At 37.6% G+C, this 72,089-nt stretch overlaps 2 protein-coding genes and 1 long non-coding RNA gene across 7 annotated transcripts; 1 reads left to right on the top strand and 2 right to left on the bottom strand.

Moving 5' to 3' along the window:
• Window positions 1-4,569: 4,569 nt before the first annotated feature.
• FMR1NB (FMR1 neighbor) lies at window positions 4,570-16,624 on the bottom strand. Its single transcript, XM_074882831.1, has 7 exons — window positions 16,617-16,624; window positions 15,490-15,561; window positions 13,335-13,448; window positions 11,627-11,764; window positions 8,784-8,880; window positions 5,413-5,555; window positions 4,570-4,698 (listed from the first exon to the last, which is right to left on the bottom strand). Exons 2-6 carry the CDS (start codon window positions 15,557-15,559, stop codon window positions 5,453-5,455), a joined length of 522 nt encoding a protein of 173 aa, XP_074738932.1. The 5' UTR covers window positions 15,560-15,561; window positions 16,617-16,624; the 3' UTR covers window positions 4,570-4,698; window positions 5,413-5,452.
• A 3,441-nt stretch (window positions 16,625-20,065) lies between these two features.
• On the bottom strand, window positions 20,066-53,666 carry FMR1 (fragile X messenger ribonucleoprotein 1). Of its 5 annotated transcripts, XM_074882263.1 has the most exons (16): window positions 53,381-53,666; window positions 45,002-45,054; window positions 43,882-43,975; window positions 42,787-42,858; window positions 42,363-42,511; window positions 41,199-41,292; window positions 40,992-41,108; window positions 36,155-36,325; window positions 35,976-36,054; window positions 32,786-32,895; window positions 29,317-29,403; window positions 26,179-26,374; window positions 24,695-24,874; window positions 23,801-23,883; window positions 23,316-23,437; window positions 21,888-22,026 (listed from the first exon to the last, which is right to left on the bottom strand). In XM_074882263.1, exons 1-15 carry the CDS (start codon window positions 53,429-53,431, stop codon window positions 23,354-23,356), a joined length of 1,620 nt encoding a protein of 539 aa, XP_074738364.1. In that variant the 5' UTR covers window positions 53,432-53,666; the 3' UTR covers window positions 21,888-22,026; window positions 23,316-23,353. The 5 variants fall into 5 exon arrangements, with proteins under 5 accessions (XP_074738363.1, XP_074738362.1, XP_074738364.1 ...); XM_074882262.1 differs by lacking the exon at window positions 23,316-23,437 and having other exon boundaries at window positions 20,066-21,975; window positions 53,381-53,664; XM_074882261.1 differs by lacking the exon at window positions 23,316-23,437 and having other exon boundaries at window positions 20,066-22,026; window positions 53,381-53,655.
• An 11,597-nt stretch (window positions 53,667-65,263) lies between these two features.
• On the top strand, window positions 65,264-67,427 carry LOC141949285 (uncharacterized). Its single transcript, XR_012630718.1, has 3 exons — window positions 65,264-65,392; window positions 65,832-65,916; window positions 66,674-67,427. It is a non-coding gene; the product is annotated as an uncharacterized LOC141949285 (long non-coding RNA).
• The last annotated feature ends 4,662 nt before the right edge of the window (window positions 67,428-72,089 follow it).

The raw sequence follows: 72,089 nt of genomic DNA on the forward strand, positions 1-72,089 counted from the left end.
GCCGGAGCACCAGACCCAAACTGGCCAATGGAATATTCCATATTATGTAACGTCCTGCTCAGCATTTAGAGAAGCTGGGATGGCAGGGGGGCTCTCACTTCTGGCATTGAGGTTTTGGGATCTGTTCTCTGGGTTTGCTAGCTGGGAACGGATTGGGCAGGTGGTGAGCAATGATATTGTGCATTACCTGTTTGTATATTCTATTGTTGTTATTTTATTTCAATTATTGAACTGGTTTTATCTCAACCTACAAGTCTCCTTATCTTTACCCCCCAGTTCACTCCCCCAGCCCCTGGGCAGGGTAGGGTGGTACTTGGTTGCTGCCAGGTTTAAACCACAACAAGGATGCTGCAGGTCCATCACATCTGTAGCCACACTCTCTTTTAGAGGGCAGCTCTCTGCAGAATTGCCATCATCTTTCCCACATTGCCTCAATGTCAGCTGCCACAACCAAACCCACAAGGCGAGCAGGATAGCGATGGCGGTTGGTGCTACAGAGAAACAGCTCTTGCAGAACGAAGCTCTATTCCACTTACCTGTACACAGAATGGAACACACACACACACACACACAAAGATTTATCCACTTGGATGGGAGATACATGTAGGATAGTGGATTCTGCAAGGAAGCAGAAACAAGAGGTAATGGCCTCAAGTTGCGCCAGGGAAGGTTTAGACTGGATATTAGGAAGTATTTCTTTACAGAACGGGTTGTTGGCCATTGGAATGGGCTGCCCAGGGAGGTGGTGGAGTCCCCATCCCTGGAGGGGTTGAAGAGTAGGGTTGACATAGCGCTGAGGGATCTGGTGTAGTTGGGAACTGTCAGTGCTGGGTTAATGGTTGGACTGGATGATCTTCAAGGTCCTTTCCAATCTAGATGATTCTGTGATTCTGTGAAGCAGTGCAGTAAGAAACATACCTTTTGTGAAGGGACTTGGAAGCAGTACAATGAAACTTAGGTGGCTAGAATAGTACAGCTGTGGACAGGTTTTCACTTTCATCTGGCAGAAACCATGTTTTGTTTTTTTCCAGTGTGTTGCGAGAACAAATACGTTTTGGAGCACAAAGATGAGAAGAAAAACTGAGCCAGACAGAACCAATTGCTCCACTGGGACCTTGCAGGAGAACATGAAACACTTTTTCCAGGGAGACCTTTGCACTTCATTTTAGCTGTGCATCCAAGCCTAGGTCGGCAAAGGATCAGAAGAACCATAACATTTCAAAATTGCATCTCTTACATGGAGACAAGGGAAAACATTTGTTGAGCAATGAAGTACATTCTCCTCCTATATCTGCACTACCTGGCATTGCACAAATCTCAGCTAGGTAAAATAGGCCTCAGAACTGAACCTCAAGCCTTCAAAGATATGAGACGAGTTCCCCAGTCACAGGAATTTTGCTTAAACACAAATTTTTATTTGGCTTCGGATTTTTGAGCTTTGTGGTTCAAATCTGTTCTCTCGCTATAAGTCTGAGAAGCTTGGATTTCATTCCATTCTATTTATTTTTTAAGTTCAATCCTCATGACTTTGAAAGCTTTCTAAAGGTCAGATGGAGAGAAGTACCAGATATTGCCACAATTGTCTGCAGTGTAATGCACCCATTTCTTGTTGTTTTAAACCTTTCCAAAAATCATCTCGACTCTTTCTCTTCATCTTCAGAATGTGGTTAAAGGTGTAGGTTAGGTTTGAGAGGAACCAGAAAGTGAGAGAAACCCTTTGCCATTAGACACGGTGCAGGCTCCGGGTGATGTGATGAAAGAGCTGTACTACTGTTGAAGCCCTGTCATAGCTCCTGTCTCCAGGGTAGCAGCAACCACCCTCGGACACACAGCTATTGTGCGTTGGGGCAGGTTGTTTAGCCTTGTACTTATTTAATCTTTGTGAAGATAAAGAGGGATGTTTCACTGAGAGCTCTTTTGTTTCACTCTGTATCAGTTCAATAGGAGCGAGAGCAGATCTAAAGCCACAAGCAATGGTTTGTATATCTTGTAAGTCTTCTAAAGCCTTGTCATCATATGCTGTATTATGTTGTCTTTTTTACTGAGTGACCATTGCTCTATTGTACACTATCTGCCTTTTTGTGACTTGATGAACCACATTGTAAAAGGTAGAAATCAATAAAGCTCTCCAGAAACCAAAACCACCGAGGGAAAAATGTTTTCCTGCAGCACCATCTTGTGGTCTCTGGTTTTAGTACCGAAGGTGTCTCTCCCTTTCCCTGGGCCTGGAAGGTGGAAGGTCTGCTCTGCAGACTTGGGAACTGCACCCAGCCCTGCGCAGATGCTTTCACTAGCCATAAAGGCACTGTAAAGAGCCCTATAAGAATCCCTGTGCCTTCTTCTAGCTGATCTGGGCCCTAATCGAGATCTTTGAAGGGATAGAAAGAAGAAAGGAAAATTGAGTTTGACTCAGCAACATTCAGCTTGGTATATAAGATACACACCAGCAGTTTAGACTCTGGGGAAAAGACATGTTACAAGCAGGTCTGGGGTAACCCCGTGCTGAAATTGTTCTGTAGTATGCTAAGGTTCAGGAGTACAAAACCAAACAAACAAACAATTATTCTCAAAGGGATCTAAGTATTTACTAGTGGAAATAAGCAGCCAATCAGCTGATCAAAACATCCACATTTATGTGACAAAAATACAGTTAGCATCACACAGAGGCCTGTGAATGAATATCTGTGATTTGACTCTAAGGTGACAATCTTGACCTTCAATAATAATGAAACAGCCATTATGACATTTTAGGCACAGATAGCAGTTATTTGTGCAATATCCATGCTTGACACCTATTGATTCAATGAACTGTCAGGCTACTATAGAAATTAAAATTGAAAACCAGAGCTTCTGTCTTCTCCAACTGAAAAGCAAAACTTCCAGCTTTTTAGAACATCTTTACAACAAAGCTGCTACATGGAAAAGGGGCAGGGCCCAAATCCATGCACTGTGCTCTTGACCACTGTCCCACTCGGGGGAATATAACCCTTGCTGGCTCTTTTTCATCTCAGCTCCTCCTCTTACAGTGCATATATTTTGCTTATGCTCATCTTGTTCTGGGGCTGCCAGGTACGGTTACTGCAGATGCATTGATTGCTTACTGTTAAATACAGTTGTTTTAACAGTATGTATCCCTTTGTTAGAATGTTATGTGACATTCAAAGCAGTTGGGCTGTCAATGACACGGAAACAGAAGGAATTTATTACCCTTCAAATCAAAATCATGAAGCAGCATATGAAAGCCTAACTTTCTCCAGAGCACAGCTCTCTCTCCATAATCACCATCAGCCACGAGGATCTATGTGGTCTGTCACACACACATTTCAGCTGTGACAGTGCCCCTAAATTCATGTAGCAGGAAGCTGTTTTTATCTTTGTCAAAATGTCTACATACATACTTCACTATTCATAAAAATAATATCAAGAAACAGCAAATACACATCAGATTTGGAAGGCAAACAGAGCCCTATTCAGTCTCCATCATTCTGCTGCTCCACATCAAAAATATCATAATACTTTTGCTTACAAAATTATAACCAACTCATCTGTAATACAATGCTACTTGCAATGGTTGCAAAATCAGGCTTTAAAGCTCCTGCACATAGTTATGTCTGACCATCAGTAAGTACTTCGGCAATTTCATGAGATTGCCCGTGTGCATATTCCTATTACACGTGTCCATGCTCCTATTACACTTGGATTTTAAGTGATGCCTTTTTTAGGACTAATGAAATTAAGAAAAATGGGGAATCCTGAAAGTACACAGTTTCTAAGTACCACTCATAATATTTATTCTCCAGTTTAGGAGCAAAGTTCCAGTCCTCCTAGTTGTAGCTCTTGGAAATTCTTCTACATGGACTTCACAGCCCCAAAAGAAAATGACCAGTGATTGCATTATTATGGGTGATACTGATTTCTATTGACATTCTTTTAGCTCCTCACTCTCACTTTGCACTTAGCTGCTGAAAACTGTTAGATGTTTGTTTGTTTTATTTTTGTTACACTACAGGGAAACAGAGTGAAATTGCATTATGAAATCACCTACCTTGGGAGGCAGGTCATCCAAAGATCACAGAAAGTGATTCTGTGGTGCAGTGATATACTGCAGAGAGAAACAACGCCAGAGAAAACACTACCCACAGTTTCCTCAAGTACTTTGTATTTTTGTGAAGCATCTTTAAAGCAACTGCCCAACAACAGATTTCCCCAGTCCTCTGCAGCCTTGTAGGGAGTTCGCCATCCTCCCCAGTAAGAGTAGCACTACTGTGCTATGGCACCATCCAGTACTGAAACAGAGTCAGCTTGCCACTTGCTACCAGTTTAATGCATTACAACACTCTCTTCTTAATCCAGATAATATTCTAAGACTGACCTCTAAAGTGAGATGGGCACGTAACCGGTATCTTTATATCCCTACACAGGGATGCTATATTAATATGAGAAGACTGGAGTTATTATTCAGGAGCTGCCACAAGCAGTTTTGACTTTCAGTGTTCCTAGCTTTTTCATATAGGAGATACAGAATGAGCATAAAGAACTAGAAATGAAGACATTCTATTGCAAAATCAATAGATTTATCAAGGGTTGACAACACTGTATTACTTTGATACTAAAGCAAAACATCTCATTTTCTAGGGCATATTCAAGTAATCCTGGTCTCCTTCTGCTTGAGATCTTCCGGATCAGGTGGATGTTCCTCTACAGCAAAGGGGAAGAAAAAAAAAAAAAAAAAAAACAAACAAGGAAAACTAAACATCAGTATAACTACATTTAGGGACATCTTTACATTTTTGACAAATCAATACTCTCCCTGAAATATTTCCTTTTTGTCTAATGACCTCATTTTTTATTTCATCGTCACCTTTAGTAGGCTATAGTTTGTGGAGTAAATAGCATTTCACTCTCATATTACATTTATTTCAGCAGTTAACTGCTCTTCAGCATTGAGAAAGAATGCCAAGACATGGAGCTACGTGACCACGTCAGCTGTAAAATATCCCTATCTGTACAGAAGGATGGATTTCTCAGTGCCTGGAAATGGATCTGCATCTCCTGAAAGCAGCAAAACCTTACTTTGCTTTTCCACTTTCTCATGCAACACAGTTTGCACATGGGATAAGGAACACTGAAATGGCAGAGGACTTAAACCTGGGACTGTAATATTGTCCACGGCTTGCTCTGCTGTTATTTAGCATCCCAGGACAGCAATCAAGTTCTTGCAGACTCATTACTTCTCCCACAACAGAAACTGAAGGTGATCCATGATCACCTGAAGGTGATCCCTGACAAAGTTTACTGGACTGGGACACAACAGACGTTTAGTACTGCATATGTTTAGTATTCTATACAGAACCAATATAAGATAACGATCCTAAACTGAAAGAACAAAAGAATACTCCAAGGTTAGTTTACCTTTCTTTTTGTTCTTATGGTCCTTAGAGTCTTTCTTAAGTCAATTCAGTAAACGGTCATAAACGTCATCACTATGTTCTCTTTTCTTCCTCACAATTTTCTTTATTTTCTTGTTTGCCCTTCGTAAAGGATTGAAGCATTGACTGCAACATATTAAAATAACAGCTGAAATTGGTTGACTTCCGAAGAAAGGATTTAGAGAAGATCACCTAAGACTTTAGCCATGAAATACTAGTTAAAGTGAAAAAAAAGCTACAAAGCTACAGTTGATTTCAGGGGCCATCACAAGATTTCATCACTAGAACACAGACAGATTAAGGCTAAGAAAAGCATTTCAATAAGTTTTTCCCATCTCTTATATTTTCTTCATAAATTTCAGCTCACCTTCTGATTCATACAATGCAACCATGACCAGAAATTTCCCCAGTAACTAGTCAACCAAATTCTATGGCCTGATTCCCACCACTGTACTAGGAATTCAGCAGAATGAAATTAAGACTTTTCTAATTCTTACTCTATTTATAAAATCTGCACAACATTATTCAAATGTAGCACTAGTTAAGTGCACCTGCAGTTTCTTAACCTTTAGTGTCTTAACCTACCCATCACTGCATGTGGTTGTTAATGAAGACTAACAAAACTGAGAGAAATAAGATAGGATAGCACAGTTATGGACATAGCAAAAGTGTCAGAGAACACAGCTCAAGAAGAGATACACTATGTTGACAGCACACAAGAGAAAGTGACAATTACCAGGGCACTGGCACACATAGATTCTGCTTCCTGCATGAAAAATACCATTGGAAGGAGGCAAATACAGAGTTCATCAGTGGGGATATGGGAGTAACAAAGCCTCACTGACTCGGGAAATTACTAGTGCTGATCAAGTGTGGCAAGGGGAGGAGTACTCAGCTATCAATTTTACAGGAACTCCATGTTCCTACACGTTCATAGTCTGGCCACATTATGGACATCTGCTGTCCTAGTCTTGGGCATCCCTTGACAAACAGCCACCCCTAGCCACATAGCACAAGACCCTGCAAAAGTTTTCCAGGGCCAGTCACCCAGGTTTGGTGTCTGTCTCCCACCTTTTTTTTTTTTTTTTTTTAAAAATATGAATACAGACTCCTATGGGAAACCTTGGATATTGCTTTAAAAGAGGCCAGTGGAAATAATCAATTATCCCAAATTTCTTCAGCACAAGCCCTTTTATTTTTGGATAACTTTAGAGAACAATATCACTTTTGTGCATGTCCACTGCAGTACAGTTTTGGCATTGTACATAGGGCCCTCTCACCAATGACTATACAACGTTGAAAACAAAAGAATTTCCATCCAGAGTGAAGGTTTTAGGCTCACTAAAGGAATGCTTTTCAAAGCCATATCCTCCGTCAACTGTCTCTAAAAGTGGTAAAACTCAAAGTTACTATGTTATAGAATTGCTCCTTTCCAAGAACTCAAATATATGATGTTGGAAATTAAAACCATTTAGCATCTGGTTAATCACTGCATTAAAAAACAAAGCAAAAAACAAGTCATAGCAGAACAGCAATATTCCTAGTTTCACTGGCTATGAAAAAACACAGAAATGATCATTTAAACATTAATGTGAATTCTCTCAAAACGAACACATATTAATTCATTTTCCAGAAAATTTATGATAATTTCATGTTAATTCTTTGCCTTCTGTTTTCAGAGTCACTGATGACTCAGTGCAGCTATCTGTATGCTGAACATCAGCTGTTGAGCACAGTGTAAGATGTAATGTGGAGATTTTCACAGCAGGTTTTGTCTAAATGTGGAACTCCATAGCAAATAGCCATCTGCTAAGCAGCCACATTAGTAAAGTCTACGTGTGTGTGTATGTGCATGTATACGATCCCACACAGACTACTAATATCTTAGTAAAGCAAAAGTTTAACACTTGGGGAAAAAAAAAAAAAAATCTTCACAAAAAAGACAATTCTGTCATATTAACCAAGCTATCGCATTACCCATTCAATATGAACTACCACCTTAGAAAAATAAAGCACAGCTACATTAATACATTCTATCTTAGTTTAATGATTTTGATGTTGTGGAGCTTACATTTTCCCATCATAAGAACATACACACGTGTCAAAACTCTTCACAATATCAAATGCTAAACTGCTTGAATAGCACTCACAAGCTCTAATGTGCCCTAGACTTTAAAAAAAAATCTCATTGCACATTAGAAGCATTACAGATAATTAATTTGGTTTTCTCCCAAGCACACTCCCGGCCCATCTCTCTTACTCTATTCAGGCCTACTACTTTGTTCTTCTGTGTCTTACTGCACAACTCTAGGTCTATCCCACACAGAAACATTTCTACTTTTTGTTCTTTACAAACCGCTTGTTCTCATTCCTTTCTTCCCTATTATCTTTCAGTTAATTCATTCCTGCTCACACATGTCATTTCCTGCGCAGCAGCCAATTGTTTACCGCAGGCAACGTCACTCTTTTGTAGAGGTGCTTTTGAAGGCAGTGGTAAAAACCATTTCTGTCTCCCTTCTCCCTGTGATTTTTGAGAGCTAAAGCAAGTGGCAGGAAGTTTTCTCACTTTTCTCTTTAAACTTATGTTACAAAGTGAAATTAACTTTTCCTCAAAACTTTCCTTTTCTTTTTTACTGTTGTTCTGAGTTTTCTTTGCACTCGGACACCGTCCTATAAACCTATTCTGGGTTAAACAGGATGGACTATGTGTAGTGTTGCAAGCTGCCCGATAGCTTGATTTGCTCTTAAGTCTCATTTGCCATGTTTTTGACTTGCAATTGGCAGTTGTTGGTCTTGCTTTCCTGCCAAAGAGAATGGAAACCAAGTTCCTTTAACATATATGGATATACCAGCCTTTGGTGGGAGCAGGGGCAGAAAGTGGGGGATGCTGACTAGAGAGTCAAGGCACCAAAAGTCTGGTCTTCCATATCTCAGCATATGGGCCCAGGAGAGAATCTGCTTCCCGAGGAACTGAACTGAAGTTCAGGCACCACACTGCTCAAGCCCCATTTGGGCCTTTATGTGCAGACTTCTTCCCTAAGCTGCAGGCAGTGTGCCTTTGTGCTTTACATGCAACTTCCCAAGCAAGGGAAATAAGATTAAGTCCAAGTCCTTTATAACTGAGTCTTTAGAAAGAGTACTGGGGCATTAACAAACTTTTTTTCCTTAAGCCAGATTGACTCTGTTTTATGTAGCTTCAAAATAAGATTCATTTTTCATGTTTGCACATGAGTTTCTTGCCTTTTCCCCCAGATTTTTCTCCCCTCACTGACTTCAAACATGTCAGTTGTCCATATTTTCTACGTTTAGAAGTAGTACCTCACAAATTTGACCTGGTCATGCTCTAATGCTTACCTTCTCTGCAAAAAGGCACAGCAACAGAATGGTAGACACCCCAAAATCAAAAATCCTCCTGCCACGAGGACAAGCACTCGAAATGTCAGTTGCAGATCTGTAGAGTCAGCAGAAGTTTGCATTAGTTATGAATCATTCCGAGATGCATATTGAGGTGTAGATGACAGAGATTAGACAGACTTGTATGTATCTCAGCCAGCAACACAATGGAAAAGAGTAGGTGTTAGAAAAGAGCTCAAATGAGAAAGATCAAGTCTCAAATTTGACCTGAGTTCTCATAGCCCAAGTGTTTAGTTAGTTTTAGAAGCATCTGGGGTTTGAGTGAGCCCAGGACACAGAGGGGGGCGGAACTCAAAGTCCTCTAGAAGCTTCTCTATGAATGGAGACAAAATCATGCAAATGAATGCTATTTATATATTTCAGTTCACAACTTTTGCAACATTTTCTTAAAGCCTCATTTTATTCCTAGTGAAATTCAAGACAAAACTCCCAGATAAGAACCATTCAAGTACACAGCCTGGGACCATCTTACAGAAATGTAAGTGCCATGAATCTAATATCTGCTAAGTGCTTCTATTTTGTCAACAGATTGCTATAAGGCAAACAGCATGTGCTCCCGGGGCAGTAAGTGTTTGTATTTTCTTTGGACATATGTTGTACATCCAGGAGCATTCAAGTAGATAATTAATCTATGAACAAATAATTCTGTAAAATAGTCAGCCCTTGATATTTATGTCCAAACAATAAAAGCTTAACTGGAATGAGGAATCAAGCAGTCACAGTTGGACAAGCATATTTAATTTTAACATTTGCTTGAGTATGTGTCCTAAAAATGAGCAGAATTTTCACTGCACAGATTTTCTTCTTGCTATAGCGAAGTGTCTTTTATACATAATGAAAGGGCTCAAGTGGGGAATGAATATTATTAAAACATTTTATTTGTGCAGGCCCCTAACTAACAAACAGATTCTGATGGCCTCACGCTGAGTGGCACTTTCTCCTACCAAAAGTTACCCAACTAGTAGTAACTACAGCTGCCCTAGCCCCGGAATGTGGAGCTGCTCAACTACAAGAAAAATTTCAAAGTTTGATCCTGACCTCTGCTTGCTTCTGAGCAAGCACAAGCAAGCAGAAAGTGAATTCATGTTAGCTTACAAGTATTCCCTTGGGGTTTCATATCGGCATTAAGTCAGCTTTTCCTGAAAACTGGATATCATCTCTGAAATCAATGGAGGTATGCTGAATTGTATCAGGAAGACCTAAACCATCAAGTTCTAGAGTATGGTTTCTTTTTACTAACTTAACATGCACGTTTGGCAAGATTGCCTGTGTCTGAGAACTCTTCCCATTTAACTTTTGGTGGAAAAAAAGGATACAATATAACAGGAATTGTTGTGATAGAAAAAAAGTGGTAATATTTGGCTCTGTTCCTATTTAAGTTTATGATGAACCTCCAAACATCACTCTAATATCTTGGTTTTCTGTCAAGAACAATGTCATGAGATACATATCTCGTGTCAGGACATAAGGCAAAGGACATAAATTTCCATCTGAATGTAAGAATTTTACACTAGTTTGGTTTGGGGTTTTTTGGTTGGGTTTCTTTTTGTTGTTTTTTTGGGGATTTTTTGGTTTTTTTTGTAAAAACTGTGAACACTGGAACAGGTTGCCCAGAGAAGTTGTGGAGTCTCTGTCCTTGGACATATTCAAAACTTGACTGGACACAGCCCTGGGAAACCTGTTGTGGCTGACCCTGCTTGAGCAGGGAGAATTGGACTGTATGTTCTTGAGAGGTCCCTTCCTCACCCAATAACTCTGTGTCTACTAAAAAGCCTCTAAGTTTTTTGCATTTTTCATTTTTTTGAAGCAACTTCACTGTGAAAAGCAACAACTGTTTCTACAAAGCAAAGATTTATGACAAATATTAAGATTTGATACAACACTTTCAGTAAAGCAGAGATTTCCACAGAGCTATGTGCAAAGGTAGGACATACAAAAATAGTTTACTGCATTCTTTCATATGAGAGAAAAAAAACCCAATCATGCACACCTAGTCTTTGCTTAAAGAAAAAAAGGAAGGTAGATTATTATGTTAAGGTTGAATTTGAGAACACAGAACGACACAAATTTTGGTTGTAAGAGACTTCTGCAGATCACGTAGACCAAACTTCTTCCTGAAGGAAGGCTACCACCAACATGAAATCAAGTAAGCTGTGTCTTTGTCCAAGTCTCCAAAACTGCCAAGGATGGTGACTCCACCACCTTTCTGATGACTTGCTCTAGAGCCGTGCTGCTTTCCTAAAGAATTTTTCCCCCCTAATGTCCAAGCTAAATTTCCCAAGCATCAATTAGTGGCAATTCCCACTTGTTACGCCCTCTGGTTCTACACAGAATAATTTGTGGCTCCCTCATCTTAGTAACTTCTCTTCTAAACAGGCTTCAATAGTTATTAAATAACCAATTAGCCTCCTCTTCACCACCTTAAATACATCCATCTCCTTCAACTGTTCTTCACAATACTTTCACAGAGTCACTAGGACTTTGGATTAACCCTCCCTTTCCACAAATAAAGCCTTCACTCCATTCTTTGTACTAATATACATGACTACATTTATTTGTATCACATCACTTGCTCTGCTTGTGCTGCGGTTGACAAGATGTCCAGTCAATTCTTTATCAATGAATTGTTTTCTGTATTAATATATATGCAGAAATAAATGCAAGCTTACACTTACTTTGAGGAGAGTGACCTGAGAAACTGAAGGAAGAAACAGAAATGAAAATCACATTGTCTGACCAGAAGCAGCATTTGGCTGAGGAAGTAACCTACAGAATATACTTACTGTCTTTAAATGGCATGTAACATTTCGGTTCATGACTGTTTTTGGAAGGACAACATTTATTTTCCAAGCATTCAGTTGTGTTAAGGCCATCTCCTACATGACAAGGAATTAAGGTTTGTTCATCTCTGTGATGGCACGCTTTAAAAAAAAAAAGAAATAATATGTAAGATCTCTATTCCAGGAGCAATGCTCAAGTAGAGGGAAGTTATCATTTTGGTGTCCCTAGTATGTTTTGATAGGGTAAGTCTGCCAGAAAACAGTATCATTGACTTTCACATAAGTTGTTTCCTGAAAACTAATCAATCTTTATATTAAAATTAACAAAAAAAGCTAAAATCATGTCATACAAAATCTTAAGTAATTTGCTTTGTTTCAGTAAGAAACATTTACAAAACCAAATCTAACCACCACTGTGCCACCTTTTTGTACTTCGGTTTGTAAAGTAAGTGGGAAAGACAAACTAAATTTTCGGACTGGACTGTTTCTAATTAAAAAAATGAAACCAGAAATTTGAGACAATTTTTTTTTTTAATTTTTTTGAGGGTTCCAGCATAGAATATATTGTAACTAGCCAACTCTGTTCGGCATTAATTGCATGTTTCTACAAGCAGCTGAAAATCAGCTGATAGGAACAAACTTCCAAGATATCCAGTTATTGAACAAAGTATTTAAGTAATTTCTATAATTTGCTATTTGATAACACATCTATTGATAATTATGAGATCCTCTGTGGGAAGGACTTAAACATATAAAATAGTTATGAACAGCAGATGTTTATATATTTAATTCCTGTAAAATCTGGTATCACATCCCTAACGTGACACTTTCACAGCAGCTGAAAAGCATCATTTGGTTCCAACACCACTCCCAAGATTGGCTGCACTGTCAGTCTCATGTTTATCATAGACATTACTGGCAGCCAAGTTCAGTTTATTAAATGGAGGATTGGGTACTTTATGAGACCTCTGTGCTTACTTAGGGCTAGGTGGCAGTAATAGCAGTGGAAGTACACTGTCAGTATGTTTCTGCATTACCGTAAGTGAAAAGTGGCATTCCTGCTTCTCCTTTCTGTTTGTCCGTGATCCAGTTATGAAACCGGGCTTGCAATTTTTGTACATGCCAAGTCCTTTCTGTATTCATAGATATTATCTATCTTATTGACGTTAGCAAATTAGCATTGCAATTTCCTTCTCAATAATTTTATGAAATAACGTAGTTCTTGTCATCTAACATCAGCAGTCCAGTGAGTGGCTCGGTCTAAGCTAATGGCCCTGGGGCCTTCCCTGGCCAGTAGAAGTGGCAAAGACACTACTGTGGGGCAAAATCCTTCCTCACTTAGGATGTGCCAAATTGTTCTTTTCATCCTATGTGTACGTGGGAAAACTAGAAAACTGTTCCAATCAGATACAACAAAGCTAGGCAAGGTGGATCCCATGCCAAACTGTCCAGCATTTCTAGCACCATCAATCACATCACTGACAATGAAAGGTTTTGAAGCGGGTCGCAATGCAGTGGAAGCAAATTTATGATTGCTCCAAAGGGGCATTTTAAAATAGCATTTTGAAGAGATCTAGTGAGTTGTACAGTATCAGACTAAGAGTTTTAAATACTCTAAATGCTGACGGGTAGGGGTGGGAGGGTGGCCTGGAAGTGAGGCAGAAGGGGAAAGGGAAGAAAAACAATGCTGCAGTGATGAAGTGACACTTACTCACTGGCCTGAAGAAGCTTAAGACAGATTCATACGCATCTTTCAGCTTCATGTTAAGTTTGCTGGGTGCCACTTCACTTTTTTCTAAAACATGCTGAGTTGGTGGTGCAAAACCTGAAAGCTCATAATGATTAGCTCATTACCATCAAAATATCTGTAATTAAATGCAATGACATTTTCATACTCATTATCTTTCATTATGAAGGCATTTATAGTCATTATGAATTGCAACTACCGATGGCTAGCAAGGTTAAACATAGACATCTTTCTGTTGTATTCACTTATATTTCTTCCAATTGCTTCATGAACCACAATAAGTAAAGAACTAAAGCTGTGAAATTTAAATTAAAGAATCCATTCAGGTGGAAATTGTCAAGATAAAAAGCCCTACTGTTCACCTATAAGGTCCAGGTTACATGAAAACTCATATCTCTAGTGGTATTTCTCTTATGTATGCAAGCAGGACTTTCAGCCTTTGTTTTAGAGAAAGATCAGACCCCAACTGAAACACAGAAACGTGCTGAAAGGCAGCTTTATCAGATACAACCAAACATGCATCTATCCAAAATCATGTTTCAGACAGTGGCCTACAGCAGTCATGTAGAAGAGTAAAACATCCCTGAATATAGAGGTACAGGAGTATTTTCCCAAACCCTAGTGATTTGTGGATCTGGGACTTTCCAATCACTTTTCATTTATGTTACCCCAAAAAATGTGGCATCTGTAAACCTTGCTGCCTCACTACATCTCTTTTTCATTAAACCCAAAGTGCAGATCACAGTGGGACTCCACTGGCAATCAACCACTCCACAATGAGGGAAAAAAAAAGAAACCCAGTATTCCTATTTACTTGCCTGTTTTCCCTCCATATGAGAAAATTACACCAGCACAACTTTAACAGCTTTCAGTGATGGAATTTATTGAAAGCTGTTTCATGGTTTTATAGTTCCTTGTGAACAGAAGTGAGTTCACAGCCTAACCAAAAACTAAGGTATTGAACAGTTTTAGTCTTTTGGATGATTCTTCAGCCAGCAGCAGCAGGAGCATAAATTCTCTATTTGTCCTGGGGCACAACTTCTGTGCCACACAAAAATCCCTTGGGAAAAAGAAGCATCAGAGTAGGGAGAACTGAACATATGTCAAAATAGAGAATCTGAAACCAAGGTATAACAGAAATGTGACCAGAAAAGTTCATGCTAATAGTTATGTCATGGTCCCCCTCCCCACCAATAATCAAGACAGAAGAACAGAAAATTCAAAAGATTTTATAATGATTTCAGAGGAAGTTCATGAGATGAGGTATCCAACGTTTGGTAAGAATCATCCAAAAACATGGCCATGGCTGTCCTACACATTACCCTCATATGAGAGTTTAGAGACACAAGCCATATACATACATTTAATGGGCACTGCCGAGCAACACAAGCTGCATCACATACTTATGAATCACATTTACATCTACGTTAGAGCTCATGCACACACACACCCTGGAAAAATGTTTTTGCCTTTTTTTTAAGACAGAATGACTTCCTCATCCAGATATTGCAGCTGCCTTTTACAATGACACCTGCAGCAACCGACAGCTGACAATTCACCAGGATCTGTAAAGGTAAGTCTCTGCAGCTTGGCTTCTCAATGCATTGGATCAAATCATGCTTAACATGTGGGCTGATCCTTTAGACATGTCAGGTGACCAAACTGAACTTCTGGTGTGAGTGCAAGTTATCAGCCAAAAATCTTTGCTAACTGTTTTGAGCCACCTGCTGTAGTAAGCAAATACATCAAATCTCAACAGATTATAAAACCACCATTAACTGTACACGGGAAAAATAAAAAGTCAAAGTGGGGGAAAAAAAGAAGAATCTATAATTAAAGGTGAAATAAAAGCAAGATACACTGCCAGGGATAAAACAAGCAGCATGTGTTCCACATACAGATGCACAGAGGGAAATGGGAACTATAGTTGGCGGAAAAAACATATTCTGCTGTATTTAAGTGTCAGGACTGATCAATCCCATCTGGAGCAATTATCTGTTTGCAATATTTTTCAGTATTTTTCAATCATTACCAAGACAACAAAATTGTAAACTTAACTTCTTGCTAGTAAAAGTACTTGCTGCTTCTGTGAAAATGTTTTTCTCCTTCCAATACTCACTTGAACTGACGCTACAAAGCAGTACCAGTACCACACAGTTCCACGCTAGACGGGTGCCAATTAGCAGCATTACTGCAATAAAACCAACAGTAATAACAGGTATGTGGTTATGCACGAAAAAAAAAAAATTGATCTTAATTTCATATTTATGGATTAGAACAAACATGACAGCAGGTTGCTGCACAGAGCAGGACTGCCTTTTTTTGGAGTAACACAGTGAAATTTTTTTTGCAATAAGTGATTCTGAAGAAATTACTCACTTAAAGAGAGCTTAAAGGGAGGCCTCTTTTTAACAGAGACTAGCCAAAAAAATGATCTTTCTGAAGAGTCCCAGAGCTGGACACCTGACACCTTAAAAAGATAATTTTTAGCTAAAAATTTTAATCCAGGTTTAACGAGCAGGATCAGGACTGAAGAACTAAAAGCTGTTAGGAGCTTACTACTGAATTCTAGTTTAGTTATTGAACTCTCCAATCTTTTCAAAATCAGTGTGAGAGATGCTTTTGATAAAAACATTTCAAAAAGGTGGTTCAAAATTATTATTCTGGATAAAAATACTTTTAGAAATCCCCAAGTCATTCATAGTGATTTAACATCAGGTTTAAGCTCGGTTTTCTACCTCCAGCCAATCCCTGAATATTGCTTTGCCAGGTGCTATATTTCACTTTGCCTGCTGCTCCTGTTGATACCCTAAAAAAGGTCTTTTTTACTTATTACCACATATACTAGAACAGCTTAAGCCTCAGATTATTTTGTTAGTATTGGTAAGGGAGGAGAACGCCATTTTCTGAAGTGCTATACAGGGAAAAGAAAGACTGCATTTCACACAGGTATTAGCCTTTGAAGGGGCTGTTCTCTCTGCCCTCCTGCTGCTAAATGAGCAAAGCCTTCCTGTGGCTAGAAGGTACCTGTTCTGTAGAGTAACATACAAACACCTTCTGTCCCACAGAGAAACTTTGCTTTGGCAGTTAAATGTGAAACTATTTCTTGAGAGGATAGGAATCATGTTTCCCAAGATACCTATTAAAATCTAATGCCATCCAGGACAAACTGGGAAGAGGAAAACACTTCCTGGGAGAAGGAAAACAAGGGAGATAGAGACAATTCCAGTTTTCCCCATTACATACTTGCTTTGGCGTCTTGTCTGCTGCTGTCGGAAGAGGAAGGCTACAGCTAAACAGGTTACTGCAACTACGGGCTTGTTACGCACGACAACGGGGAGTCAACGCTCATCACCATGGACTCCGTTACTATGACGCATCACAGAGTAAACAGATGTACAGATGTGATCAAACTGCATCAACAGAGGAGCCAGAAAAAAGCCGTATACACAGTCTGAAAAAAATCAGCTCCCCCAAAGACTGTTGTAAAGCCTCTTAGTCTTCTAATTCACCAAGTTAAAACCAAGTTTATGCTATTACCAATCACACTTCAGTGTGCAACACAGAACCACCACCTAATTGGGCAGACCAGGTAACAGATACCTCAGGACATCAAAATATACTCAAAACAAAGTTTGGCCAGAGTGCTTAAATTAGAGCTTCCCAATAATCCATTAAATGTGAATTAATTAGGTAACAGGATCATCCCACAGGTTCAAGCATATGCACACTTGAAGCAAAAATCTGACACAAATCTTTTCAACATTTCCACTCCTTTTATTAAGGAAAGGCTCTTTGAATAAACTAGGAACAGTGTTTTAAAAAAATACAGAAACCTGAGGTAAATGCAGATGGCCCCAAATCAGCAGTTCTCCAGAGCTGAGCTGCCTAAAGCTGTTTGTTATGTTTTAGAAAAAAACATATGCTACAACAGCCATCTGAACAGGTAAGTGATCTTGAAAAAAGTTGTATATTCACATGCAAATGTTGTGGGTTTTTTATTTCAGTTAATTGAGTAATGAGTTTAAAGGGTGACTCTTTTTACCTAATTTGTATGCAGCATTAGCTTGCTAATATAAGCAACGATATACAGTATCAATTCCATTGTTTCAGTCTATACACAGACTAGACACAGCCACTCTCAATAGCGGAGGAGATACTTAGACATGTCTAATACCGAACAAACATTCTTCACTTCCTGAAGCACATGATTTCACATGCAATTAAGATTTTCCATGTTGACTTCTCTCATGGAACAGTGCAGATAGCGTGATGAGTTTCTGATGCACAAATATGGGACTTGTCAGACTGCTAAGAATCCAAGAACATTGACCCCACATTTTAAATTGACCACTTCAGTGATTTTCTTTTTATTAAATTTAGGACTGCTGACTCTCCTTACTGCAACTGTAGTCAACACCTAAGGCTCACCCTGAGTCCACTAGCCAAAAGAGCACATCCAATACCCCAAACCACCCCAATTCTTTGCTATACCATTTCTGCAACAGTCAAGGTCCTAGTCATTTGTACAGACTACACCCATGGGATTATTTTTTTTTTGCTTTAAATTAACTGCTTTTATTGGAAACCGGTTTCTTATATTCAGTGCAAAAATTGAAAAGTCTTGTCCTGTTGAACCCTCAGCAGAAATACAAAACAATCATCTCTGTTGCTCTTTTTATTATCCACTTCCATACAGCACTCAAAGCACACAAAAATTACTACTTTGAAGCCTACTGTAAAGAAATTTTTAAACATAAAAAAGTAATAGTGGCAACTAATTAATATTCATTATTAATTATCTCCATCACTACTTGCTCAAGATGGATGATCTTCATAATCACAAAAGCAGGAGTGGTAGATGTGAGATACATCTAAAAAAACTGAAGTAGAAAAAAAGACCCATCCCCTGATGCAGGGAAAAGATCCACAGGCTGCTGTAAGAGACTCACACCGCTGAAGAGTAAAAAGCTGTTGTCGTAAATCTAACCCTGCCACTGCTGAAAACAGCATAAAAAAATGCGATGGGAAAGCTACACTGTGCTGAAGCCTCGTGAAACTCTGGCAAAGAGGACCCTGCGGAACAAACTGGAACCTACTCAGAACACTTAACTTGGAAGGACTAACCTCACTTTTCATAGTATAGATAAAAGCTGTCTTAGACTGTTAAGATATTAAAAGTTGTTCTTCTAGTCACCCTGATTTTCATGGATAAATACAGCTGGAAGGCTCCTTGACTAGTGTCTTTCAGGATGAAAACTTAAGTACTGTTAAAGTTCAAGTGGACAATGAACAAACTACCACCAAAACTACATCAAGCTAAGCCTTGTCACTTTTTAAAAAATTGTTTGAAGTAGCCACCAGAACCAGTACCAACATCTCCTCCCACCCCTCAATACAGGTATTCCACTGCAAGTCTTGCTGTTTCTGGAAACAGACAAAATCTTTAACAATAGACAGGATGAAAAACATGAGACCCACCTTTCCTCTTGGAGAACACCATTACAATGTAACACAGAACACCATTCCCCAGCACTACGAGCTCCTGAGGTGACTGAGGAATACTCCCTGGGAGCTAATTAATCTATTCCCTTTTAATATTCAATACTGAAGGGTTCTGCAGAGAAACATACTGCAGTTCAGGAAAATAAGTTATCTTTCACAGTAAGTGCTCCTATGAAGAACACAGAGTCTACGCTCAGTATCATGCAGTACTTAATTTTGTTTCTGGATTGTTGAAAGGAAGCATGGTACACAATGTTTGATTTTAGAGACACAAAGAGCTGAAAAAGCTCATCTATAAGTAACTTAAATGATTTCTGTATTCAAGAAACTAAACCTATTTGCTTCTTGAACTCATGAACGCTCAGAGATTTTTATCTATGCTTCAAAACAGCTGTATAAAAGGACTTTTCTTTGATAAGGTTTTATACCAACTTCGAAAATCTTGACTTCCCACCATCATTAACAAAAATGCATTTAGTAAAGAAACAGAAACTTTCTGTTTTCATAAGCATTTGTTAATTCATAGTTTAAGCTTAACCCTACTGAATTTAGACTTTGTCATCATTCACAAATACCTCTCACTCTTTTTAAAGAACTTTATTTTAAAAATAATTTTAATTCATTAGACCATACTTTGTAAGTTACCAATAGGACGGACCTGGACTCAAGCATCAGACATTCGTTGCACTTTCAAGTTTTGTAACAACATGACTTTTCAAAGTAAAATTGTACATTTAGATTCACAGTTTAATTTGTTGAAATTTAATAACATTTAAAAACACTGGAATTTGAATTGAAAGGGATACATGTTAAGCACACAAATACTGAAAAAGGTCATAACCCCAAAATGCACTTGAAAATGGAATGCAGCTAATTAGTCAGACTGTAGTTTAGTAATTTCACATTTAACCTAGTGTTAGCACCTTAGTGAACTCAACCACTGAATGCGAGAAATACAGTGCATGTAGTGTGACAACTCAACAGGTACTGTACCATTTCATTATGAGATTGCGTTTTCTTGAGCATTATGTGCCATATTTTTGAAAACCGGTAATATTTTAGAAGTCTTCTAAAACGTGTAAATAAACAATGGCTACAGCTAAAGTCTAAACAAAGAAATACTTTATCTCTACATTTTGTAAGTTGAGATTTTTAAAAGCAATCATTTATAAGGATTGCATCAACATCAGTTAGCAGAGGAAGATCAAACTTTATTGAAACTGCTTGCATACAAAATATATTGCACTATAACCAAACAAATGTCAACATAAAATCCAATCTGTTGTAGCTAATATGTACAGAGAATATTGCCCAAGAGCAGTTACATTACAAGGTCAGTCTACCTTGGTTAATTATCTACAGTATTTTAAACCAAACAGCTTACAGATGATGTGTGCAAGGTACCAATTTCTGTTTTCAAATACTATACATTCCCAAAATAAATAACTAGAAATCAACATTAATGTTTGGCAATACTTTTTAAGACATTTTTATATTTGTTAAATCATGTGCAGTTCGTTGCCGTTTTTTAGTATGCTCACCTGTATGCAAGGAAAAAAAGAATGAAAAAAGCAAAGAAACAAAACTCACAAAATACATCAGAGGCAAGGTCAAGTTTGTACAACTCTGTACATAAACAGTGGCTCTCCTTCTGGAGTAATCTGAATAAAAATGGATTAAAATGAAGGTCCTTATACAGTTTTGCCCAGTAAGTTTAATGTGTGATCAGAAATAAACGAAAGCACAGCTCCTCCCACCACTTCCCACCCTTCCCTGGTGTACAACTGTACTTTGGATCAGATTCTGCGACACCTTCAGGTTGGCTGGTAATTCAGACCTTGTACCTCCAAATATGAATTTTTGTTCTACCCCCAGTATCTCCAACTACTACAATCTGTACTTTCCAGGGCATTACACATGGTGATTTTCTTCCTACCTCTCCTGAGATAGACCCCGAATTAAAATAAGCAAGTCAAAAAATTTTGGGAGGATGAAAAACATCAGCGCTTTGAACTGGTCATCTGGCCAAATAGCAGGCACACATTACTAGCTTGTGAACACGTTACACTTGTTCCCTCAGTAACAATGAGTTTTTTAGTTTTCCTCAATGGAAAGTTTTTTTTTTTTAATTTTTTTTTTTTAAAAAAAAAAGCTTCTGTACTGCCTACAAAGAAAAAAATTACACCCCTTTTTCAATAACACTATTTGCCAAATCTTCAGTGCAAAATAAATTTCCTATTCTTATAACTGCCTAACTCAATGTTTATGTAAGGAAAAAATTATGGAAAGCATGCACTTGTCTATAAAGTACTAACGTCTGACAAGGATTGCTACATATATTTTACATTTAGTGTTACCAACTCATCTTCCCTGATTTCTGCATCCAAATATAATATTCCTACCTGCCAAGATATAAAAAAGGCACAGATCATACAACTTTTTTGCTAATGAAAATGACAACTGTTACATCACACATATTTCAGGGTCCACTAAAATATTGAAAAAGGTGGACCAGAATGTGAACTGACACAGGACATAAAACGACATAGCATTTCATGAAGAACTTGTAAGTTAGATTGAAAACAGAAGCCAATTTGATTACTGCAAACACTATTTATTCTGAAAATTGAAATTGAGCAGTGAATTTGACCCGATGTGTTAAAATGGTACAACTGAACAGAAAGTTTACCAATGCACAGCTCAGTATTTTTAAAACAAACAAAAAAGAATCTTTCATTGTTTGAACTGCAATATGTACTTGAAAGCGATTTTCGGAAATTCAGGTATTTTTATGCAAATATTTGAATAACTTCTTATTCTGAAAACAACTGCATACTGTTGATGTTAAAAAAGGCTAACAGAGAACATATGTTCATTTCATGCCCTGCGCCATCTTGCCTACTATTTGTCTTTGGCCTAACAAGTTTCTCTAACATGGAATAGGAATTACTGAAACAGTATAGGAAATATGACTTTAGAATTATGCAGTTTAGGGTACTCCATTCACCAGCGGCTGTTGACCATCTGCGCTGTCCGTTTTCTCTTTCTTCTGATTACGTTCTTTACCCGTGCGCAGCCGACTACCTTCACTGGAGGTATTCTGTAATGTTTTAGTGTGGACACTCCTTTCATTATTGCAGTCAATTCTGATCTGGAACAAGTCAGAGTTATATAAAGCATTCTCTTCCTTTCATCCACCCCTTACGTATTCGCTACCTTAGCAGCCTGGGAGGAGCACTATTTATTAAATAGTCAGAAGACACAAATAGTGCCATACCCTTATGGCTTTGTTAAACATGCCCAGCTGAAACGGAGTGTGTGAATTCTTTTCAGTTCAAAAATGCCACATACTTGTGACTTAAAATAAAAACAACCAACCTCCCGGTCTACCTAGCCTTGGAAGGTAAAAAAATTGTTCTCCTTTTGCAAGAGAAAGTTGAAGAACTAAGAGCAGATGGCACTTTGAAACATCATTTCACTTTCAGTAATTCAACTTCCTACTTGTAACATACAAACATTTTGGAAAAAAAAAAAAACAACATAGAAAAGCTGCCATGAAATGATACTAACACTCAAAAAAAAAAATCTACTCAGCCACCTTCTGAATTTGCAAAGTTTCTTTTAATCCACCAAAAGGGCTTCTGTGGCCTTTTTAAGTGGTCATAAAAAAAACCCTTAAAAAAGCATTTCAAAAGCAAGATTTTTATGTCTGTAAAGGGGGTAAGTCTAAAAAATTAAAAAATGTTTACAACTTGATCAGTCAGGTTTCAACAATATGCAAGTACTTATTTTCATATAGAATATCATCTCATCCAAATCTGAGAGCAACAGGAAAAAAAAAATCATGACTTGTTTAGTGCCTTAGTTTCTTTTTCAGCACCACAGTTCTCCACTTCAAACTTTGTAAGTTGATTAGATTAACTACAGAAGTTCTGTGGCCATAAAAGTTTTTTTTTTTTTTTTACATGTTAATTGTTTGCATTTCAGATGTGTATTCAGGTACTACACCTTCAAGTTCAGCACTCCCACTGGAAAAACTAAGCATTTGGTCACTTGTTCCATTTTTTCCCCCTCCTTTCTTAAACAGGCTTTCTAAAACCAAACCAAGAGTCATCTCATTCTCCCACTGGAAGCATGACTCCTGGTAGTGCCACACAGAAGGCAGCAGCTTCCAGCTGCTAATTATTTCTTCCTCCCAACATAACTCATCCTATGTGGTAATATATGGTAAAAGGTTTGCATGTTACCATTTGAAGAAAGAATGGTTTCCATGTGGGGAAACTTCACATATATCTATAAAATAGACTGAATAACTTTATGCAACAAAACGTACTTGAAAAAAATGTAGAAATATCTTATAAAAGGCTATAAAATATTTAAAGTTATAGAATATTTCAATATATGACTTGAAGAGTTTCTTGATGTGCATTTTTAACTTACTTTCTAGATTGCATAGCCTTCAATTGTAAATGTTTCATTTAGTGGTGAAGGTAGTTTCTGTTACTCTGTAGATTCTGGCTACAACACTCTCTCTCTCTATAAAGCGTTAAGGATTCTCCTCCCTCAGGCACATAGGCGACAGATAACAATACACAACGCAGCAAAAAAGAAAAGCTAAAATCAAAAACCTAGTAAGAACAAACACTCAAATCAAGCCAGTTAGTAAATCCGTGGGACTCCTGATCAGAGTTCCAACCAAACGTAGAGCTAAGCTAACATTATGAAGTTGCGTCTTAACACAACTTGATATATTGAGATTCCTGCATATGTTACAAAATGACACAGAACTCTCGTAGATCTAATTAGGGAATTAGGAAATAAGGAAACACAAGGCTACTGTGTCGCTTGCAGTTTTGAACTCTAAAGTCAGTGTATGACACAATGTAATTTTAAACAGTGCAGACTTCCAATAAAAGAAAAATTACCTCAAGAGATCCATCTGCTGTTCTCCCTTTTGCATCTCTTGAGTTACGCTGACGGTTATCTGTTCGTGACTGTTCATCATTTCCTGCAAGAAGAATTAACAACCTTATATAATCCTGGTGCATGAAAAACAAATATAAGAAGATGGGAATACAGACAGATGAATGAATAAGATTATAAAGGATTTTGCTATATCCACTAACAAACTAGAACTTGATCCCTTGACCTCCACGTGTGATGGCACAGCCCACAAACTTGAGTCAAGATGCACACTAGGAAAGCAAATGATTGAGAATGCTATCCTAATTGATTTATATAGCGGAGAGGCTTTATATAATGTACGAAGAGGCACTGGCATGGGATGCCTCCACAGCAATTCTGCAGATGACACCGAACTGTGGGCAGCAGTCTGATACACTGGAGGGTCAGGGCTGCTAATCACAAGGACCTCAACAAGCTGAAGGAATGGGCTGTCAGAAAACTCACTAGCTTTAAAGATGAATCTCAAGTCCCACAGCTTCAGCAGGATAACTCCATGCAGTAGCACACCCTGTGGACTGACTGTGCCGCAGCTCCACACAAAAGGAGCTGTCCTGGCGGACAACAACTTGAGTAAGACATGAGTGTGCTCTTGTAGCAATGACAGCCGACTGAATAATGGGCTGTGTTAGTAGGAGTGTGGCCAGCAGGTCAGAAGAAGGGATTATTCCCCTCTGCTCAACATGCAACAGACCTGAAACAAAATACTCAGGAGTTTGACAAAGTGGAGAGAATTCAGGAGAGCCACCAGGATGGCTAGGATGCTGGAGAAGATGATAAAACAAGAGGCTGACAGAAGTGAGTTTGCTTAAGAATTCCAACACTGACCTCTTTCTCAAAATTAAGCCTACATTTACCTTTGAATCCTCCACGACCCCTCCCTCCTTGTCCTCTTGCGCCGCCTCCACGTCTTCGCCCATCTCCTCTACGAAGGTAGTTGTCTCGCTCCTCTTCTGCTGGGGCTGCTGACCAATCACTAAGTTCATCTCTGTGATCAGATTCTGTTTCAGAAGCATTTGATGCTTCAGAATTAGTTCCTATCAGGAGGATAAAAAAAAGAATCCAAACATGCCAGTGTAGCGTAGCATGAAAATACTATAATAGAATGAAAAAAGTGTATCTTTCAAAATTTTCTTTTGTTTTTTTTTCGTTAATAAACAGTTGTGGGATTTTTTTTGTCTCCCAACCTCTATAATGTACATAATACAGAAACATGTATAAAACTTCTTCAAAAAAGTCAAGACAGACATAAAAGTTAGACGTGTGTTTAAGGTTAATTATTTAAGTGCACCACACGTTTATAGTTACTCCGTGCTATCAGCCTATCAACATATTATTGAATCTACTATGCAAATGTAATCAGTCTAAACTTAGGAAGTCTAATAGACTAGACTTTCTATTCCTAAAACTGGAAGTTCAGAACATAACCTGTCCCATCTCCCCTCACCACTGCAACTCCTCTATGAAAAGAAAAAAACTCCATCACGAAAGAGTCTGTAACACACACTACAAAAGCAGAGAAAAAAGTCAGAATGCTAGAAATGTACCAAATCCAAAATAACTGGCCATTACAATTTTTCCAGTTAACAGATCACCTTCACTGATAAAAGCTAGTTCTTTTCCCCAATTTTTCCCCGTAGCCCTCTTACTAGCCAGGTGAGCTCTCATCTTCTAAAAATAGTAAAAGGGCTTCAGCAGAAAAACATTAATTTTGTATTATGTAGAATATAAGCTAAAGACTGTCTTATCAAGCTCCTACTACAGGCCTTTCAGTCAGGACAAACACCAGCTGACCTGTGTTATGGATAATAAAGTAAGAGATTGCTCTGAAGAAGCACAAACCTGAAAACTATTCATTAATGAATTACAGTTTTTAAGAGGTACATTATATTTTGGTGATTATGCTCTTCTAGTGAAAACACAGAAATTCAATTCAATGAGGAAGACAGCTTTTCTGCAAATTTAGCTACGCAGTATTTTCACCTATAAGTGTTTATATTAAAATAGTCTTACAGGCTCAAATGAAAACTGAGGCTTTATTATTAGGAATTTTTCAAAATATAGATAAAAATAACAAAGCTTGCCCTAAAGAGTTCATAATGTAGAAGACATAAGCATGCTGTAAGAGACAGGAACTGCATGGAAATAAGTTTAAATTACATAGCACTACATTTTACTTCAAAGATTTTCTACAGCAGAAAGCTCTATGTAATCTTCAAATACTAATATTCAGTGTTAACTGAATTTCTGTTTTAACAGCTGTTTCCAAGTCCAGTCTTTTTCAAGAAATCAAAAGACCAATAGGTCACTCTTTAAAATAAGTGTACTTCTAGTTACCTACCTGAAGCATAGCCTGGACCACGCCTGCTATGCCCTCTGTTTCTGTAAGGTCGACTACCACGTCCGAGTCCTGGACCATCATCAGTCATGTACCCTTTTTCCTTATCTGTACGATTTGGTGGTGGCCTAGAAGTAGCTCCAATCTGTCGAAGCTGCTCATCAATTTGCAATCTTTCCAAACGCAGCTGGTCCACTTCCTACACAAACACAAGCATAGCAAGTCATATGTAACCACTATTTAATCATCTGAATGTAGAGACATGCAGTTCTCAGAAAGGAAGAATGCTTAAGTATTGTAGCTAATAATCTATTTAATACTGGAATAGTAACTCAGCTTTGGGAATAATTTGTTTACCGAAAAAACATTTATGAATGTTCAAATCTGTTACCAATACAGTTCTCCCTGTGGCACAGTTGGCAAGTTTAGGTTTGTTTAAATAGATGCATCAAGAAAAAGCACTCAGATCAACTGTTTTTTGGAGATACACTTGACTATTCTTCAGTATTAAATCTGAGATCTTTATCCTTAAGGAAGTTAAAACATTCTTTAAACAGAGAGATTAACACTTCTTTATTTTTGAACACAATAATATCACCCATTTATAGCATAATTTAAACCTTTTAGATTCCAACACAGGCTTCTTATACTGTTGCATGTGACAAATATCCCAGTTATTAAACAATTATGATGTAATAGTACGGTTTCATAAAAAGGACTAGAGGTTACACTGCTGTTAAATTCTACTTCATTATAATGGGGAAAAGTACTTTTGTCAGTTTGAGATGTTGTCTAGCTATCATCAAAAAGTTGCAACCACCTTTTTTTCAAAAAAAAAAAATTCAGGGAAAAAGCTGTTTATGGAAGTTTCAGTGTAATATTGGAAGGGATCTCTGTAGGTCACCCAGGACTTTGACAAGATGCCTTGGCACTCAGGGATGCATCCCATCAGGTCCTGTTGATATGTGTATGTCCCTTTTTTATTTTCAGATGTTTCCTAACTCAATCTTCCCTTAGGAAGTATCAGTCTTCATCGCTCCAGACTCTCCCACTGGTTTCAGGGGTCTGGCATCCCTTAGGATGTATCTTATTGATGAAAAAAAACAAAGTGAAGATGACATTCAGCACCTCATCCTTGCACTTTGTGATCAAGTTCCCTACTCCATTCAGCTGCAGGCCTGCATTTTCTGTAGTGTTCCTTTTGCTGCCAATATACCTGTAAGAAGCCCTTCTTGTTGCCCTTCACATGCCTTGCCATTTTCAACTCTAGATAGACTTCAGCTTTCCCAAACTCACCCCTGCACACTCATGTCATGTCTTCATATTCCTCCTGCATCACCTGTCCTTACTTCCACCCCTTATATGACTCCTTTTTATGTTTCAGTTTTGCCAGAAGCTCCTTGTTCATCCATGCAGGCCTCCTGCTATTTTTGTGTGACTGCCTGCATATCAAGTTGGGACTATTCTTGAGCTTGGAGAAGGCAATATCAGCCAGCTCTCCTGGATGTGTTTTCTTTCCATGAATGCATCCCACGGGATTCTTTCAAGCAAAACCCTGAACAGGCCAAAGTCCACTTGCCTGCAGTCTGGGGCTGTGATCCTGGTATTAGTATTTCTCCTTCCTCTCAGGATCCTGAAACCTCACTACATAACAGTCACTCCAGGCAAGCCTGCTTTCTTCTTTTATAGAGAAATTCACTACTTTGAGTTCATATAGAACATTTGATGTTGATGCCCTATTGGGTATCTTTTACAGTAAGTTTCCTTATTAAACTTTGCCTGGAGGCACAGAAACACAGAAAATCTTAAAAGAACGAGTCAGTTCCACTTCTTGTTGGAGAACTGGAGGCCATTATTCTGGAACTGAACCATAAGGCAACAGGCCACTAAGATGATGACATTTTGTGTGTACGTTAAATGGGATGAGAAGGCTGAGATCAAAACCTCCAAGGTAAGAATCTATCCTCTAGCTGTTATACAGATTGATGAACACTGTTGTATGTGCCCTTCTGTTCAGAAAGGTTAGAAGGACAGTACTAAGAGATAATGACCCTAATTGATAATGAACTGAAGAATCTAAAAAAAATTACTGGGCTGTTAAGCACCTTCCACATGGCAGTACCCATTCAAGTACCAACTCACATGCAAATACCTATTTAAGGTGGCCAAAGTAAAACCAGATATATCTTCTGAAATATCAGTGAGCATGCAAGAAAGAAGCTTGATTTTTAGTACTAGTTTTCATGTGGTCCTTTCTCTGCCTCTACTACCCAACAGCTGCAGAGCTGCTGTATCTCTGCTCCAAACCATGGATAAATCCAAGTGCTCCACAAGCAGGATTACAAGGTATAGCTATTGAGTAGGTAAGGGAACAAAAGTTGTTTCTTCTTCTAACTCCTCTCATACCTGTACTGAAAAGTTTCTTTTAGCTATACAGAAATTTTAGCGTTCTAGAAGGTTCAGTGACAGCTACTCCACAGACTGAATATGCAGCAAATTCTGAATGGTCTGGAGGTTTCAAGAGATGCAAGAAGCAGTCCCTACTGTTAGCATCTGGCCCTGCCATCAAAGACTGAGCACCTGGCCATAATAACCATCAGCAGAAGTAACTATAAGCAATAATGCAGAACATTTTTTGCTCCCTATACAAAAGACAACCAGCACTGCAGACTGCTGGAGAACTTACAGAGCCAAGAGGCAAACACAACCCAAAGCTGAATCGCCCACAGAACATCCTCAAGTATGAAATGTCAATTAACTACAGAAAAAGAAGTTTAGGGTTTTAAAGTAAAATGCCCACTGTATACGAGATCTCTGCATAGAACGCTGCTTGCTTTGCAGTTGCGTGAGGCACCGACTATTCCTTGTACACAAAGTTGTCAGCATTTTTTGAGATAGATTTTTAAAAAATTTTTTCTCATTCCTTTGTGTTCTGCATTCTGAGGAAAATTGCTTTTTCACACTATCCTTCAGATAAATGATTCTTCAATAAAACATGGCTTTTACAAGAAGTCTTTTTAGACTGAAACCCTGTTATAATACAAATTTTTCAACAGCCTTTGGGGCCCAAACACATTTTGATCATCACCTTATTGTTACCATCTTAAGTATTGCTAGCTATTGCAGCATTGTTTTCCTCACCTTTAAATAATTAAGATGATAATCCAGAAGAACAGTTGCATTAGTGATGCTATCCTTGGTTCCCACAAACACAAATGGTACCATTCCCTAAAACACAGTAACAGTAGTCCTATGGTTACTGATTAAGCATCAGCTACTGAAGAGAATGAAACATATCACTGTAAAACTTGAAAACAATTTTTACAACACAGATAAGCATAATTTAAAAAAATGAGACAACAGTGTATTTAAATTTTGATGTTGACTAGAACACGTAGATCAATTCCCTTTATGCAGAGCTTTTGTTTAATAAGAAAATTTAGACTGTATGCATCACAATGCCAACAATTTTTTTTTTATGAACAAGTAAAAAGAGTAAATTCAAAACACTTCAGGTTTCCTCCCTTCAAAATTAATACCACCTTTGCTGATCACACATCTACTCTCTCACATGAGGTACTTTTAGGTTACATGTCAATAAAGAAACCTTTGATTTTTCAAAAAAGTAAATCAAATTAACACCATGTCTTAAAACAAGGAGTTCTCAATTTGTAAAAGGCAAACAAAAACATATTCAAGAAATAGTACTTCAGGTAATGATTGCTAACTTACATTTCTTTTACCTTTCAAGCATTTTGTTTAAGTGATTCAATACCTGAAATATGTAAAGCCGGAAATTCTAATGCATGAAATTATGACACTTGGAGATAAAATATCTAAAAACTAACCTAGGCGGCCAAGGCAGGCTAAGAAATCTACCTAAAAGGGCCCCCCTGAGTGCTGAAAACAGCTAAATTTTAGCAGATGCAAGGATAATTTCCACACTAGAACTCCTGACACTAAAATAGGCCCAGGCAGCATTTCAGAGGTGTGATTGCAGCCCACGCAGATCCGATGAGGTACCTTTAAACTACTTGACTCTTGTACCAGCTGCAGCCTCACCATGGCAGTGTAAGCTTCACTGTGGACTACAGAAGTCAGCCTGGAAGTCTGATAAACACTCAGCTGCTGAAACCTCTGCTATTGCAGACCCAGAACCTGGCTACACCTACTGAATTAATTTAAATTTTATTTTTGGTATCTCATCATGACCTCTAAAGACACCTTTAATTTTCACTGTACAAATACCCTTTACAGACTGCATTCCAAGGGAGGGGTTTTTTTCAGAAGTGAAGTGATTTGAGACACAAATGTCTTAAAAATACAGGCACAGGTTTAATACATGCTGAGGTTCCCTAACAGTGGCAAGTCTATAACATGTCTCTGCTTTTTTTTTTTTTCTTCTTTTTTTTTTTTTTTTGTTACACACAAACAACTTTTGTTAGTTCTTACACATTTGCATTACATACAAGAAAAAAAATTACACAATCCTCTAATGCTAAGAAACTAATGCTAAGAAATCCTTTAGCCACAGGCATCACTGACTGAAATGTTTTATTATCTGGGGTATTTTAAGTTTCATAAATATTTAATACAACCTGATAAAGAACAATGAAATTTCTACTAAACTGGCATTAACTAGCACATAGTATCTATTATTAAAAGATCACAAGACAACTGACTTAAAAAGGCATTTAAGGAAACAGCTTGTTGTTGCTTTTAGCAGTGGATTTTAGGCATAGCAAAGCCAACTATTAAGAACATGAGCTGGTAAGGATGTCAAGCAATTTTAGCCATACAAAAGCATCAAAGTGCTTATTTATTGAACTTTATTTCTACCTTCAAAACAAAAGTACCAATCTTCAACTTAGTTTCAGTTGTGAATACTGAGCAGACCTATGCACACAGGAAATTTAGAGATAAAAATAATATATACTACTATAACAAACATTTTAAAAAAGATAAAAAACCTAAAGATCCTGTTATAAAATTACAGGAGTTATGAAATTGCAACTGAAATTTACAGGCAGTATTCTAACATCTCAGTCATAAGAAAAAGAACCCAATGCTGTATTAAAATGTGAAACTGAATAACTGTTCTTTACAAAAAGAAGGGCTGTAATATCCAAGTTCACACACGGGAAGATTAACACACATTTATTTCAAATGCGAAATACAAATAAACTTACAAGAACTAACTCCTACCTGCCAAGATAGCACCTCAGGTTTCTGTGTTGCTCCTGGTATGACACAACTAACACGTGAAGCAGCAAAAGCAATGCCAGTGTTAGCAATGTCATTAACAAGTAACACAGAAGTATGAATGCAGAGCTTGGCAGGTAAAAAAAGCTCTAAAGTTAATCTTTAAAGCTGCATTTTGGATTGAAGAATATCAACAAATAAGCTTTTACAAGCCAGAAGAAAAAAAGAAAACTTGACATACTAATTGCAGCCTTGACTACTCTTTTACCCTTCTATCGTTCTGTAGGCCAACATTAAAAATGTTGAAAATTTTAGCCTGCAGCAATAATAGCACTCTCTTACTTATTAAGCTAGTTCAAGAATTATGCTGCAAGAATTTACCATTAGAAATGGAAATATGACATAGCAGTGAATCCTTTAAACCTAAACATTGACTATTTTACCTTTTCAGATATATGTAAAACTAGTAAAGTAGTAAAAAACACCTGACATAATTGCTTAGCCACCATTTATAGAAAGATAAAAATTGGATTGTGGGTCTTTAGTAGTTTTACAGTGATAATACAATAGATGAAATCACTACTCAAGCAAGAACACAAGGGTTCCAGAAACGCATTTCATATCTTATTCAAAGTAGCAAAGGTTCCTTACCTGGTATATATTTAGATTTCCAGGTAAATTAGAGACAGTTCAGTTTTCTACAAGCACATTTCACATTTGAAGTTGCAGGGAATCTTTTTGCATTGAGATGTTAAAAGCTTCATGCCTGAAGCTTTCCTTACAAACTTGCAACCTTTCCCCTCAACACAGCCCCACATAAAAGCACCTCAAATTACAAAGTTCAAGACTTCATTAAGGCCCTTTACAAGGCTGATTGCTTTCAGTGCAAACCTGGAGTTTCACATTGTTCATGCTTGTTTTTTCTTTAGGTTACAATTACAGGCTACTGTGCATTTAGGTAGTATTTTAAAAAAAGAGAGGTTTACACATAAAGCACAAGCTTTTCCTTACAATGTAAGAAATTACTAATAAAAATTTAAACCAGATAAAATCCTAAGAGATCAAACTCAAAGCAAATTAATGAATGAAAACAGTGAGTTTCACATGTACTGACTTACAGCTTAGCAAGTGGTAGGAATCAGTGTCACTGCTTCTAACAGGAATAAAATAGAATCTCTAAGGTGCATCACCAAAAAATTTCACAAAGCATTTTTTAAACACAGATAACAAGCCAAGTTTATAAGAAAATGCTCCTCAGCATTAAAAGGGAAATATAGATACTATCAGAAAAACACATATTAATCAAAACTTTATTTTACCACTATGAAAACACAAGGAAGAATTTATCACTGGGTAAAATATAACCACCAATTAACACGCACAGAAATCACATTAACTGAAAACATACCTCTTCTTGTGGAATATTTTTGTCATTTTCAGCCTCAATTCTCACTCTTACAACACCAGATTTGTCCACTATCTCCTGAATCAGTTTTCCATTTTTTCCTATTACTTTTCCTACAGAAAGAACATACAGAACATTCCACTTTTAGTGTTTTCCCCCAAACCTGAGAGTATTATTATACTTTAATTAAACAAGAGTATTTAGTACCAGTGCAAGAACTTAAATGACTTAATACTCCACAACAAAGATTTAGTTAACGAGCCATGAACTAAAATGTCCAAGTAAGCTTGGGGTGTTAACTTTGGTAATGTTCCAAAGCAACCACTGCAGCATGCAGGAAGAGAGGTACTTTATTATGAAAGTTTGTTACTGAGTATAGCTTCCTTCTTTCTTAAAGCTTCTGTAAGAGAACAAAGGAAATTCAATCACAAATGCCTTACCTCTGTATAAAATTATTTGAAATTACACATCTCAATTACAGAAATATTCAGTATCTTGCATGCTTATTTGGCTTTACTTTGGCAGGTGTAAAATAAAGTCAGTGATTTACAAATAAACATTGCTGGATGCATTTAAAACAAAACCAAAACACCCTTTTAAAGTGTCATAACATCCCTGTAACTACCTTTTAGGCAGAGAACAAAGCAAAACTCTTAGTTCATTCACAAAAAATTGTAGTTGATGAAGTCTTCTGATACTACTGAAGATACCATTTGAGCCAGATGTAAAATTCTTTTCTCTGAAACTGAGCTTTTTAAGAGATATTATAAACTGTTTTCAAATTCATTAAAAAGTCAAAGATAAAAATGGAAATAAATTATACTCTAATGCCAGTAATGCATACACTTGTCTTAGGAACCAGGCATTCCGATTTGAGACAATGAAAATGAAAACTTTAGTTCTCCCCAGCCTCAGCAAAATAACCTGGGGTCTGAAAATTGAGAGGAAAACTGAGCTGCTTGGGAGGTAATAAGGCTAAATCCTCCAATCATAGCATTGAAGAAAAGCTTGAAAGGGTAATGTAAAAGATGCTTTCTGCATGTAACAAAGTTTTGCTGTTGTTGGGGTTGGGTTTGTTTTGGTTTTTTTTTGTTTGTTTGTTTTTGTTTGGGGTGGGTGTTTGTTTTTCTTTGGGGTTTTTTTTGTTTGGATTTTTGGTGGTTTTTTTGGGGGTTGGGTTTTTTTTGGTTTTGGGTTGGGGTTTTTTTTTGGGTTGTTTTTTTGTTTGTTTTTGGGTTGGGTTTTTTTTGGTTTTGGGTTGGGGTTTTTTTTTGGGTTGGTTTTTTTTGGTTTTGGGTTGGGGTTTTTTTGGTTTGGGTTTTTTTTTTTTTTTACAGAAAACTGCTGGAAAACTTACAGAATAATCTTTTTCCCAGGCATACCACTGAAATAAAGGCAAATAATACTGAGTCCATGACAGCTATTGTTTTGCCGATAAAATTAATCCATGAAGAGCAAATTAAAACCTACTTTTAATTACATGGAACACTGTTCCTATTGTTCAAAGCTAAATAAATTTTCATTTCTGTGTTCCAATTTTTCTACCATGAATTTTTAACTGCTATATGATTGTAAAAAACATGACAAAAGATGGCCAATAAGTTCTTCCTTGATAACAAAGACTGTTCTGAGAGTCAAAAGCTTCTTCTGAATACTTTACTCCATTACACATCACTGGAAATTTAACAGCTTACTAATAAACGTAAAAAAGACTCAGTAGTGATTTAAAAATCTCAAGTAAACCAAACAAACAGAAAAAAAAGAAAAAAGAACGAACCTTACATTGGTTGTCCAAATGAAAGAAATATCTCTTTTTAAGTTATTTGGTTTTAGTTAGAATTCGGCAACATACATAAAAATCTTTAAAAATAACTAAGGATTACATGCATATATTTTTAATCTATGTTTCAGCTTAAAAATTTCCATATAGCCTTTAAAAAAAGCAACATCTTGGGTGGGTTTTTTTCTTGTTCTGGTTTTGCTTGCTTTGAAATTTTTTAAAGAATAATTAAGTAGAAAAAGCCAGATGTTTGCATTTTCTTTAGAAAAAAAATTCTGCATATCAAGAATGTAGTAAAAGCAAAAAGCCTTCTGCCTTTTTAAAGCAAATTATTTCATTTTTTGGAAAATTATTAGAACTTTAAAAAAGCAAATTATCAAACATAGCTTATTTGGGATATAACATATGGTTCACCCAATTTTATATTCTAAAGGATCCAGGCCAAGAAGCAGAATAGAAATGAAAAACTGCCAAAACAGAAATAATTGCAAAGTTCTAAACAAAAAACAGAAACAAAGAAATTAAAACCTCAAGTTGAAATAATGATGGCAGCTTATCATTTTTACTTATCATCAGTAGAATCAGGAGGGAGTGGAGAAGGGAAACTACTGTTTTTAAATCAATTCCAGAGATGAGGTGCCACATTTGTAAATACTTGTCCCATTGCAGAATTTCACACTGCTTCAACACCAGCTTTCATACACTGCTTGACAACCTATTAAAAGTATTTGGTTTAGAGGTATGTCATACTGCATAGTATTTTCCCCTGTTCTTTTCTTATCTACTGTATTTTTATGTTGCTTTGTAGCATCAAAAGCTCATTAAAACATCTCCCCCCATGCACAAGGGCTGCATGCACACTTGAGGACTTTTTTCAGGGTGTTTGATAATGGAAATCTATTAAGATTGTCTTTACGGTATTTGCCTAATCACTACAGATTCAGTTCATCCCCCCGTGCTGCTTCTAAACAAACTGTATTTCAGATGTAAAAGGACAGGAAAAAAGACAAATACAAGTTGAAGAAATAATTTAAAATATACAGGAAAATATGAGACTTCAGATTCATCTGTTGATAGCCACACTAATCTCTGGACATGTCTGGCAGAAGTCACTTCTTTGGCTCAATCCAGAAGCTATTCGACTTTGTGTTTAAACATCTGTAACTTGCTTCTAGTTTAAGATACCCCTGAACTGCCAACCAGGAGGTAATTTCTTACAGTGTACTGAAGGTCAACATGTCTGTAAAAATTCTGCATGGAGCTGGAAAACCAATCAAAGTAGTCCCAAACCCCAAAACTTTGTACCACAAAGAGAACTTCAGCCTTTTACCCTGCCACCCTTCTGAAAGTAAAAAACAGTTCCTGGAAGGCATTCTTCCTTACTATTGCAGTTAGCCTTCAGAATTGACATACCTACTAAATTTCTTGGGACTTGTATGACATCTTCAGCAAATTCAAGGTAACTTCTTGCCTTTTTCACTGCATCTTGATCCTGAAACAGACACATGCATGAGAAACAAGATCCATTTTCCCACATTTTTTCGGTGTTGGTTGGTCGGTTGGTTTTTTAAAGGCTAAAGAAGAGAACTTACCTCTCCATAAATATGGAATGTGCAAGTATCTTCATCAAGATCAATAGCAGTCACACCAGGGACTTTTCTGGCTTGCTGAATATTAGCACCGTGAGTGCCAATGGCCAAACCCATTAGGTCTTCACGTACAACAAACTGTTCATGAAATCGTGATGCAAGTTGTCTAGAACTCTGGAGAAAAATATAATGTTAGCTTACCTTGATTTTTAGTATACCAAAGAGAGAAACAGAGATAAATTTAGAGCCAATTCCTTAATTGGGTACTTATCCTTTTTATTTTAATCAGTCCTTTTAACACATTCATTTTCACTTCAAAAACACTGAAGAGTCTTATTCAGAAGTCCTAATGTCACCTTTTAAATACTAACATAAGACTAGCCACTAGCTGTGTTGATACCTCTGTTTTGAATTACCACTGAATAACTATCAAGTGTTACTATGTAAGACAGCATTTGTGCAACTTGGTCAAATAGGAGTTGTGTTGATTATTAAAGCAAACACTATGATTTCCAAGACAAAAAACTGCATTCATTTTAATAGGTGAGGGAAACAGCAATAACTCAATTACTGGACACAAAATTTATATAGAAAACAGCAACTATGGGTATCTACTGCACTGAATAAAATGAAGAATCCATGCCTATGCAAGACAACACAAAACTAAGGTATAACTTCAACACATTGCTTGAATTTAGAGAACAAGTATGTTAAGAATTTCATCCAGGAATGACCCTTTTGTCTTGGTAGAAATGTGAATCTGAGAACTTGAGATTGTCACATGCTATCAAGACAGAATTCCTTGCTTCAGCAGGGCAGTAACAATGACTAAAGACTATACTATTACACAAAATGACTTTCAATCACACATTTGAGGCTCACTCTTGAATGAAACACCTGGTTACTGTTTTGCAACTCTCATCACCTTTGCATGCAACTGCTATGGTGTAACCAAACAACGCAAAATGGCTTACAGAATCTTAATGAGGATCTCCTATATCAAATAAGATACCAAGAAAGAAAGAAAAAACAGAAAAAAAACAACCAACTTTTGGATCTGGAAGAGGATTTTCAAAATAACTGGAAAAAGTATTGCTAGAAACCTGGATAAAACTCGCAAAAAATATACGAAATGGGGGAAAAAAACCAAACTATAACTCCAATGACCATAGTAAACAATTTCCTAAAGCAGTCCTGAGCTTCCAAGAGAAGTATGTTAGTCAGCTCTGACTTGATGCACAAGTATGCATATACATGCCCGCATGTAAAACACAGTTTCAGTATTTTCTTAATTGTACAAAGCTTCCACTACACAGCAAGCATGCAGAAGGGAGCTGGGAACAGAAGAAAGCTTTTGAGAAGTATCTTGTAGCACACTGTGGCGTTGGATGGTGCTGGAAATACTCAAACACGCAGGAAACCTAAATTACATCAACACCCATACAATCCTGCATTGATATGAACAGCCTCTGTCAGTCCCAAGTGGCTCAGATTATTAGCATGAACAAACCTCCTGAGTGCAAGGAAGAACACTTGGGAAATACTGAATTGCATACAGTTCAGAACCTGTTAAAGATAAGTGCACACATTTTTTTTCCAAAACAAAACCACATGTTTAAAAAGACTAAAACAATGACTGGTAAGTTTCTCCTACACAGCCTCTTCATACTTTCAGAACACAGTTTCCTTACAGGATGCTTGTGCTATATGAAGCAGGAAGATCACTAAGTTTGGTCACCCTGAGAACTAAAAGAAACATATGGAGAGAAATCAGTAAGATATAAACATACAGAACAAAATCTATATTGTTTATGATAATGAAGCTGTCATATTTAAAGGAAGTTATAGTATTTAAACCTACAGAGAAGAGCAAATATAAAATGTGTAAAAAAGTCATTATATACCCTAGTGAGTAAAATTCCTACATAAAAACGTGGACACTACCCACAAGCATCTGAGCATAACAGAACACAGGAAAGTTTAATGCATTGAGGCAAGATAAGAGAATTTCCAACTGTGATAATCTATTAAGTAAAATGAAAAGAGTGTTTTGCAAGGAAGAAGGAAGATAAAGCTGTATATTATCTTTCCAGAGCCAAGATACGTAATCCTATACATGTTTCGGCATCGCAATCAAAGCTCTAACTACTGTGAAGACACACACAAGCACACTTTAAATTAGCAGTTTAACATCAGGAACACGAGACCCTACGGAGTTTGAGAAAACATCAAGAAAGTGCCCACGGTAAGCCCTGCTCTGTCCCAGCTAAACTGCTACTGTTATCTGACCTGCTCCTGCTTAAAGCTGTTGATAAAGATCCTGTCTGTGCTAAATCACAGAGCAGCAGCTACAGTAGATCCAAGTGTGATGAAATACTTCATATACTCAGAGAGCTCTATCAAGCACTTTATTAACTAGATTACAGACAACTCAGAAAGCAAACATTATTTTAAATGCTTACAGATGCACATTCTAACAGATAATCCAAATGCTGATTTACTAGTTGACATCTGTTATGGACTGCCACATGAGAATAGAGAACAGGATGATCAAGTCAATGATCAGATGTTAACACAACTACCTCTAATATGTAGAAAAGATGAAGCTACATCAACACTGGGGACCTTGGCTATGACAGTCAAACTGTAGTTATATTGCTTGTACTAAAATATCATTAACTATTGTGTAAATTACATATACAAGATGTATTTTATTTAAACACAGGAAATTCTGTATTCTACATCCCTACAATAAATTAGTAAGAAACAACTATGCAAATAATGTATTAAGACCTACTTAGAGGTCATGACTGAATTGCATTTAGATAGAATAAAATACAAACCAGAATACAAAAGTACACTTGTAAAAGGCTTTTTAGTATGTCAAAATAACAACTAAGCCACAACTACTGGAAAAGAACACAAACAAAAAATAATTGGTTATTTTATTTGATGCTCTAAAAGCCACATTTGAGAAGTAGAGCCATGCAAGTCAAGAAGCTAATATGCAGAAAAGAAAGAAGGTACAACAAATGGAAAGAAAAAAACAACCAAAAAGAGAAGCTGGTCTAGTGATTATGGCTCAGAGCAGGAATGGTAAAACTGCTAGAAGGTAAAAAGTGGCAGACATTTAAAGTTCAGAGAGTATAAGACACAGAAAAGAGTTTATCTGATGGAAAAAAAATGAACTGTTAATGCAGTAAAGCCCAAAGCATTCACTAAATATTTCTTCTGCAGATGAACACATGTAGTCCGTTTGTATGTCAGTGTCTCAGCAGAAATCATTAATATGATCTTTACTATCTGAAGCTTTTCTTTTTGGGTTTGGTTGAAGTTGATTCCTGAAGTACAGGAAACAAATGCCAGCATGAAAGACACCAGCCAACTTTTGTCATGCAAATTACAACCATATATATTTATCTCAGGACCTTCACTTAAGTACTGCTCAGGTAGTAACTAAAGACCTTCTAGTGAGAACCAAACCAAGTTCTCAAGTCCTTCACAGAAGCAAAAACGTTCAGCCTTACAACAGCAAGAATGCAAGATTAGTTTGGGAAAGGAATCAATGACAACAGCTGTTGGTGCATGCATTTGTGGGGGCATGTAAAGAGAATTAGCTCTAGAGAGGCTGTTGTTCTTCCCACCACCAAAATAATACTTTGCACTTCAAGAGGTAAACTGCCCACACAATTGTCAGTTCTGGAGGAAGACAGAGAAGAATGGATTACTGAAGAGCTACAGTGGGGTACTCAAGAAGGAACACCAATAAGAAACCGGTCCTTTCTTGGTCTTGAGAAAAATCAAGACCCAAACAAACTTGGATTACAGCTCTGAAATACAGAAATCAAGAGACCAAGAAGAGAACAGAAGAGAAAACTTCTTTTAACAGTGAGTACACCTACTGGATACAAGAGGCCTGGACTACTACACCACATCCCACTGCAAACTACAGCCAAACAGATTTAACCCTTGGGGTGAGGGAGAATGAAACCTGGTTCTAAAGTAACAGAGCTGGTATACGCCTATGTAAAACTGAACTACAATAGTTTGAGGGGTACTTCCAGTTCTTGACAGTGAATCTAAAAGAATTTTTCAGAAATGTTGCTATTTTTTCTGATTTGTAGATAGGAGAAAACCCATGAAGAAATGTTAATTCTACTGTATAAAGATCCCCTGATTTTCTAGCCTACTCTTTTTTTTTTTTCCCTCTTCTTCTCCCATGGACAAGTATGAGTCAAGCTTCTTGCCAGTCAACACCCACTCTCCAGTCACAGGAATATCAGAAGCTGTATCTGCTGTAAGATGATTTCCTAACATTTTATCTATAGGCAAACCCATCCCTTCATACATCCTACCAACATCAGTCTCACCCCTTCCATCTCTCATTTTCACTGTGTTGTTTTGCAAGTTCTAGTCCATCTCAGTATCATGCCATATTCACTCCCATCTATTTTTAAAAACAGTAATTCAAAGCTATCAAATATGTGGCACTATTTGTGCAACAATGGCTAATTATTTTATGCTTCAAACTATGAAAGAAATATGTGTGTGTGTATATATATATTTGTATTTAATCCCACACAAAATCTTGCTGAATAAAATGGGATTAGATAAAAATGAGTCTTTGCAAGAACAGGCTCTTTAACTGTAACTACTTTGTTGGGTTACATCTCCATCTGCCTCTTTTTAACACCAAGAATAGCATCGGTACATAATAATGACTTTCACCCCAATGCCAAGTTCTACCACCCAAGAAATGCAAGAGGTTGGTTTTTGGGTTTTGGTTTTTTTTCTTTTTTTTTTAAACTCAAATTACTTCAGGGAAAAACAACCAACATACCTCCAGCTGTTTGCTAGCTTCTTCATTTCTCAGTATCAGGGATAACTTGGTACGAAGACTTCGAAAGTGCATATCAATCAGCATATTTGCCCGTTTTGTTGTTACATCATTGATTGACTAAATTATTAATAAAGAAAACACAATGGTTTACACACGAACTTTTAAAACAAACCACTGCCAATGGTATGGTTAGACATTTGTACTTACCAAAATAATAAGCTGGTGGTTTTCAGAATCATATGTTACAGAAAAAGCTCCAACTGCCTTTTTGAAGTCTTTATGTGCAGATTCTTTGGCACACCTAGGAATAAAACCACTACAAAGTTAAAAACAGTAACTGCTGCATTTATGGTTCAGAGCCAAAAAGACTGATTTCTTAATACAAAGAATCTAAATAAATATATCCAAGTCCTCCTTTTTAATGCAGGTGTTACTTTATTCTGTTGACATCATTTATTTTACTCATTTTTCCTTGTCTTCACATGAGTAGGACTAGGAGTATTTCAGAAAGGACAAAGCAGTTAAGCAATACCACATTAAAAAGCTATAATCGTTACAATAAGCAGTATGATGGGTGACTTGACTGTAACCACTGGAGCATTCTAATGACCTTATGCTCATCTCGTGCTGTATTTTGCTTCTGCATGTGTCTTCTGTCCACCTGCTACTTAGTGAACTTGTGTACTATAACATTAACTTCAGAAATTCTTAGTTTAATTTGAATTTATAGCTTATTCCTAAATTTATAGCTTATTGAGGCAATAACATCTAACAAAAAAGCAGAAGTGATCTGAAGCTAGAAAAGAGGACTCAGTTTTAATCTGAGTTTTAGAGTTATATTTACATGAGAATGACATGTCCGTGTTCTAGGACAAAACTAGCTGTTTCTGTATTATACTACAGGAGGTTTGATTATTACACAACTGTTCACTCAGCCATCATCAAAACGCCTTATGCCCTACAATATAAGGTAGAGTTTTCTTTTACCATTAAATACCAACTTGCACAGTGTCAAATACTCTTATCAATGAAAGAGTGACCACTTGAAAATTATCAATAAAGTTGACAAAGAATGGATTCAGATTAATTAGTGCACTTCACTGAACAGCTGTAAGAATAAAAATCTTAATCTATACTGCACACAAACCTTAAATCCTTGAAGAAATTATTTCCTCCTCCAGGATTAAACTGCATTTCAAAAGTCATCTTTTCTGAAGTATGAGCACATCCACATTTGTATTTTCTACATTGTTATATGATAACTTTAAAAGTTAATTTAGAGCAGTAAAAAGCATTTTTATTCCTTCTTGTTTCAGAATCAATAAGTTACCCACATTTTAAAACAAGTTATAAAGAAATGCTTGTACTTACATTTGCCTTAAATCTTCCGGAACTGCCAGTTTGATTTTATGAAAAGTATCTTTCGTTGCGGGTTTATTGGGGTTCACAGATCTCAAACGCTCAATTGTGACAATTTCGTTGTATGTAGCATCACAGGCTGCATATTCTATTACGTAGAACTGATATAAAAATAATAAAATCATCCAAGCTACACATTTTATGACAAGAGTGAGCATTATGCTATTAAGTGAAAGGTGCTTTTGTTAACTGTACAAGTAAAATTTTAACTTTTCAGGTTGAGGTTAATGGTAATTGCCACAGTCCTAATCAAGAAACTCTTTGAAAATGAAGAGGGACAAGTTAAAAACACTGTGCACATCAATATAAAAAACAACATAAGAAAAATAAAGTATAAATAAATATAAAAAATGTATATATATATGCATATTCCTACCTCACCCTTTATCATTCTCACTTTAGCCAACCACCAACAGCAGGGTTCTTTTTCATTTGCCCTGGAATAAACCTAAACAAAATACATATACATTACATATCTGTAGCATTCTCCAAAGACATCACAAAAACGGACAGTAACGATTATGATCAGGAACTCTGCTATAGGGACAAAATCAGCAAAATATATTGGTACCTAAAGTCTCTAAGCACTACACAGCAAGCATGTAACAGCTATTGCAAATACAGGTAGGATATAAAATGATGCATATAAGATTGTACAGATAGATTAAAAAAAAAGTACCCAGTATACTGGCATTAGTTGCTTCAGTCTTCCATACAGTCAGAAGAGAGGTAATTGAGCCTTTTACATCTGCTAATATTTAATCAATAGTATTTCTAATTGTGTGTAGGTCTAATGAGTTCCTACCAGTGGGTGGAAGGGAGAGGACACATATCTACACTTCTTTAGCACATACATGATCCAGCCACATCCACACCAAAGAAGTTTTGCCATTTTCTTCTCTTTCAAATCAAAATAAACTTAAATAGCATGCAGGCAAAATGTAAATCTTGAAAGTTCTTTTTTAAAAGTAATTATATAAAAAAAATTTATAAAACAAGGAACTTTTAGGCATGTGCTATAGTAAAACCAGTCTCTCTACATATATGTAAGTATTTACATGCACATATACATTTTTATATTTTATGTACACACACATATAATGCAAATTATCTCTTCCAGCTTGAAGTTTCAGTAATACAGATCCTACAACTGAAGAGGTACAATCCAGCACCTATTTCTAGGTTAATTCAGTTCTGATAAAGAACTGTTCTATAATCCAAGAAACACCAATCATGTTTGTAAACCAGTATGCAGGTCATAGTACATGGAACTCCAATACAGCTGTATGGTTTACAACTGTTAAAATCTCTTTTTGATGACATGCTTGACATCGTGCTTTATGTAGTGCTTGGAATCAAAAAAGGTGATGGCATATAACATGGAAGCAAACCTTCCACTGGCTTGGCTGACATTTTTCACCCTGTCTTCTCTCACTTCTCAGAACAAACATTGTTAGTGGAGCATACATACCTCTACTTCATCACTTTCATTTATATCTTTATTATAGCCTGCAGGTGGCGGAAACCTCACATCATGGAATGGTATTTGTCTCTCTGGTTGCCAGCTACAAATAAAATACAGTGAATGGCCTAAACATTCTCACCTTCTTTGTAAATAGATATCAGAAACACTTTCAATCCATTAATTTTACATTTTCAAATTTTGTGGAGCTTTTGTGCATATATGTATTAAAGGTAATGTGATCCAATGTATATAAGAACACACCTAAGTGACCATTAAGCATCTTAAATTAATCCCTGATGCTACCTGCACTGTTTTGAAATCTTCCAGCAGTTTTTATTCTATTTACAGTTAAAGGTTTTAACCCCAGCATTAGAAACACAGGTTAAAAAACATTTCATAACACAGTTGCACACTTCCTTCAAAACATGCCTGTTTCTTCTTCTTCTCTGGTTCGACTATAAATTCTGAAAACCTGATCGAGATTCAGTGTGAATAGTTTTAATTTCAAGTTTCTTTAATAGAGACTGGATAAAATGTGCATGACAAGAAAAGACTATTTTTTAAAAAACTAGAAAACAATTTCCAGAATACAACAGATGATGCCATAACAAAGATATACAGGAAAAAGTATATAGTAGTGCTTTATTTCCTTCCTGATGGAAATGAAACCTGAACTAAATGGTGTAATGGAAGGTTAACTTTTTATGTCCTTAAATGATAGAAAAGGATCATCACTTCATTTCTAGCTTAAAAAACTGGTACTTATCACTCATCTATAAACCAAATTTTTTAATAATGTAATCTGCTAAATCTAAAATAAGACATTCACATGAGAAAGAGGCAATCATGGTACCACTGCTGACTCATGCAAACATGGGTTGTCATCATATAAATTCAACAACATGCTTATCTTCCAATAGTTTTGTACTTAAAAATATTTAAACAATTAAAAGCACTTATATAGAAATGTCACAACACGGTAACTATCAAACATAATTCTAAAACATGCTAGCAGCAAGCTTAGAGCATCTAAAAGATGCTACTCTATACTATTAAGTTATATTTAGGTTAATCAAATGCAAGGCTGATACTCTATCATTTGTAGGTATAACAGCAATACACTTACTTGTTTTCAAATGCAACTGTTATAGAATCTTCATGCACATCCTTTACAAATGCCTGGGTAGAAAAAGAGGTATAATTATGATACGCTTAGGGATATTTTAAAAAATAATTTTAAACCTGTACACTGCCTTCCTTTCACAGATATTGACGAAACTCAAAATTTAAGTATGCTTTCAAGTCAGACTTTTAAATTTTGCAATAGACTTGTATAAAACGCATACTGAAAGCTGATAACCTCCTTGGGGTCAGGACTGCCAGCGTACTGATAGACCGACAGAATGCCCAAGCTATGCATCCATTCTTCCTACTTTTTAGAAGTAATGGGAGATGTTATTCTGAATAGTTTTATAACAAAAGTTTAAAGTGTTTGATTTTATCATCACACTTTGTCTTTTGACAGGTGTATTAAACAAACCACATCAGTACTCCTCAAAAAAAAAAAAATCCTCTCTCCTCTCTTTTACCTCAAGGCAAGTATGAGTATCTCACTAGCAAAACTCATCTATATTATTTCAGCACAGTTTTCCCCTTATTTACTTCATCACACTTAACTTCCCTAGTGCTCAAACTTAAGATAAATGCCCTGCAGCCTTCCTTCACTTTTCTTCTGGGATGGGTAGCAGTTGTACAAAGCCAAGTACAGAGCACCAAGAGGGCTTTTCCTGCCTTACATACTCAACTGGCTGATGTCGGATCAGTTTTCAGCTTGGAGCCCAAACGTCCCCCTCCATCTACAGAACAGCAAGGTCAATACTCAAAGAACCAACGAAAATATTTTTCATAGCCTCAAATGATGGAGGTCATGAGGCAACTAGGGATGAAAAGATTGGGGGGGGGTTTGTTTCCTTTTTACAAAAAAAATCTCTATGAATGTCTGAAATGGATAAACATTGTTGAAGTGCTGAGTAGTCCACTAATATTTGTCCATATATTGTATGTCCTTGCAAGGTAGGTAGATGAAAGCCCATGAGCAAGACTGAGCAAAAAAGTTTGTTGTACCAATGGAGATCCATCTTAGTAGATAAAAAAGTTCTCAGTAAATTGAAAATAATTTAGTAGTAACTACCACTTCTGAAGAAGAATTAGTTAATGAACTGTGGAACATTTTATTGTCCTCGCATTTCAAGTTTCCAAGACAAGAACAGCTCATCTCTTACACGAAGGTAAGAGTTTTTCTCACATGGAACCTAAATGGTTTTAAACAATTCTTGTGATATTTTTCCTTTATAAAAAGTACTTCAAAGTATTTCCTGAGTTGCAGCAGTATCTCAGTAACAAAGAAGAGCAATACCTGATGACTGATACAGAGCTCCAAGAACTGGTTATAACTAAAATTAAGCAGTACATGTGCACAATCAGAAACATTCGGTACAAGAAAACAGTGCGATGCTAGTTAATCTGAAAATAACTGATGCCACCTTGAATAGAAATCAAAGCAAAGCCACAATGACAACAGCAAAAAATGGTTTTATACCTTCCTCACCTCTCAATACTGTAAGAATAAGGTTACCAGGAACTTAATTATTGCTAGCATCCAAAGGAGATTTAAAACAGTCTCTAATAGTATTTACATAATTACATATTTCAAAATTCCAAGATATTTCTTCCAAGGGGATTACAAGCACAGTTATATTTTTTAATGACTTGATACAAAACAGATTTAAGATCACATCTCAGGATCATGTTGATAGCAGTACAGAAAGGCTATTTACATAAAGAGGCAACAGAACTCCCAGTTAATCATTCCAGATACAGATCTAATGTTTCACATTGCTGTGTCTTCTGTAAAAAAATTCCAGAACTGGACATGCACTTGACAAATACTATGGTAGTCCTGACTCACTTCGCAACATTACACACATCACCTTCAAAGGCTCCACCCACATTGCTTCCAACATTTGTCACATGTAACTCTGAAGTACCTGTTCTTACAGATGTAGCAGAAATGGATGCCTTTTATACCTGAAAAATACTGTAATGACTACCAAGTATTTGGTATGACTCCTTCACGCTACCAAATGGAAAAGAATAGGACTTAGTATTATTAACACTTGAGAATGCAAAAGTAGAGATTATTTTATAAAGTAAATCCAACAGAAATGACACCAACAACACCTTGAGGAAAACAGGTAAGAGTAACACAAGACAATGCCCTGAGAAAGAATTTGTTGATACTTAATTTTCTCATATCCATAAAAGAGTAAAAAAATCACTTCTGCTATGAAAGATGCTTTTGGAGAGGAAGTTATCCCCCCTATGGTGATGCAAACACCAAAAGATGGTCTAAAGAGCGCTCTGTAAACATTACAGAAAAATACACAAGCACACAAGCAAAGAGCAAGACTATAACTCATTCAGATCTGAAACCTCCTAACATCCAAGTCATCTGAGTAGAATCCCAGTGACTACAGCAATATACCTAACTAGTAGTAATAATGCTAAAACCTACCATTAATAAGTAAACCAGATGGTGACACAGATAAATGTAAGTTATGAAGTTGAAGACTAGCCTAAGACCTTTAAACATTCTAGTACTTTTGCCATCTGGAAAAAGTAAAACTTGGGACACAGCTAGCTGACGTAGTATTGAGCTAGGCTCTCCTTAAACAGGTCTTCAACACTGCTTTGGTCCCTACTCAGAGACCCGAAGGAACCCAAACCAGGAACATTCAGGGTAACTGTTGACCATACACAGGTAACTTCAATACAGACATTGCTGGTGAAAATTATAAAACTGACATAATTTCTTTAGTTTATACCAAGTTCAGAAGACTCAACCACAGAAACAGATGGAATGCCTGGCTTTCACTGCAGCCTGGCCAAAGAAGTTCATGTCATCACTGTTGTCTGCTTTTTAATTTCCAGCCTTGCAAAATCACAAAAATTCATTGTGATGAATTTTTAATTAATTACAAAGTGAACAATGCCTTATATACCCAATATGCCAAATACCTAATTTCAAACATGCAATATATAAAACACTTCTGCCTACCTCCATTTGAGATTCACACTTAAAAAACAATTATGACAAAAATATATAAATGGCCTAAATATTTGGTTGTCTAAACCCATCTACCCATAGAAAGGTGGCTTTCCTTGTTCTTCAGTTTCTTGTGACACAGAAAAATGTCAGAGGTACTTATCACATGAGTTCTCCATAGTCTGTATCATAGCATTATATCAATTTTCCTCTGGTATAAATATTTAAACAGATCTGGAAGTAAAATGTATTTGGACTCTACAGCACTATGTATTTGTACACTTCTAAGCACAAATAGAAATGTTTTGAAACATTTCTAAGTTTTCATTAAAAAAATTAATACTTAACCATTAATGCCTTTGGAAAACCAAAATTAAAGCTTATCAGAACTGTTTGGTTTTCTTTATTCTGTGATATGTGTAAAATTATATGCCACGCTAAAAAGAAATGAGACGTTTAACACCATAAGCAAAGTTCAGACACAGGACAAGCCAGTTCCAGACGTCAGTAAAGGCAGAGAAGAGGCACTGATTTCACACAAAGTATTACGAAAAGTACAATAAGCATTCATCAGTCTTTTTTGAAATAGTCTAAGTTGGGCATGCAAATTGAAACATAAAGGTCCATATATGCAAGTTTGAAATGCACACCCAAGAAGGGACAGAACACTGGCTGTGATGAATGAGAACACATAGATGAAAAGTATCAAGAACACAGTGAAACTAGGTGGAAGTAAAATGAGGGAACAGGACGGTGAAAGACTACAGCAGCTGGGTTATCACTAACGGTAGAGATACCAAATAAGAGTACACAAAAAGAAATCAGAATCAGTGAAAAAGGTTTGCTTTTACTTCTGTGAACAGAATGGCTAAGGTTGATTCTTGCTCTCTGATGTGTGTGTGTGTGTGTGAAAATCAAATGTGCTAAGTTTTCTACACCACATTTGACTTTCAGTCACGTAAGCCATGAACATTTCTCTCCTTGCTTCAGACATAATTCATTTAAAAAGTTTACAATCCAACATTGACATGTCATGGCATTTCTCAAGCACATGAGTGTTCACATTCTAAGAACGGTTATATGCTTAAGACAGTCTAGGTTTTACAAATTATTTGATACAAAGTAAGAATTATTGGAAACATCAGTATATTTGTTATTTTTGTGCTAAATGGAATGACAGACACTTCAAAGGAACAAATAAAAGCTCCAGCTGCCATGAAGTTTTGTTGCTTTTTTTAAAGTCTGCTCACATCATCACATGTGAGCATTGTCAACCATTTTAATAAAGGAAAATTAACTGTAAGGAGTGAAAGTAGGGAAAATATGCTTTTTAAGATTTTAGAAAAAATGCTATGTTGACACAAATGTGCATCTACTGTTTGCGTAACAGTTTTTACATTTCATACCTGTTGGAAGCAGAAAGTTAAAAGGGAACTGACACGCTAATCAAGTCTGAGAAAGCCAGGCCATAGAAACAGAATAGGGCAAGAATAATCACAGAAATGGCAACTGAACAAGGGAAAAGGGTACAGGCTATCACCCTCAGAAGGACTGAGTAGGCAGGCTTGTACAAAGAGACTGGAGATAGTTGTTGATGGCATGTCTATATGGAACAGTGAAAGAAAAAATTGATACACAATGTAACAGGAGGCCAAAGGAACAGTTGTGAGACGTGAAGTAATAAAGAACTAAGATGAATGATTTTGTCAATTGTAGCTTCAACAAAAAAATGTAAAGTATCTATAAAACCAATAAAACAATGGCAAAGTGCTGAAACTACTGGGATAAAAAGTGGAAGATTTTTAACAAGGTTATAGAGCCAGAAGTGGCAAAAATTGGTTACAGACAACATATAGATGTTAACAGCAAACATCATTCCAAAACTATCTGCCCCATAAACAGGATGCTTTCCATCTTTGCAGAGGATACAAGAGAGAATCACTCCCAAACTGGAAAAGAAAAATCAATCCCATGCTGGAAAGGCATCCAGCATGTCCCCTTTTAGAGGGAAATAACATCTAAAGCTAGTCCCGGAAAGATTAGACAAAGGACTGTCTATTAGTCCTCTGAGAATGTGATAAGAACTTCAAAACCTGGTTTACTACACCTATACAAGAAAAGACATGAAAAGACGTGAAAAGATATGCCCCAATAACACACATCTTCAAGATTCAGTTACTTAGCTGTGAGCTGCAAAGAGGCAGTTCCCTCTCAGGATTCACAGTTCTGGTGGCCTGTTGGACAAGTCTTCTTAAAATAAATAACAGAATCTAATCCTTTCTTTCCAAGGATTCTGGGCCCAGCAACATACCAAGTCATGACTAAGCATCTCCAGGTTGTCAATGATCCCTGAATCATGTTCATTGACTGCACTTTCCATGGAATAATTCATCTTAGCCAAGGAGAAAAAATTCATGAAAGTATGAAGTATTCACCAAGTGCTATTTTAATACCATTCAGAAAGACTCAGTCTCCACTACAGCAGTCACACCAACACACGCCAGTACTCTGTGAAACGTAGTGCACCTGACCAGTATGAAATTTTAATTCAAATCTTGCAGTTGAGTATGAATGCATCCTCAAACCATCTCCTATGGTTTGTGTGGAACATGATCCCTCTAGATGTATCTCGGGAACGCATTCTGGATGGAGTCCCACAGGTAATACAAGCAGAGCAGACTGGTTTATTACTCTCAGTAGGGCTTAGGTGACAATTAGGCACCAGTTTTGTACTGTCAAGATCAAGATGCTGCTGGGTAGATTCAGAAATGAAACTAAGTGCTTAGGGACTTGAATTTATAAGGTCCTCAAGGAGAGCTACAAGGATATGAAAACCTGAAGTGGCAGTTAGGGGCCTACCTGTGCGCTCAGTCCCTTCATGACCCTAGCAGCCTCATATTCCTCCCTCCAAGTCTTAATAGCAAGATAGAGGAGTATTTTTCCAAAACATTTACATATTCTGATGAAGATCTTCAGAATGATCCAAAGCCAAAGAAACTACCACAAGTTACCAGTAAACCATGAGATTGAATTAAACAATTGTTTTGCTTTTGATTTGTTTGCAGTGTTACTGTTGTAAAACATTTCACAGGAGGTTGCTTAAAGAAACTTTTTAAAGGAAAAAAAAAATCATCTTGCAATTAAATTTGCACTTGACATCACACACTTCTTGTTACATTGGGTCAACCAATTCATTTTATAACCAAATCCTCCCTCTCCAAGAAGGGCATAAAACTCACAAGAAAACATTTAAGCTAAATTACTTAGTAACAGAGTGATAGTCAGACATTATGATGAAAGAAAAAATTGTACCTCAAATTCAAGTAATACAGGCTAGAGGAAAACTCCTGGTTTATGTTGAACATAGCTGCATGAGGGTTTTTTGGTTGGTTGGTTTTTAAAATTTTTTTAGTTTAAAAGAAAAAGTTGCTGCATTTATCTAAAGTGTGATGCTCCACCTAGAGAGGTAATACAAGCGAAGACCAAAAAAATCTGTGTGCCCCATTTGTCCCATTAGATAAATTTAAAAAGTCCTCTTGGTTAGAGATTAAGAGGAGACAAAAAAGTTCCTATGTTTAAGTTCCTAAAAGTTAAAAGGCAAACATAATATGCAACTTGGAGACAATGTCTGTGTTATAACTTGGATACATTAAATCATGATTAATGAAGAAGCTCACATAAACATATGCTCAAAGGAAATTTTCACCTAAACTACAACCAGAAATGTTGTATATTACAGACAAAAAAGGGGTACAGGTATCCATGTCGTCAAAACTGAATGTAACCAAGAAAAGTTACAGCAGCTTTCCATTCTCCCAGGTTTCTTTGACAATATTTGTCACTAAGAATGCACAATGACATTTTTATCATCATCTATTTTGCATGATTGTGTACATACTCTCATATAATTTGATTAAAGCCTCATAAAAGTTCTCTTATGCCTTCTGTTTCTTTCTGAGTGAATACTGTATCTTTAAAAACGTAAAACTGATTTTTGAAAGTGCTAAATAACTTAATTCCAGGAAGCAATATACAGATCTAGGACTTTGGCTACAACACTGCAAACCCACAGGATGCTTATTTACCATATTTACAGACTTGCTTCATACATACTTTTTTTTAAAAAAAATATTATTTTTCAGGATAAGGAATTATCACATTTTAAAAATAAGCTTTTAAGAGATCTTTTTTCTTAGAAACACTCTGAGCTGTTGGAACTGTATCATTTGGATATCAACATGCCCTACCCACACAAACATCAGAGTGTGAAATTCTACCTGTTCCTTCATTGCTAACATAAATATTGGATGTCGCACAATAACTAGGCCCAATTTTTAAAGTACTAGGAACATTTAAACGATAGTAGACTTGCAGAAACTGATACATGACTTTCTCATGTGTTGATAACATGTCAATGATAGTAGGCCCAAAACCAATGTGTCCAAATTTTATTTTTCTGTGAAGAGGGTAAACCCACAAATTATACCCTATTAATATGCTGATTAATACAACTCAACTCACCAAAGCCACAGCAATACTAGACAGTATCAATGAAAATATTAAGCATTCAGCATATATGTTCAAGCCTCAGCGATGGCTTTATTCAGCACCAGCACAGGAGCTTGGAAACAAACGTGGAATGCCACTAAGTAGTTTCAGTAAGAAGTACATTTGATAATTAAATGTATTTAGCAACTCAGCACATACATATTTGGTCAACCAATGCTCTCTTAAATATCAGTAGGCAGTGTCCCCTGCCATGGCATTAACAGCAGGAATCCACGACAGCATTTTATCATGAACGTATATTTAACAAGCCCCCCCCCCCTCCCCCGCCTTAAACACCGTGCACTAGCAGTGCAGCTCTCCTGGAAACCTAGAGAGCGAGACAGACTTTCCTTAAGTAGCAACGAAAGCTGAGGATTTAGCAATTAATGCCCCATCCCCAGCCCTGATCCTCGCTCCAGGGCCAAGGAGAAGGCGGCCCAGGGCTCTCCTCGCCTCCTCTCCCACACCGGCAGCGCGAGGGCCGCCCCTTCCCACAATAGGGGGAAGGCCCAAGGCCTCCTCGGACGGCGGGGCCCTCTCTCGCCTTCCCTCTCTCCCTCCTCACCAGGCCTTGAGTTCCCTCAGCCCTGGGGCGGCCCCCGGCTCCTCTTGCCCCTGGGGCTCGGCTCCCTCTCCCCAGACACCCAGAGGGACCCGCCACGGCCTCCACCCCTGCCCCACTCTTCCTCCTCCTCCTCCTCCTCCTCTCCTTCCTGCCCCGGGGCCTCCGCTTTCCCTCAGAGCGGGGAGGAGGAGGAGGAGCCGCCACCGCCGCCGCCTCCTCCTCCTCCCGTCCCAGGCCCCACTCCCTCCCCTGAGGCCCAGCCCGACCCAGCCGCGAGCACCCGGTACCTTGTAGAAGGCCCCGTTGGAGCCCCGCACCTCCACCACCAGCTCCTCCATGTTGTGCCGCGGCGGCTCGGTGCGGGAGACCCAGGCCCGGCGCCGCCTCCCTTCCCTTCCCTTCCCTTTCTCTCTCTCCCTCTCGGCGCAGGAGGGGGAAGAGGCGGAGGGGTGTGTGTGCCGGGCGGGGGAGGGGAAGGGGAATCTCGGTTCACTGCGAGCCCGAGGGGGTGGGGCCGTGCGAGGGGCGGAGGGGAGAGCCGCGGCGGGGGGGGGCGGGGGGGCACTGCGGGGAGGCTCCGCGCCGCCGCTCCTCGCCCTCAGCCGCCCGGAAATGAAACCGAAACGGTCACCGCGGGCGGTGCGCGGGGGTGGGGGGGAGCGCGCGGGGGGGGGGGGGCGCGGGGGCGCCCGTTTCGAATGTAAACGCTAAGGCCGCGTCACGTGACGGGCCGCGGCGGGGGAGGCGGGGCGGGGGAGCGGGCCCCCGCCAGCACACGCCGCTCGCCCACCGCCTAACGGCCGGGCCGCGCGCCGCCCCGCGCCCCGCCCACTCACGCACGCGCGCACGCGCGCGCCCAACCGCCGCGGCAAGGGGCGACGGAACCCGGCAGTGGCGGCTGAGAGCCCGCCTCCTCGCCTCGCGCGCGCCTGAGTGACTGCCCCGCTGGCCAATCAGAGTGCGTGCTGCACCGCCAGGCCGCTGAGGGGGGGTGTGGCCGCGGGCCGCGTCTCTCCCCTCGGCCCGCCCGGGGTGGGGGGAGGCCCGGCCTGGCGGTGCTGGGGGCCCTGGGTGACAAACGGGGCCGGTAGCGGCTCTTGCGGCGATGGGAGAGGGGATGGGCCGGGGGAGGAGGAGGCCTGGGCCTGTGGGGACGCGGGGAAGCCTCCCAGGGCCGCTGCGAAGGAGGGGGGGGCGCTGCCCGGCAGCGGGAAGGAGGCTCAGCCGTGCGGTGGTCTCCGCTTCCCCCCCGGTTGCGCTCAAGAGTGAAGAGTGAAATGTGAATTGTGGCAGTTTTTAATTGCGCTAACGAGTGGTCTGGCTGTTGCGGTTACGCTGAAAACCAAAACCTTGTCAGGGTTGTAGTGCGAGATGAACAGACAGGGGGGCTGGTGTGCTAGTCCCTCTACCTCCCCATGCGAGAGTTCAGCTTGGTTCAACTAACAAGTTCACCATGTAACATATACTATTATTTTAGCTTCATTTAAACATTCAGACGTTTCAACTCAACTTCCCTGACAGCAAGGTGTGACACTGTGCATACAGTTCACCATTGAACCTGGTGGTGAATATTTTAAGGGATGGAGCATTTATGACTGGAAGTGCACCGGCACGAAAGCTGCTTGTTCAGCCTTTCGTTAGACCTGCACAAGCATTAACATGAGCTTCCTATGTGTTTTTTTTTTTTTTCCTACTAACTACAAAGAATAAAAGAGGAAAAAAATAGTTCTAGAGTTACCCTCAGAAATCACAATTCCAATGTATTACCATGGTGTTTTCTCTGAATAAGTGTGTGATTCATGGGGTGAAATTCTGCACCTACTGATGAATTTTCCAAACTTGAAATCAGCTTATGATTTCATTTTTCCTCTTGTTTTTTACATTATTGTGTTTCAAACCTTGCAAATTGGTGTTTCCTGATATGCTGCATTTTACATTTAAGCTATGAAAGGGTGTACGGTATTTCTTGTTAGCCACCAAAACTTTTAATTTCTGTTTATCTTTTTAATGTGCGAGAGATTGAGAGTTGCCTGTAGCAATCCCTGTATACTATGTGTTCACTTGCTTACTGTGGTGTTTATTGTACCCGTTCTCAGTATCAAAGTAAATTTAGGAGTATGATTGCTGTGTAATGTACCTTGAAGGGAAGGTGTTTGATTCTCTTTTCATTAGATTTGGATACTCTTTTCAGCAAATTCTTGAGTGTGATGAAGGGTCAATCCAATCTAATGATTCAGTTTGACAGCCTGCTGTGCTCATTAAACAGGCAGCCACAGGACTGACTTGCTTGGGGGTGGCAGAGAATCCAAGAGGACTGAAGGAGGAAAAATTTACAGATGCGGAGCAATGACACAAGGTTTCTGTATGAATAAAAACACATCGGAAATTAGATCTTACAGAGTCTCCAGAAAGAAATTTAGGTGAAATAGACCTCTCTTCTGGCTTGTTCATGTTAGAAATACTTTTTAAAAACCTAGAAACTGTATAAATGCTTCAACTCAAAATTTCAACAATCTGCCAGGAGAGATGATGCCCAGCTCTAAAACAAACTTAGCTGTTTGGGGTTTATTTGCACTCATTGTTTGCCATAATTATTCTCTTGTTAATAAAATAGGTTGCTGTCATGCAGGCAGATTACCTCTGAGCAGACAGAATATAAAGGTGTCTAATTGAGCTCTGGCTTCCAGTGATGATTTCACCACTTTCCCTAAGCTAAAAGCTGCTGTACTGTATAATCTTCCCTAATGCTTAACTGAAATTTTCCTTGCCATTGCTTAAATGCAGCATTTTTATTTTTTCCTAACTAGTGAATGTTCTAATCCTTGTCTGCGTAGCGAATGTACATATTTCCAGAGCACACTCTAGTTTTTCTGTTGATTGACTCTCAACCTTTCCTCTCTTTTTTCCAAATTACTTACTGATTTTGCTATTTTACTTTGAATTATCCTCAGACTGAACTGTCCATCCCTTCTGAAATGTGTTTACAAATTAAGTAACTAGCTCTTAGGTAGAATTAAACTAGAACCTTTTAAGGGTCTATTTCAAATGCAGTGACACTATAAAAATACATCTCAGTAATTCCATTAAAGTCTTTTAATATTAAAGGTATATTGTTATCTCATTCAAATGTTAGACTTCACTTCTTATATATAATCCTAGTGTTCAGTTACACTATGCAGTGGCTATGGGATTATCATTCAACCAAAATTCCCCACCCCTCTATCCTCCTCTTTCATATTCCCCAACAATCTCAGTGCACCTGTTCCAGGTCTTGGGTTTGGTCCTACAGATGCTCAGTGCTTCTATTTCTTACTCAGAGCTACACTACTTGGTGTTTGCAGGCTGCTCTACTAACTGGGAGGTATTTCAGGCACTCTGCTTTTGGAATACCTTTTCTCATCATCAAAATATTTTTTTTTTTTAAAAAAAGAACAACTTTGACTTTTATTCATGAATGAATTTGCTCCAATACTTTCATAAATATTTGTAGAGAATATAAGAAAAAGGTCTCTTCCCATCTTTTCCCCCTTAGGACGGTTGAAGGGCAGAAAGCTAACATAAATGGCACTCCTCAGGACATATCAGAGTCCTGTGTCCTTGATCATCGGTCCCGGTTTAGCTAATATTTCCCTAGGATTTGTATCTTAGGTGTTCCGTTTCTTTGTCTATTGATCTCCACCAGGAAATGCCAGCCTTGATTCAGTGCACTGAAAGAGTTAAGCATTTAAAATGTAGCCATCAACACCAGCCTGTCAGAACAATAGCAACAATCAGAGCCTTTCCCAGCATCATGAATTGCTCATGGATTTGTGAAAGACCCTTCATATAGACACTGGGGTAAGAGTGACAGGAACAACTGAGTATTTTTCCCACCTTGTGCCATTTACCTTAAGGCTTGGTCAGGGACTACAAATAAGTTATTCATGAAACATTCTTTTTAAAAAATGGTAGTCCGATTAGCTATCAAAACCTCTTAATGGAATTTTATACAATTCTCCTTATTTACATACCCATTTTGGGCTTCAGCTTAGTCTTGCCAAGGTTCATAGAGATTTTAATTCAACCTTTCAAATTTTTATCTGCCGGCTTTCTTTGTGCATCACTTCAGACAGGAGCCTCTCCTGGATGACTTCTTTTCCCCTACACTACAGTTTTCAGCATAAGGTGATATTTAGACTTCTGTATTTCCATCTAAACCGGGTAGTCACAATATCTGTATCTTATTTCAAGCACTGTATTTGATACTGTGAAAAAAAGACTTTGCATTTATCTGAGACACATAGGATTTTGAGTTATTTCAATTAGACCAAACAGTTCAGATTGTTGTCTTGTCAGTTTATAGCTGTAGCCAAAAGTTTCAGAGGGCAGGAGACTGTCACACTGGTTTGAAGGTGGTCAGATGCTCTTTTCTCAGTTTACAATGTAGTGTCAATAAGTGCCTTTCAGTAATCTAGCTGAAATGGTGATGTTATAATAACCAGGTCAGCAGTTGGAAGAAGCAGTTACAATCAATAGAGATATAAAGATGAAAATCTTCTTAGACAAGGTTGCTTTATGATTAATCAATAATAGCTGAAGGTTGAATATAACCAAAGTATTGCAGTTTTATTAGCTTGTCCTTGACTAACGTGATACCCTGAAATGACATAGGTCGAAATCAGGGTGTAGAACAGCAGGTATTCCCGGAACTTGTGAAGAGAAGCTGAACTAAACCAGGGAAGATTTGCAAGTGTTACTCTGTGTGTACAAGAAGTCAGATTATGCTGTGCCTGTTCATTCAATTTTTTTGAATAGTTAATGTGAACTTTACCTGGGAGTCCTAATAAAATACTCTAAAATGTAGTGTTCACATGGAGAGGGAATGAAAGTACAACCATTACAAAAAGACAAAATCCTTAGTTGTAAAATGAGTAAACCCCAAAATCCTTAATTACATACACCAGTATTACACTGGTGGGTAACCTTCTTTGATCTTGAAAAAATATATTAGTGAGAAGAGCCAACTAGTCTCTGTTGATTTTCTATCATAGTTGCTTAAGCTGACTGATTAAACTTGACTCTGTTTCTTTTGTAAGTCATTACTCCACCTTCTCCTCCAAATGTATAGTTTTCGGTATAGTAAATTCAGAATAGGCATCCAAGGTTCATTTTGTCACAGATTCTACTTTAGTGTAGATACATGTTTCCACTAGTGGTTTTCAGTTTCTGCAGTATACTGTATCTTCCTGACCTGAATATGGAAGGAAGCCTGAGGGATTTAGGTCTACTTTGTGCCTGCAGTACAGAAGCTTCCCAGTTTCACAGAGAAAAGTCAAAGCAATAAACACTGGAATCTAAACTTCAGAAGGTTATTAAACTTTGTAACTTACAAAAATATAATATTCGAAAAATATTGTAAAAATACTACCTGCTAACTATCAAGCTCTAGCTGAGTTTGGTCATCCAAAAGACTGTCATTGTCATTCAACTCACCCGTGAAGTAATTGTCTTGGTGGGTAATCTCTTTCTTATTTGCTCCATGTCATGTTATTTGTTGGAATAATGGGTCTCATTTAAAATTAATAGTAATTTCTGTATTCTTCCAGAGCGGTATCTGTATATCCTGTTGTTGATCTACAACTCTTAGTAACACATTTCCTTTTTTCTTTTTGAATATCAGTAGTGAATTTGAAAACATACCATGTAGTGCTTTGCTGCTTAATTCAGTTTCATCTCCCACTCATGAGTTTCTATGTGTTTCTCCTGTAACCCCACAAATGCATTTATTGGTATATTAAGCCTGCATGTTATTTCATCTGCGGAAGTATGTTGGTATTATAAACAATCCGTGTTAATAGACGACACATTCATGTGTAAAACTGCATGTTAGTTTATTCAGCTATTTTTTTTATTAATCATTAACCAAATCACATTTGAGGTGAAAGTGAAAAGATTCCCTGGGTTATGTGGGTCTTGAAAATGAGTGAATTAAAACGGAAGAAAATTACAGAAAACTTGCAATACAACTGGCTAGAATGCAATGCAAGAGAAATGTTCTATTCTTTTCATGTGGTTGGACAGCATTTGTAACCATAAACGTACAGATGCTCCCCTACAGTATGCATGCTGGATGGCTATGTACGAATACCCTATGGTAATACATACAGTAGTCCTCATTTCAGTTAAGTCTGTTTTAGTATGAAGATATAGTACTTAAATAATAGTTTATATCTCTGGAGTCTATAAACCTTAATATTCTGTGACCTTCATGAGTATAAGCATTAATGTTGCCATTTAGAAAAGACAAGATCGGTGCATTAGGAGTTAACTCACCAGGGATGGCTTTGGTTCATAGAATTAGGAATCACATCCAAAAGTTACTGGCATCAAAATAGCTGTGAGTCACTTGATCATCTTGAGAGCGTGGCAAGTACAGCCCTACATTTTGGTGGCCGTAAGCAGAACCTTAGATAACAATTCAGATGAAGAGAGCTACACTGTAGACATCTACTCTTAGTTAGATGAACTCCACGTTATGAGCCTTTACTGAATTTTCAACCAGCTCCTGTGTATTTGTTAAAGGGCAGTATTCATCAGCATCAGTGTCAAAGATGGAACTTGTGAGTTTACAGGGTCATTTCTAGTCAATCTAGAACATAGTTATTTGTACAATAGATAGACATTTCTAGAATATTTCACATCTAATTCTGCAACACAGAATGCAAGCGTGTTTTTCTGGCACCCATGATAAACCAACAGAGTGATCACCAGGTAGTGATTTTAGCAGTGCATTTGTTTTGTTGTGTGTACGAGCAGGATGCTCCAGTACTGAAGCTAGTACAGAGGTTTATGAAGGTTGATTACTGCCTCTTTTGAACATACCCAGTTTTTGCTGGGATTAATCTGAAAATATCACAAGACTCTTCCCAATCCATAGCAGAATTCCCAGTGATGTCAGGCAGCAATAGGTCTATATTTCAAAGGCCATATATGCTAGTACATTTATATGGCCTTAACATTATTTGTATTGACCCTGATGGGGAGTGCTATGGAAGTACTATATACAATGTCATAATCCTGACAGACTGTGATATTTAACTTCCTATTACAAGCATATATAACTGAAAAGATTTGTACTTTTCCACTAAAATGTTACAGAAAATGATGCTGTGATCTTATACTGTGGTGACAGGTGAATGGTGTTAAAAAAATAAAAAGCAAAGGAAGCAATCAGCCTGTAATAATAGTCTTTTAGTCCCGCTTTCTGTTTTTCTTTTTTATTTTCAGCTAACATAGCTGACATTTTTGTCTCAATAGCTAACATTTTATCCTTTACTAGTTTGAAAAACACTCTTTGACATACCATTTATAGGTATCCTGGACACTTTTGACATAGCTGTACTTTTACCTTTCTTTTTTTTTCCTGTGGGTGTCAAAAATGACTTAATATTAACTTGTATTTCTGTAGCTTCACAAACTGCAGAAAACAATGTTTGAAGACAGATCAGTTTAAAGGTTGCCTGAGCACCACGAAGATTTTAAGTGCAATAATTAAGTCTTACCACAAGAGGACCCCCAAAGACAATTTGTCTTGTGTGGAAAACGAGATGGTACAAATTTGTCTTCAGAATACTGATGTGTACCATATATTTAATTATGCTTTAAGATAGCTTATACTTTTCACTGTAATTTTGAAAGGAAACATGATATTAGCTCCTTGAACACTGACTACAGACTATGTTAGGACTAATAATATTTCACATATACCTAGGAACCATATTTGAACCAAACTGAACACTAAAAATATATAATGCCTTTTGTTATTATTTTTGTTAGTAGTAAATTTAAACACTTATAAAGGATTATTTTTTAGTATTGCTAAATGTATTTTAATTTTGAGAACTGTCTCGTATACCGTGATCTAGATTGTTCTTCCATTACTTTCCTCTACTCAGAGGACTATGAAACACTTATGCAGTACATGTGTTGAATCCTGGAGTTCCCTTATGAATCCTTTAACTAAACTATACTCATTCTACTTTAATGGTCCCGTCCCTTTCAGCTTAGAGATCTTTTTCATTTTCACAGACTTTAAAAAAAAATCATATGTACTGAAACTGGAGAGTGAGCTTGTGCTCTCTTGGATTATAATGAAAAGTCAACTAAATGTTCTCATTCTACAGGAAGGACTTTGGTGCTGTACTCTTCACGCTTTAAAAAGCTCCACTTCAGTAATGTATTGCTGAACCAAATCAAATGAGATTTTCGGCAAAACCATCATGATATTAAATGGAAGGCTGCTAAAGGAACATCCCCTTTAATCTCAAAAAAAAAGGAGTATCAAACAAAGAATCGAAGCTCACTCAAAACTTTTAAACTACCTTTTAATGGCAAGTTAGAAAAGTCTGTATTTACAAAACAACAGAAAAATTAAGGTCATAACTTTAGAAAGAGAATCTACTTAGTATTCAGAAAATTTTAGATCAGGACACTTAGGTGAATAAATATATATGTAAAAATTAGCTTCAGTAACCCTTTAGAATGGTCTAATTTTAACCACAGAAGAGGTGAATCTGGATTATAAAAGCATATGATATAAAGCCAAGGCCCTGGCTTTATACATAGACAAACCCAGGACATTTTCCCATTACCTTTTAGAAAAAACAAGAAGTGCAAATAGGTTATGATGGGTCAACCAAATATAGTTCCACATAAAGTAAGACACATATTGATACTACAAAAGAAGGCAATATTCTACTTACAATGCTAACAAAGCTAAATGGCAATTAATTAGCATCAATATTCCTACCATTCTGCATCAAGTTATACAATCACTTCAGCTCATGTAACAATCAAAGGCTCTAGACCTGTGTTCAGCACAAGCAATGCTTAGATATTCTTAAACCCAGTATGACCTACTTTTACTAAAAAGTGTCATGGAGAACATTTTCCTGAAATCTCTTAATCTGGGTATGAAAATATTGATGACATATCTTTGAGCTTAGAGTTGAATAAGCTTGAGTTTAGATAAATCATTACTACAAAAATCAGTCTGCTTTTATTCACAAAGACATCTAGATAGATTATATAGTACTAATCAATACTTTCTCAATAGGAAAGCACCTGAAACACTACCATAAATCTCTTGCAGATATATCATCATGTTAGTAGGAAGCCACATTCTTGTTTGTGTAAATACCAATAAGGTGTTTGACTCCATTGACTGGTCTTTTCTCTGCCACTATGGAAAATACCAGAGAGCAAGCAGAAGCACTGCTGGACCAAATTTAATTTGATTCCTTTATAAATGATGGTATTGTACCTGAAGGGAATTCAGCCCCAAATTTATATCATATATTCACCAATAAGAAAATATAAATTAATTTCACTGCTATTTTTTCCTATATTTACATATTCTACTGTAGGCAGAAGCCTGCAAATGTATGTTCTGTTTTTGAAAATACAGCTTGAAAGGCTCTTGCGTCACAACTTGTGTGACAGGGAGTCAACACCATGAACACAACATGGTGTCTGTTCCCCCACCCACCCCAAATCCAAAAAAAAAAAAAAAAAAATCATGAGACTAAATAGACGATTTTGAGATCTTTTAGCTTGTGATTACCATATGCTTTAGCAAAACTCATTTGTCTCTTCACTTTATACATCTTCTGCTTTTGTTAACATTATTGTCAAAACATCTAGTCCTGTACTGTTAGATTAGCAATTCACACCTTTATAAAAGATTTGGCAGAACTCCAGTGTTTTGATGTCAGTCATGATTATTGATTTGCATTTTAAAGAGGTGTCATTCACTCAATGCATCATTTTTCCTTTTGTACATGTAACATTTTTCAGAAGAGATGAAAAAATGAAGTGCAAATTTATTTTATGACTGCTCTCTGAATCTCTTGGAACAACAGACATCGCCGAATCTGGGAGTTGGTGGAAGAGATGTTTCAGCTGTGGAAGGAAAGTTACAGATTTCAGTGAGTGAAAGACATGGTTATTCTTGCAGAGACGTTGTGCCTCTGCACCAGTTGCAGGTGGCTGTTTTTCTGTTGGTTGCCTGAGAGCGTAGGCTACTTGGCATCACCTACTCTGCATGCAAAACGACAGCTTGGGTTGGTGACATGCAAAAAGTCATCACTAGGATTCACAAGTTATTTTCTCACTCTGTATCACAAACTAAACCGTACCACAAATACTGAGGTCCTGTGATACGATTCATTTTGGTGAAGTGCTGTGCTGAACAGAAGTACCCAGGAGCTTCGCTGCTGGTTTCAGTGAGGTCGATTCCTCCTGTCATCTACCACCTCGGTCTTCAGGATCTAAGTTGCCCAGCTACAAATGGAGTTGCACTGCATGACCCTCAGATGTGCCTTCAGCCTAAGTTATTCTGTGATTCTGTAATGGTGCTGCATTTGAAGCATGTTCAGATATTCATGCTATTTGATGGAACAAGGAGTGATGTCAATGTCGCCAGTATTCATTAAATATTAAAATGCCACATCTGTGGTTAAAAATAAAGCTTAGGAGAAAACATTTTTCTTCTTTATTGACTCTTTCAGTGCCTTGTTAAAGCTCACCTGCTACAGAGTGCATTGTAGCAGATCTCTGAGTTGGAAACTATACCACAGAAAGGTTGCAATGTGGACACAGGTTCTGCCATAGAGGCTTTATAGGCATGTCAGGTGTTGCCAAAAGGTAGCTGATGAACATGGAGGAATAAAATAGTGGAAGACACAGTTAACCGAGAGCTGAGAAAAATCATCTCTGAATAGAAGGAAAATGTCTCTGAAATGACTGTCTAACATTTCCCAGGAAGAGACAAGCGTTATCAGTCAGAATCACAGGAGACCAATTGTTCTTACATGACATGATGATGATAGGCATCTTAAACCCTGAGGGTATTTGTCTTAATGAAGTAGTGTGGCAGTTTCATGTAAAGTAGCTTCCAAATGGTATAAACACAAATTGTACCAATTCATATGAACAGAAATGTTTTTATGGCAAGCTGTAAAGGCTATCAATGGTTTTAGTTGTGTCACTCATGAAAGAGAAGAAAATAAAGCTCCTCAAAGCCTTAGGCCCATTGGAAACCCATTATGCTTTTTACAACAGCCTGAGGAAGAACAGCAGGACTGTGGTTACTTGAGAGGATATGAAACAATATTGCTCATCAGGTAATTTCTCAACTATTTGTTATTGATTGGACAACAAATAAATAAATCTCAACCTCTGGACTAAAGCGTTGGAGAAGATGACTCTATTCTCAAAATGATAATAAGAGTTTTGTAGAGAAGACAAAGAAAAACTATGAACTCCTGCTCTGGAGAGGATGAAAGGCCAAGGAGATGTCACTAAAGCAGATGAAAATGAGATCTGGATATGAAGAGAACTACTTACTGGTGAGCAAGCAGATTCATGAGTGAGTAGTGTGTTGATGGTGAAGCTGTATGAACTGAAAAAACCAACATACACACTGAAAAGAGCAATGGCATAGAGCCTGTTTCCACCTCCCTGCCCTCAGTCCTGCAAAAGCGTGCAGGAGGACAGGAGGAAAAGCCACCAAGTGTGATTCTGATGGAGGACAGGGAGGGTGTGGGCAGGCTATATGACACAGCATCTTTCTCCTTTATCTCTGAGGTCTATCATAATAGGCCAGCAATCTTAATTAAGCACTTTAGTAAGACGAATATCAAGTAAGAATGATTCCTATTAAAGTCAAGAACAGTTTTGTCACCTGAATAGGAGCAGGGTAGACCCAGCAATGCTCCATGCATGAAACAGGACTAGCAAATCTCAGCAATGCTTGGATATATAGTAATTAGCTATTGCTGATGTGTTCACTTGATTTGATTTTAGCTTTGACAACTTCCAACATGAAAAAGAGTGGTTAAAATAAGTCATTCAGAGATACTATTTAATGAGGAAAAGGTGATTGAGAGGCTGTATGGACCCCTGTAGATAACAAAATTATGCATCAGAACAGAGCAAGAATTCTCTGAGGAGAAAAGTGAGGATGAAATGTTCAAATAAAAATTATTTACGGCATTAGGAAGACAACTAAGGAACTACAACTGAGGTATCTCTTTTCAAGTCTGTTTTCAGTCTTAATTAAGTAAACAGTGAGGGGAGTAGCATCCTTCTTGGTCTGTCCACCGGTAAGAGATATTTCCCATCTCTCTTAGAGCCTGAAGCACATGCTGTACAAGCCATTCAAGGCTCTCAACAATTAAAGATCTTACTTGGTTTCTACAGACATGAAGGCAAATTTCCCAATGATTTCAATGAAAACTAGAAAGACTCTGAGAAAACAGGTAAAAAAATACTCAAACTTTACCACATAAAAGAACAGAACCCAGCCTGTTGGGGGGGGTTAAAAATTTTTGGGGGGGGAATCTGAATCTATACAGATAGAAGAAAATCAGTATGGTGTTCTTCAATAGCTATTGTTAGTGAGATATATATTAATAAAAATCTCAGCTCCCCGAAAACTTTACTTGAATTATGTCAAATTAATCACCAGTAAGATTTTATCCAATACAGCAGTAAATACAGCAGTGTGTCTGTCAAAACATGAAGCCTTGGTTCCTAACCACTAGTCTTTGTCTCTTGAATAATGAGCACTTATCAGATGACAGTCTTAATGAAAGAATAACGGACACTCATTTTTAACTCTCCAGTTACTATACAGAAGACTATCAAATGGTTTTCTGGGGAATTTGTATTTTGTTACAGTTGTTTTCTATCTCCTAGAACTGCTTGCATGATCAGCTATTCTTGTGTGAAGCCAAAAAGAAGAGCTTTTTCAACTAGAAAACAGGATTAAATGTTCTTTTTGGTGAGTACCATAAAACAGAGCAGCTTACATTAGTTCCCTTTTTCCCTTATCACACCACAGTTTCAGATGCTCCATAGTGCAGAAAGATTGGTTTTCCTATCTTGGTGTGAAAGCCTGTCATTAACAAGTGATTATTCAATTTATTTTTCCTTTTTTCCCTAAAATATGGCATGAGCCTTCTAATCTTTCACTCACATGAAACAGAATAATTGTAACTTCTTTAGAAGCAATGATGAAGATATTTTGTCCCCTTTGATAGGCTAGGGGTGATTGATGCTTGGAGTTTTGGGGATTTTTTTAGAAGTTGGATTAATTTATGGATTTTTTGGTCACTTTCCACTGTGAGCTTTGATAATAGAGGCTAAACACAGGAAGGTTTTTATCCCTGCTAGGACTAAGAAATGTTAAACAGAATTAGAGTTCGGCTCCTGAACCAGAGGCTATAGCAATAACAATAAGTGAGATAATTTTATAAGCATTATCTGTAGGAAATGTAATAAAATAGCTACAAGAGGAAATGTGTTTGGAATTATCTTATTGAAAATATTATTCAATATGTTAGAGATTAGAAACAATAACATCTTGTTTCCTGTGGTAAAAATGTGCTAATAAGAATGGTTATATTAATAGCATTGTCGCAGTCAGCCTGTATTGTTGGGGTTTAGCATAGCTGAAAAAGCTTAACTTTTTTAGACTACTTGTGTTTAGATTTTGCCATTAGAAAAAATAATCATGATTCCTTCCTTTTTATCCTCAGTTTGCATTGCAGGTACTTTGAAGCGCCATGAAGTTTGAGATTTCACTTTGCAGACTGCATCCACATCTGAGACTCTTTTGTTTTAAGGGCAGTATTGGTTGATCTATTTGATGCTGCGTGAAGGTTTGAGTCTGCTGTCATTCCTGTGAAGTACGTAGGAGACTGGGCTGGAAAAGACTTATATGGTATGGGTGGTGGTCCTTTACTGTGCTGGTAACACCAAAATCTGTTTTATTGCGCCAGTTACCAACCTGATTTTCTGAGTGCATGGTTGAGGTAGCGGCTTAGGAGAGAGAAAGGCGACCTCATGATAAAACAACAAGCCCTGCTTGGTAGGAAGAATGTAAGAGCCAAAGAAATAAAATAATCAGAAGAATCAAAGAAATAATCAGCACTGGACTGAGTCTAGAATATCTGCAAGAATATGACATTTTCAGCAAATATGTCAAGTTTAAAATACTGACTTCCCTTGATCTCTTTATCAGGTTCTTCATTTCTGCTGCTTTCTTTGGTCTACCATTCCTTTTTTACTTTTCTATTAAAGAAATGTATTTCAGACTTCTTTGAACTTTACCTGCAAATATATTGCCTTTATTTTCTCTTTTGTTCTTTCAGTTGTCTAGAAATTTCTGGAAGCTTCTCAGTGACTTTCACTGCAGTTTCCTCTCACTACATTTTCTGCATTACTGCATTGGATAGAGCCTAGAGTGAGAGCTCATGTGGTTGGCATGGTACAGTTCAAGTAATAGGTTTGTCCTTGCTCCAAAATGTTGACAATACGAGTAGACAAAATGGTTTTTAGAGAAAGGGTATAAGGCATAAGCGGTGTAAGTTACACAATTTTGACATTTGTCAAATTTGTGTCATAACATGAAAAGAAGGAGTTCTGAGTCTAAGACTCTTAAATTAAATAGAAAGTGGAAAAAAAGGAGCTGCTAAAGGAGGCAGATAATAGAAAACCTATTTATCACTTTTCACAGTTGTAGAACATAAAGTCTTTCACAGAGCAAGGCATGCGTGAAGAGACCTTGAAGCTGTGTATGGTACTTGTGGAAAACATTGAGTAGAAGCAGGATATTTCATCAGAAAAGACAAATGAAAACCAACAGAAACTACAAACCGCCTTAATGCTTTCTGCATAGTTGTCAGCATTCACTAAGACAGTATTCAGTGATTTCTGAACAGAAGGACATAAGTAGACAGAAACATTGGTCGGCTAATGTCTATGTCTTGAAAATTGTAACCAATACTGAAGCCAAGTTTGAGGCACGTGGAGTCAAAGTTTTAAGGTGCTTTCAACACCTCAGGCTCCAACTTCAGATAATTATTGGTAGCGTCTCAAAGATTACAGTACAGGCATGTTAATTTGAGCAGTCCAAGATTGAAGGGGCCACTTTTGAGCATAACAGAGAATTTATCACAGGTAACCCAAGAAATATAGTGGGAAGTAAGGGCTAGAACTCTACTGTTACTGTTCCACCATGTAGCAGTAAGACCTTTCCACCCTGTATTAGAGATGTAGGACTTCATGTTTGTGTGGAATCAAATTAGTGTGTTACACAAACTTAAGAACTCCTCAGCTCCTATGTGGTAGGTAGCAAAATGCATGCACTATAAGGATTGTAATCCACTATACCAAAATAAACTGAGTTTGTTTAAACTATAATTGAAGCTGCTTCTAGTTAAAACATACAGACTGTCATCAAGTAGTGCAGGTTGCAGGTAGTAGAGTAGTACTACATAGCAGGTAGCAAGAGCGACAGCAAAGCTGGTCTTGTTGCTAAATGGTGCTACAGATTTGAAGCCAGTGAGTGGCATAACAAATTAAGAAGTCTGTTAGATATTCTGTTTGTGAAGACCCAAATTTAAAAATAACTAGTCAGAGCATCAGCTTGTTTCTGGGGCTGAGTGACATGTTTTGAAATTTTCTCTGTACACAGAGAAGGGAAAAAGCTGACTAAAGAGTTCCTATTGACCTATAATGCAGAGACATTTCAGGCACTAAACGGCTTGCTTATCTGCAAATCCAAAATATCTTCTACTGCATGAAATGCTGCGCATGCCCTAGAAGGCAGAAAGTAGCAATGTATTCAGAAATATAAAGTTAAATAGGTCTTAACTGATTGACTACCACACTGAATGTTACAAACACGCAGCTCTGTTTTCCAAGGCGGTAGGGGCATTGTGGACTTCAGAGTGATCCAAGCTAAGGACATTTATCCAGCCTTTATGTCCATGGTTTTATGCATACAAATTTCATATCATCCTGAATTTCCTGCTGGCTTTTAGTCTTCTCCAAGAAAAGAGAACTAAAGCTATTAATTTTAAACACTGTGCGTTGCTTCTTACTGATTATTCACTGAAGGGCTAAGTGATCGTTGAAAAGAACCTCTTCCTAATTCCCGTCCTAATACCAGCAGGCTTTGATATTCAGACACCCCTAGAATTCAGAAAGACTCTTAGTTTAATAGCATTAATCCTTATATTCATTACAACAGTTATTTACATGAACTGTAATCTCCTAACGTGACTACGCGCATGTGTGAAGAGAGCACCCGAAATCACTGCACTGTTTCGTCTTTTATTGCACACTTCTCTCTACGATGCTTCCAAAGCCACTATTATTCGCAGCAAATTGATTTTTATATAAACACGTGCCAGAAACAAGCAGGTTCCCGTCTGTGCTCATCCCCTCCCAGTTTTGACATCTATCAGTTCAAGATTGCGCCTCATGGGGGTGCTATCCCACCTAGAATAAATTGTGTTGCATTACACTGTGAAATGCCTCTATCGATCAGAATAATATAGTGACACATATATGAAGATATTTCCTTTCCTCCCCCCCCCGCCCCCTTTCAGCATACACTGTTCCTTTATTTCCCACAGGATCCCAGAGCAACTCTACAACTGAGTTTCTCTTCTGCCAAAGAGATCTTCAAATAAAAAACAGATTTTTCTTTCCAGAATAAAGTAGCACCTTTCTACGTGTAGGTGAAAAACTTCCTCAGGTGAAAGAAAGAAAAACGCATACTTCAAGAAACAGTTTTTTCTAAACCATACCAGGATAAATAGTTTTAGCAGGTTTCAGAGAAGTTACTAAAGATTTACACCTGCTTGTGTGATTAGCATCCAGCTTCACAAGATAGAAAGCCAAAAGCTAGCTTTAATGGTACCTATTTAGGACATTATTTGAAGTATTTTCCCATCTTTTTCCAAGTAACCTGCACTCTTCTGTTCTTGTGATAATTCATAAGCAGTAAGACACAGTAACAGTTCCTCTGACACTTTATATCTTCAAAGCACCAAAAAGGATCTAAGAATATCTGTGTAACTTACAGGTTTTCCTCCCATTATTAAGGAAAAGATTCAAGTATGCTATGGACCTTAAGCCCATGAGCACATACATCAGTGACAATAATTATCCTTTCTTATGTATGTGCTAGTCATGAGTGCACTCATCCTCAAAGCTGAGGAGCTCTATTGAATTGGGAACTGTATTTTTTGCTTCAAGAAATCTGCAGTAAAGGCTTCATCTTTTCTGTCACTTGAATCCTTCTAGTTTTCTTAAAATCCTACTATTTAAGGCTGAATTTTAAGGCCCAGGGTGAATTCATTAGAAGTCTCAAAAAAAGTAATTTAGATGCTTTGGAACAACAAAACAGAAAGCAAGTTGTGTGGTTAGAGGGAAATTAGGTTGTATAAGGCTTTATACAACTGTCACTTTTTTTTTTGTTTGCTGCTAACCTCAGACTGACTGAGGAAAAAAAGTTCCAGGGTTGATATGTAGTTAAGAATTGCTTTTTGAAGTTAGGAAGAGAAATCTATGCTTCATTCAAAACATGATCAGTAGCGCTTCCTAAGATTTTAAACAGAAAATAGTATCTTGCTGCTTCTGTCATGTCACAAGGGCTTCCTTTACATTCTCCCTCAGCAGCCTGAGAGAGAAAAGTTGCTGGTTTCAGGCTGCTACTGTGACAACAAGTAAATATCTTACTCAAAGCAACAGAGCAAAGCCCTAAAGAAATTCCTCAACTCCAGTGAGAAAACATGCAAATAGGGAAAAAAAGGAAAAATCTGTAGATCGGAGAGTGCACCAAGATGCACGTTGGCAATGGAAAAGCACTATTAAATCAAATAAGTTAGGATAAAACCAGATCTAATCAGTAAACACACTGAAGTTGGATTCACAAGGAAAACCAGCAGGGACCTGGGGATCTTTGAAGGCGGGACATAGATCCTAAACTCGCATTGGCCTGAATCTGTTAGTCCATGCGATGTAGCCTATTGCTGGGTAGGTGTAACATCTCAGCTTGAAAGCAGAAGAGCTACATGTGAACTGATAATCCACCTCCAAGGCAGGTTCGCATGGTCCTTTACCTTTCTCAGCACCTGCTTCAGAGGTCTGCATGCATACAACCAGTATCAAGATATCTTAAAACACACTCAGGGACCTAGCTTGGATGAGACACTTGGGTTTTTTTTTTTAAATCTCATCCCTGGCTCTACATTTCTCTTTTTCTCTAGCAGAGGCAAAGCTTTCCTTATCAAACTGCTGCAGCAATTTGCAAAGCTGGCTCCAGTAGACCCCCCCGCAGTGAAGCACCCATGCACCAGGGGACACTGCTAACAGCTTCGCATGGCACAGCCAGGCTACAGGACAAGGATGGGGTCTGCAAGAAGCCCTGAGCAAGCTGGCAGCAAAGCTTACAGCAACTGTAACTGTGGCAAAGGCCTTTGTTTATAGTTCACTATTTATGACTCGCAATGAGAAGTCTGCCTTGCTGGCAGTTAAAATTTATTATATATATAGTTACAGAATTCAAACTGAGAAAAAGGACAAATATGGCAAAATTAGTCTGAAAATTCAAATATTCTTGGGAATTCATTATATATGTATTTGGTTCTGTCCAATGCCCTTCAGGGCTTCTTAACTTCCAGATTCTTCCCCTAGTATCTTCCTCTAATTTTGGTTCAGTTTTAAATGAAGAACCGTGTTTTGTAATGAAAACTTTCATTTAGAAAATGTGAGTGAAGTAATTAAAGTTTTTCAAATATATAGCTTTGAAAATGTGATATTAACATGAAGTGGAAAATGCTTTTGTCCATTTTCTGGCAAGAATTATTTACCAAGTTTAATTGGAATTCAGAAATAATTTCGATCCCTCAAACCCCAGTATCATAGAATCACAAGGTATTTCAGGTTGGAAGGGATCTCTGGAACTCATCTAGTCCAACTTCTTGCTGAAAGCAGGGTCAGTTGTAAGGTCAGACCGTGCTGCTCAGGGCAAACTGAAACCAAGCAAACCTGAGATCACGTTGCTCAATTTCAATATATTTACTGTTTGTCAATAAAAAACTAAATTAATCTGAATCTACCTGATACCACTGAGTTTTGAATCTGAATTCTCAGCATAGA

The sequence above is a fragment of the Strix uralensis genome, chromosome 13, assembly GCF_047716275.1.
Source record: "Strix uralensis isolate ZFMK-TIS-50842 chromosome 13, bStrUra1, whole genome shotgun sequence".
Taxonomy (NCBI): Eukaryota; Metazoa; Chordata; class Aves; order Strigiformes; family Strigidae; genus Strix; species Strix uralensis.

What these genes read in the sequence shown, in the direction of transcription:
- FMR1NB (XM_074882831.1), bottom strand. Translation starts at nt 15,559, where the DNA reads ATGCTGCTAATTGGCACCCGTCTAGCGTGGAACTGTGTGGTACTGGTA. An exon ending in AAGCTTCTTCAGGCCAGTGA is followed by an intron (nt 11,765 to 13,334) that starts GTAAGTGTCACT and finishes TTTTTTTTAAAG; the next exon opens with CGTGCCATCACAGAGATGAA. An exon ending in TTACATGCCATTTAAAGACA is followed by an intron (nt 8,881 to 11,626) that starts GTAAGTATATTC and finishes CTGACTCTACAG; the next exon opens with ATCTGCAACTGACATTTCGA.
- FMR1 (XM_074882261.1), bottom strand. Translation starts at nt 53,431, where the DNA reads ATGGAGGAGCTGGTGGTGGAGGTGCGGGGCTCCAACGGGGCCTTCTAC. An exon ending in CCGGAAGATTTAAGGCAAAT is followed by an intron (nt 41,293 to 42,362) that starts GTAAGTACAAGC and finishes TTTTATTCCTAG; the next exon opens with GTGTGCCAAAGAATCTGCAC. An exon ending in GGGTCGTGGAGGATTCAAAG is followed by an intron (nt 23,884 to 24,694) that starts GTAAATGTAGGC and finishes TTCTTCTTGCAG; the next exon opens with GAAATGATGAACAGTCACGA.